Below are 72,089 nucleotides of genomic sequence, written 5' to 3' on the forward strand. Positions count from 1 at the left end.
CGCCACAGCCGCAGCGTTGCCCCACTCAGTGCCTTCCTGCTTGAAGGGTCTTCCCCTCGCCTCTCGCCACTTGGCAGCCAATCACTTTTGGCTTTTGACACGCCAATCAACCTCAGGCGCGAAGCTCTGGGGCTATCATTAACCCCTGGAGTCCCGTGTGTTAACCCCTGCTACGCAGGCAAGTCCTGGGGCACCACACCTACACTGATACGCTATGTTGCAGCATGCACCGATACACTATGTTGCAGCATGCCCCGATACACTATGTTGCAGCATGCCCCGATACACTATGTTGCAGCATGCATTGATACACTATGTTGCAGCATGCACTGATACCCTATGTTGCAGCATGCCCCGATACGCTATGTTGCAGCATGCACCGATACGCTATGTTACAGCGTGCCCCAACACGCTATTTTGCAGCATGCACCGATACTCTATGTTGCAGCATCGCTAAGTCAGGCACATGTCTTACAGTGATAGGAGACAGGGAAGGTACACGGTTCCTGAGTCGTCATTGTCTAGGTTGACAATTAAGAAATGTTACAGGAACAGGAGATGATGATCAGTAAATGACCATGACTGTGGGTTGAGGAGGATGAACATCTGAATCCCCCAAAGGAGAGTATGAGGGAAAATAACTTAAAGGTAGCAGAGCAGAGGATTTTTCATGGGGATGTTGAAGTATCTGAGTATGAGGGCAGGCAGGTTACAGAGAATAGAGAGGGTGAGTTAAGCCTCAATGTGAAAGTTATTCTGACTTATTATAAAACCAGGTGCTGTAGACCCTTCCTATTTTAAACAATAATAATTATGGGATCCACTCTCCTGGGGAACCTGTATTGGTGCCAACTGGCTACAGCTGGTGCACTGATGGTCAGGGGAATCACACACTGCAGTTCTCCTGCTCCTGGCTCAAGGCTATCGCTCACAAAGAAATATTGGAAGGGTGGAAAACCCAGGTATTTTTATTCCATTTTTTTCCACACCAAATTAGGCACAAGTGATTATTAATCTTAGAGGATCTTAAATCTATATTATTATTATTATTATTATTATTATTATTATTATTACTGAGTATACATATGTTTATTCGCCTATCAATCCCAGATAATTTTTAATAATCTTTATTATTCTAATAGTGTATGTTTAACAAATAATGGTCATTTATATATCATACTATGAACACTCGGTGTGAGAAATGTAACCTGTAATAAGATTAAGATTTGGAGGCCAGATCATAATGTCAACAACTACGGCCATGTTCCAGAGAGGATTATATCAAACACTGGCTCTATAACACCAGGGGACATACAGGAAATTCTAGGCTATTGTCCATAAGTCTTTGCAAACCTAATTACATGATAATTAGGTTATTGTATATATTGGCCTCAATGAATTAACCCTGCTTGTCCCTGTAGAATGAGAATGTATTTACAGTAACAACACTATGGTAATTATTCTGACTCAATAACCAGGCTGTAAATGTAAGGCCTTTAAGACAGTTCATCTGTGTATGTCTATAGTGAACCAGTACTCACACCAGGAGACTTTGTCAGACAGTGTCAACTCAACTGAAGAGGCATGTGTGAAGAATCCAGATGAGGGTTTATTTCAAGCTGATATTCTTGTAATAATGCACAAAAACAGTAGGTGAAAAGATAATAATTTGCCAGAGCTCAACAGGAATCAACTGAAGGTTAAGATGGCAGACATACAATGAGATAGAGATGGGAAGAAGGCAGGGCTAATGACATCAGAGCCCTACAGGAACAAGGAAGGACAATTTTCACAAGAATGCAAAGCTTTGCAATAATAACATGACAGTAACTGAACAGCATATAAAGACACATACTTCGTGGGACATGACACTCCCCGTCTGAAATCTTTAGATTTCACGATAATTCAAACATAATAAAGTCATTTGGTGAAGTGCAGAATTGATCTTGAGACCTGTAAACAAAGAGAACCTGCAACAATAACAGATAATTATAAGAAAACATTTAGTCTAAATCTTGTGACTGAAGTCCCAAGTGTCAAACCCATCTTCGGATTGGGGAAGTCGCAACTTGCAAACACTTCCACCAACCCACACTGTAATCCAAATAATTAGGTGTAGATGGTATGATAGCTGGAAGTTTGTAGTAAATTTCTTCCTATGATTAGCTGAATCTAGTAGCCAAGTTCGTCTTTATGTGACATCTTCCTTTGGGAGAAGAAGCACTAATTCCCTAATTGGACGGAAGAAAACTCGGACAGAACCTCCTTTGGTCACTTTGACTTCCACTTTACGAGTCTTTCCATCGTCGCTTGGGATAACCTTGGTTATAAGTCCCATTGGCCAGTCATTGCGATGGGCCTCTTTGTCCTTTAAGAGAACGAGGTCACCGATCTGGAGGTTGGGTTTTGACATCTGCCATTTATGACGACTTTGAAGCATGTGTAGATACTCTGTCTTCCAGGGATACCAAAACACATTGGACAGGTGTTGAACCTGTTTCCACTGGCGCCTGTAGATGTCATTGTGGTCTAAGATTTCAGAAGGAATTAAAGCAGCTCCAGTCTTATTGGATTTTGCTATACGACCGTCCACTCTTAGCAATTTGTGACAATCCATTCCTGGGTTCAGTTCAAAGAGTGCACTGTTCTCGGATAGGGTGGCTCCCTTTGTTATCTTATCAATTTCTTGGCAGTATACTTCTTGTTGTACACACTGAATGAGAAACTCCTCTGCATGTTCAGGGTCTGCAACTGTTTGTTGTAGATTGTTTGGTAGTTTCACTCTTGGCAGGCGGAAGGGTAAAGGTGTAACCCAGCTGTTGGAATCATCTTGAGTGAAATCTTTGTCCATTATCTTGAGAAATTCTTTGTCTTCTCTTGCATATGCTAACTTGTTATCCTCACTTGTTGAATTGAAAACTGTAAGTCCAAGACTGTCACCCCGAGACAGGACTATGTTCGTATTATTGTGATGGTCATGCTGTAATTTACTGCTACCCAGCTTCTCTTTCGCCCAGTAATGATGTGGGCATGGCTGAAAGTGAGTGCTGCGACCATTTGGCAAGAGGTTTGTCTTAAATGAGGAAATCTTGGTAGGCGGCTTCATTTTGTCCATACAGACATTGCCTATGATAACCCAACCTAGATCAAGGCGTTGGGCAAACGGAGCATTATTTGGTCCATTTATATGTTGACGCACCTTATGTACTTGGAGAATGTCTCTACCGAGTAGAAGTAAGATCTTTGCATTCTCGTCGAGGTTTGGTATTTCATTGGATATAGGCCTTAGGTGAATGTGATGAAGAGCGACCTCTGGTGTGGGAATCTCTTCTCTGTTGGATGGTATCTGGTTACACTCGACAAGTGTGGGTAAGGGTATCTCAAGATTGTCTTTGAGAGATGCTACAACCAGTCCACTGGCTCTTCTTCCAGATTCCTCCGTAATTCCACTACAGGTACCCAAAGTGTAAGGATAAATATCTCCTTCTAATTTTAACAGATCAAAGAGTTCTGGACTTGCGAGTGACTGATTGCTCTGGTCATCCAAGATGGTGTAAACCTTTAGAGTCTTCTCTGGCTGTCCCTTGGGGTATACATTGACTAGACATATCTTTGCACAAGATTTGTCACAAAGACCTTCCCCACAAACTTTAGTGCATGAAGAAGATATAGTAGCGGGACCTGCCGTTTGATCTGTAATCTCCCCGCCATGCCTTGGCATAGGAGGGAGATGTGCGGGTGGTGTAGGATTCAGTTGAGATGGGTGAAGTGCCTGCACGTGGTCGTCACAGTCACATTCTGTGCATTTAATAGCAGTTTTACAGTCCTTAGCAAAATGTTCAGTGGAAGCACAACATCTGTAACATACCCCAAACTTCTTTAGAAGTTCCAGGCGTTCCTGGAGTGGTTTCTTTCTGAAGCCAATGCATTTCTTGAGGGGGTGTGGCTTCTTATGTATGGGACACAGACGATTAGGGTTTTCGATCACGTCACCTTGGTTGCTCTGGTCAGGAGCTGATGTTGGTGTGGAAAGGATTTCTGTCTTATTCACTGACACTGACGCCCTATGGTTCTTGTAGTTAGAACGTGGGCTATCATACTTGGGGGAAAGTGAACCAGGATGATTTGGCTCACTATAGAAGAAGCTTGGGTCATTCTTGGATTCTGCAATGTTCTTGACAAACTCACAGAAGTAGGAAAATGGGGGAAAAGAGACTTGATTTTCCCTTTTGTATCTTGACCCGAGTGTAGTCCACCTTTCTTGAATACCGTATGGCAGCTTGGAAACTATTGGGTTTACCCCATGAGCTGTGTCCAAGTAACTGAGGCCAGGTAAGTGAGTATCAGCCTTGGCCAGCAGGAGTTCAAAGAGTAGGTCACTGAGCTCTTGAAATTTCTCATTGTCCTTGCCGGATATTTTTGGGAAATTCTGCAGCCGTTTGAACAAAGCATTCTCTATGGCTTCAGGACTTCCAAAGCTCCTTTCTAGCCTTTCCCAGGCAGCAATGAGGCCTGCCGCAGGATTAGCGATGTGGACGGATCTGAGTCGCTTGACGCGTTCTGTGGACTGTGGGCCAAGCCATGTGATCAGCAGATCTAGTTCTTCAGCAGCAGTAATGCCAAGGTCACTAATTGCGGTCCTGAAGGCACATTTCCAACCTCTGTAGTTCTCAGGCTGATCATCAAACTTAGTGAGGCCAGTCTTAATAAGTTCACGGCGAACCATGTATCTTGCGAAGTCTGACATGTCTGTTTTCTCTGACTTTGGGCAAGAAAATGCTGGCTGCTGAGTTTGGTTGTTCGTATTGTTTATAGTGTTCTGGGTAAGAGACATAGGGAGATATGGTGGTGCATAGGCATTTAGCCTAGGAGCTGGTTTAAAGTCCATAGGTCTCGCTGCATATGAAACTGTGTGGTTACCAGGGATCTGGTGACTTACTGGCATATTGGTTTGCGACCATACATTTGTATATGGAGCTTCTTGAGGCATTGGACCTTGGTGCACTGTGGTGTGTGCATTGTACTGACCTTGGACATGGTTTGTTGAATAATGATCTGAGTCCCTTTGTTCTGCCCTGTTAGGAATGTTTTCAGCAATCAGGGGTTCACTGTTCTGGCTTAGGACGTAGTCTCTTGTGCGTTTAAGAGGATCCTCTGCATCCACTTCACTTAAATTGATGCTGTCTCTTTCACTTACACTGGCAGCTTGTTCTAAAATCTTTAAACGTGCCATTGCTGTGGCATGTTCACATTGTTTCTCCAGAGCTTCTATTTCCGCCTTTCCATGCGCTGCTCTGGCTTCCATTTCAGCCTTTTCATGCGCTGCTCTGGCTTCCATCTCAGCCTTTTCGCGTGCTGCTCTGGCTTCCATTTCAGCTTGCATTTCTGCCTTTCTTTTTGCAAAGTCGGCTTGTATTTTAGCAGTTTCTACTTCTGCACGTGCCTTTACAAGTTGTTCACTAAGCATGGAATATTTTGAACTTCGTGACTTAGATGATTGCTTTGAATGCCTGGTGGACACAGAAATGCGTGATGATGTTTCCAATAATTGTGCGATTCTGGCTGCTGTGTTAGACTTAACTTCATATACTAAACTGTCTCGATCTAAATTGAGATTATTGAAGCCTTGCAATTCCTTTAATGCATCGTGAGTATTGAGCGTTTTCAAAACATGAACATATTCTTGACATTTCACTGTGTAAAGTTCATATACTGAACAAAGCTGACCTAGGGCTCCCTCTAGTGGTGAGACATCACAATCATGCTGAGAGATGGTGGACATGTGACTTTGTAGTTTTTGCCATAAGTTTAGGATATGGGCAGAAAGTTCATGTTTCCTACCTTCAAGATTCTCTTTAACCTTCAATGTAGGTTTAACAGGGCGTTTAGACTGTAAGTTGAGATCCATAACTTCTTCTTGTTGTGATTGTAGATAGTGTTCATCTTGAACAGGCTGCACAGTGTTCCCTTCAGCCATGATAGAATTTAGCTGAATAACACTGGAGTAAGTTTGTACAGTAGTTTGCTAGAAGAATCTGTGTGATGTAGCTGTCTGTGTGGCTGCAAAACACTGATGATTTCTCCTCACACTGCAGGCAAACTAGTTACTTTCTTTGTATCTGCAGAAGCTGCAGCTGGCTTGCTGGTATATCTGGCAGTTTATAAACTATCTTTTCACTATTCTGACTCAATAACCAGGCTGTAAATGTAAGGCCTTTAAGACAGTTCATCTGTGTATGTCTATAGTGAACCAGTACTCACACCAGGAGACTTTGTCAGACAGTGTCAACTCAACTGAAGAGGCATGTGTGAAGAATCCAGATGAGGGTTTATTTCAAGCTGATATTCTTGTAATAATGCACAAAAACAGTAGGTGAAAAGATAATAATTTGCCAGAGCTCAACAGGAATCAACTGAAGGTTAAGATGGCAGACATACAATGAGATAGAGATGGGAAGAAGGCAGGGCTAATGACATCAGAGCCCTACAGGAACAAGGAAGGACAATTTTCACAAGAATGCAAAGCTTTGCAATAATAACATGACAGTAACTGAACAGCATATAAAGACACATACTTCGTGGGACATGACAGTAATTATGTAACTGGTAACACAATGGAGTGGGCTGTGTTCCCGAGGGATGCTACTAGACAATGTGGCTCCAAAACAGCAGGAGGCATATGGGAAATACCATGTTATTGTCCTTAATTAATCAGAGAAACCCTACATTTATGGGACAACCAATCAGAGGGCTGAGTTATGGCGGGAAGATTCTCTTTGTATGTGGCAGGATAAATAGTGGCTCAGATGCTGCTAGTTATCCAGACTGTGTCTCTGCTACGTCCTGTACAGACCTGCTGCTTGGATCATCTCTACAGAACATGTCACCAGGAAATACCCTAGAGCATATTCCTGGGACTGTTGCTGGCTTCCAGATCATATTATCACCCCATTACCTGTAGTGTTCCAGCACTCCACTGCATTGTATATCACTCCTATATCATTACACAGGTAAGTCATTGTTGGTACTTAATTAGGAGATGTAATGTTTTGCTCATTGTGTGACATTATGGTCCATGTTCCTCATGATGGCATCTGCCTATAGTTTTTGAAACATTAGTTAGTTGTCCATATTATATACAAGGTGCATGTAATAGATGCTGTGTTTTGGACACAGAGTAACAACATATTTCTGCCATATACAGTAGGCTACTGGTAGGTGATAAAACAGAAATATGTCACCATACATATTAACCCAGCAACTCATCAATAAATCTATGTTATATTATATTTGTTTCCTTAATGCCCTAATAATACAGAAGACATTGCTTGTTGTACAGACCCCTCACTAAGGGTGCGTATAAGGCCTACCCCTTGACCCGATTCGCAGATGTTTGTCTCACGCAGAATCCATTTTTTTTCACCATGACTAAAGTAAAAATTATCTTAACATGGCAGAAGTATTGAACTATTACTGTAATTGCTGAATGTTCTATACAAGTTGTTTTTAGTTTTATAAGATTAGGAATGTGATATTGAAAGTACAGTGACCAGAGCAGCCTTTTGTTGCCAAAAGCAAACCACCAGATAACAGGGGTACACATGCCAAAGGCCGTAGAGGCAACCATGCCAGTTGTTTCCTGTGAACAAGAGTATGGGTGAATTAATGACAGGATTATGACTGAAGGCAAAACTGGCCAATAAGACTCAATACTTATGAGTAATTATATAATGAAAGTGAATAAAGGTATAAATATTGGAAATTTAGAAGAAGGAGGTAGGCAGTTGGGGAAGAGAAGGAAAGTACATGGAGAAGGGGCTGGAGGTGTCAGGTATTGTATGGATAAAGTGCCTGGCTGATTACTGTCTCTGTTAGGTTCCCAGTTAAATACTTAGATACAGATGGAGCCAAGCTCATTCATTGTGACAGTGCGCTTAGGCAAGGTTTTTGGTGCGCATGTTGCACAGATCCCTAGGGGTAATATAGGAACGGACTTTCGGCATGTTATGAATTTATTTGGGGTGCCCTTTATTCTTTTTTCTTTTTATATTTTATACTTATGCTTTTAATACTTATGATGCTATAATCAATTTTTGTTCAAGACCATCCAATCTATTATCAATTTTTTTATCGATTTTCAAATACTTGTGCGCTGCTTAATTTATTTTCTCTACTATACAGTACTGTATTTTCTTATACTATATGTAATATAAGTTCAAATCAATTGGGAATATACTGTATAGTACTGTAATTTTTATAGCAGAATTGCAAATATGTCTATTTTTCTAAAACCAGAATACAGTTTTAAGAAATGTATTTTCTACACACAGGAACTACAATTGGACATCATCATGCCTGTAGTTATCAACAAAACTATGAGCAAGATAATTGCTAACATGAAAAAAGCACATAAAACTACCAAAGAGATCCAGGCTTGGCTGAAAGAAGGTGGGATTGTAGTCAGTTTAGAAACAGTGCGCTATCATGCTTTCGAGAGAACAACGCCCAGAATTCATATATTTGCTCCAAAATGCTCATGGTAAGATCTGTACTGTACAGCACATTATTTTTTGCTGGCTTACAATACTGTATATGTAGCAGAGTGCTATTAACCTTTTCTCTATTAATACTGAATAGTGAAAACCATAAAACATTACTTTTCAGTCATTGTGCTTTTCATTAATTCTTATTTATCAAACTGCACTGTAGGAGAGCGGAAAAAATTGTGGAGGAATTATCTCGTGAGAATAATGCGCTTACTGCTCAACAAATCAAACACATCTTCCATGCCGAGTATAATTATGACATATCAGTAACTAGCATTAGAAAAATGCGTAGGAAAATTGGATGGAACTATGGGGCTACAAGGTAAAAGACTGTATGCCGTAATGCACACTTTTTCACAGTTAATATTTCACAAAGTAATAAGAATCTTAAAAATTCTTATACAATACTGTATAAATAAATTGCACTGTAAATGAAATACTTTATATAAATGATATCTAAAAATACTGTGCTATAGATATATTTACTGTATACAGTATACTTTAATGTATACAGTACTATATACAGTACATGCACTGCAATATAGTACATACTGTACTGTAGCATACAGTTATTCCTGTATACTGTACTGTATTTAATTATGTAATGCTGTTTATAGTATTTAATTGCATTTTTGTACTGTTGACAGGATATCTCCAATGATTAAAGACCGGAATAAAGAAAAAATAATTGACCAGGCACGTCGTTGGATTGAGAGCGGTGAAAATTTTCAGGATGTAATTTTCACAGGTACATCCTCTATTGCACTTGAGAGCTTCTCAAGTAACGATATCTCATTAAAGCCACGTCGAAAGCATCCATTGAAGGTTAAACTATGGGGAGGCATATCACGATTAGGAATTGGACCCATGTTAGTGTTTGAAGGTACAGTATGGTATTTGATTCTGTGCCTGTGTTTGAAAAAATAAATACTCTGTACTCTATATTACAATAAGAAAATAATGAGGTGCCTTTAAATAAACAATATGTTCTTATTTCTCTAGGGATCATGGATAAGCAATTCTTCCAAGAAAAAATAGTAGAGGGATGTATGGTGCCATTCGTTAAAAAAAATTACCCATTGCATCATAGACTATTCCAGGATAACAATCCCACACAGTCTGCCAAATTCATGGAAGAGAAAGGCATCAATTGGGAACGCACATCACCAAAGTGAGTATTGCTTTAATACCGTAAAAGTAATGCTGGTACAGTACTGTAGTATATTTTCTAATTGGCTAAATTAGTAGTACAATACTTTAAAGTATTTTGTGTTTTGAAAGGTTTTTCGGTAATTATGTAGTATCTGGGCGCCCGATTTTGTGATTGTATGCCTTACCTTAAGGCATACAATCAGATGCGATTCAATGCGTTTTTTGGCAAAATCGCATCGATGCATCGATTCAATGTTAACAAGTTCCTGTTTATTTCCCCACTATCCAAGTGGGCATAGAGTCGATTTTATATAGCGTGGCGAGCGCAGCACTTGGATAATGGGGAAATGAACAGGACCATGTTAACATTGAATCCTATGGAGCATCGCATCGCATGATTTTTTGACACGATCTTAAAATAAGTACCGGTTTTTCTCCTCTTTAACAAACATTAATTACGTACTTTAATATATTGTTTACTTTAGATCCCCTGACATGAATCCAATTGAATTGGTGTGGGCTAGATTGAAGGAATACATCAGGATTGTTGTGAAGCCAACAACAAAACAGCAGCTGCTGGATGGTATCAGAACATTTTGGAAAGATGTATTGAAACCCGAAGACAGTAATAATTATATAAATTGTCTGTATAAAGCATTGCCTGTTATAGTTGAAACAAATGGTCAAGCCGTCAGTATGTGCTACTGTACTGCACGCAGGGTATTACAAATCAATTAAATTCTGTATACTGTACTGTATTTAATTATGTAATGCTGTTTATAGTATTTCATTGCATTTTTGTACTGTTGACAGGATATCTCCAATGATTAAAGACCGGAATATAGAAAAAAGAATTGACCAGGCACGTCGTTGGATTGAGAGCGGTGAAAAATTTCAGGATGTAATTTTCACTGGTACATCCTCTATTGCACTTGAGAGCTTCTCAAGTAAAACAGAGAAAACAAAAGAAAAGAAACTCGGGTGGGGTGCACTCTCAATATCTTAATCACTAAAGTTATTCAATAAAGATTTTAAACTATTTTTTATTGTGCTTTTTTTATTATTTGCTGAGTGATTATTAGATTAATAGCCAAAATTGCTGACTAATTAGATGTTTGTTTTATACTGGCGATTTATTAGTTTTTTGCAGGATTTTAATCCAATTGATATGTGCAAAAATCCATCTATTATGAGTGTAAAAGCTGGCCGTCATAAATCCTTTATGCCCTTAACCAGAAGGCAATGTCAATGCAGTCTCAATTAATTTTGAGATAAGGATTCTAATCATTGGCCAGCATAACTCAAAGTTTCAAAGAAATAGATGATGAAAGAACACATATCAAATAAAAAAAATTTTGCAATATTATTTACATATATACATATTGTACTGCTTTTTCAATCATAGAAAAATCCCTTAACTGGCATCTGATACAATTTGGCAACACTTTTAACTATGTGGCAGACCTGCTGTCACACATTGTAACAAATCTTATGCTTTTAGATGGCAAGGGTTAATAGGTTAATTATCCTAGCTCACTTTAAGAAATGCTATTTTTTGGAGTGGCTATGGTTTTTTGGTAATTTAATGCTAATTGTTAAATCCTCCTACAGCTACAAATTGGTCTGTATGTGCATCATATACTCCTGTGAATTATAGTACAGCAAAAGAGGGCAGCGCAGACATAAATCAAAATGACTTGATATACACTGTTTGGATACTGTGCTGGATGTCAATGTACCCACACCTGCAGTTCACCCTCAGCAATTAGCACACACCATCAATGTTTTAAATGCCATATGCGGAAGAGAGGAACACAGAAAAAAACCCAGATCAAAACCAAAAGGTCGCTGTCAGCTATACCACTCCAAGTCACAGAGCAACCTTACTAGATTTAACAAACTTCAAGAATTTGCTCATAGAGTTAGATAGAGAGTATAAACCTCATGTATTCACATTGAGCAGGCGCGTCGCAGAGGAGCACTACCAAAAAAACCAAAGCCAAAGTTGTCAGCAAATGCTGTCCAGGTACAATTCTAAATACAACACCTATAGCTGCATTTTATGCTTGATACATCTCACAAACCCCAAAATGTCATATCGCTCAGCACAGAGTTAAGCGCAAAGACAGTCAGAGCTGCCACCCCTGGGTGTCTCTGCGGGGGCCCCGTGAATATAGCATATATAGGGGAGAGAAAATGCAGCGTGTGTGCGACGACAAGATTAGTTACACAGGTTTGCCATTTAAACAGAAAATCACAGACTAGATGCCAGGGAAGCTAAGCAAATAACCCTAAACTGTGCAGTACATGAATAAATAAATAAGTGCACCGAAGGACCGCTGTCCCGTGCCAGAGGACCAGCTGACTGGCCAGCACACAGGGAGAGGGTCCCTCGTTACCTATCCTGCAAGCGGTGAGGTCTCCAGGAGCCGCTGACGGGTTCTTTGAATTTTCGTACAAGGAGACACTCAGACGGTCACGTGTGCACACGTGACCGAACGTTGTGACGCGCGTTTCGCCGGAGCTTGATCACACAGGCCTGTGTGATCAAGCTCCGGCGAAACGCGCGTCACAACGTGACCGTCTGATGAAGGATTTCCACCGTATATGATCCAATATTTATCTAATGATGTTAACCGAAAAATGTGTATCACCTTTGATTGGCAGTATATATGCCTGTGATTTCTCACTGATAGTTGATTTTTATATGTGCCATTTATCAGAGTTCGGTATTAGGGACTGAGGAAGTTGTCCTTTTATGATAACTGTTCTGTACAATCTTCTGATTTCCGGTGACTTCACAGTTCAATAATATACTGAGGGATAAATTGTATTTATTAATCCTCTATCAGATATTATGAAGGATTAGGAGAAATATCCTTTTGTAGTGTCGAGTTACTTGAGAACTTTGCCCAATTGTACTGAGTGCTTACTGCATGCAGTGGAGGGTAATTTATCTCCACAAATATTTACTACTCTCCAGGACCTTGCAATAGTCTCCCATTTACAGTTCGTACAGCAATGTACTGTATCTCCTACTCCACTGAATCATACTGTAATGTACTGTATATCCTACTCCACTGAATCATACTGTAAAATACAGTCAATCAAATCTCCAGGAATATTTACCACAGCTAGGACAGCAATCAGGGGGGACTGTGGGGACTCCAGTCCTGGGCCCAGACAGAAAGGGGACCTAGTATTGGAGCCTATCAAGTATAATTTGTCATCATTTCACAATATACAATACATGTAGAGGTTGTTTAGTGCAGCCAGTGCTGCAGACATGGGAGGTCTCAACAGACACACCAGGGCTTCCACAAGGGGTTCTGGGGCCCTATTTTGTCAGTACTGGGGCCCACAAATTTTGATGGTAGCCCTGGTCACAGCCAGGGTTATACAGTACCCAGGAATATGTACTGTATGGACAATGCTTGGTGCAGTATGACTGACACTGAAGTATCCGCGCAAAGTACGGTACATGTTGTTCACCCACAGTGGTCCACCCTAGGTAGCATATTAATGATAGATGAGAGTTGAGGGGAAATGGGATCAAGTGGGCATATAGAGGGTGTAAGGGACAAAATAATACAAAGAGGGGGAGTTTGAGATTAAGAATGGGGGACTGAGAGGAGAAGGGGAGAGGGGTATTGCGGAGCAGATTTTCTGCTTGATAGATTCTATTTTTTGGAGAAGAAAAAATAAAAAAAGTAAAGTTGGAGAAATAATAAATGTTACAGGAATGGGAGAAGATGAGGATCAGTAAATGACCATGACTGTGGGTGGGGGAGGATGAACATTAGAATCCCCCAAAGGAGAGTATGAGGGAAAGTAGTTTGGAGGTAGCAGAGCTGAGGATTTGGTAATGGGGGATGTTGAAGTATCTGAGGGCAGGCATGTTACAGACAATACAGATGGTTAGATAAGCCTCAACGTCAGTTATTCTGACTTCTCATAAAGCCAGGGGCTGTAGACCCCTTCCCATTTTAAACAATAATAATTATGGGATCCACTCTCCTGGGGAATCTGTCTTGGTGACAACTAGCTACAGTTGGTGCAATGATGGTCAGGGAAATCACACACTGCAGGTCTCCATTCCACAGTTCTCCTGCTCCTGGCTCGTATAGTCCATTGTGTGCAATGAAATAAGGGTGGACAACCCAGGTATTTTTATTACTATTCCCCCCCACACCAAATTAGGAACAAGTGCTATTTAATCTTAGAGGAGGGTCTTAAATCTATATTATTATTAATATTGTTATTATTATTATTGTTATTATTATTGTTATTATTATTATTATTATTGTTATTATTGTTGTTGTGGTTATTATTATTACTGAGTATACATGTGTTTATTTGTCTATCAATCCCAGATCACTGTTAACAATCTGTTTAACTATAATAGTTACAATAATAACAAATAATGGTCATTTATATATCATACTATGAACACTCTGTGTGAGGAAGGTCACTTGTCATACGATTAAGATTTGGAGGCCAGATCATAAGACTACGAATAGACAGGGAATATGGGTAATGTCAGCAACTATGGCTTTGTTCCAGAGGGTATTATATCAGACACTGTCTCTATAACACCTGGGGATATATGGGAAATTCTAGGCTATTGTCCATAAGTCTTTGCACACCTAATTATATTTTAATTATGGTATTGTATGTATTGGCCTTAATCAATTAACCCTGCTTGTCCCTGCGGTATGTGAATGTGTTTACAGTAACAATACTATGGTAATTATGTAACTGGTAACACAATGGGGCGGGCTGTGTTCCCGAGGGGATGCTGCTAGACAATGTGGCTCCAAAACAGCAGGGGACACATGGGAAATTCCAGGTTATTGTCCTTATAATCAGAGAAACCCCACATTTATGGGACAACCAATCAGAGGGCTGAGTTATGGCGGGAAGATTCTCTTTGTATGTGGCAGGATAAATTGTGGCTCAGATGTTGCTAATTATCCAGACTGTGACTCTGCTACGTCCTGTACAGACCTGATGCTTGGATCATCTCTACAGAACATATCACCAGGAAATACCCTAGAGCAAATTCCTGGGACTGTTGCTGGCATCCAGATCATATTATCACCACATTGCCTGTAGTGTTCCAGCGCTTCACTGCATCGTATATCACTCCTATATCATTACACAGGTAAGTCATTGTTGGTACTTAATTAGGAGATGTAACGTTTTGCTTATTGTGTGACATTATGTTCCATGTTCCTCATGATGGCATCTGCCCATAGATTTTGAAACATTAGTTAGTTGCCTTGTCCATATTATATACAAGGTGCATGTATTAGATGCTGTGTTTTGGACACAGAGTAACAACATATTTCTGCCATATACAGTAGGCTACTGGTAGGTGATAAAACAGAAATATGTCACCATACATATTAACCCAGCAACTCATCAATAAATCTATGTTATATTATATTTGTTTCCTTAATGCCCTAATAATACAGAAGACATTGCTTGTTGTACAGACCCCTCACTAAGGGTGCGTATAAGGCCTACCCCTTGACCCGATTCGCAGGTGTTTGTCTCACGCAGAATCCATTTTGTTTCACCATGACTAAAGTAAAAATTATCTTAACATGGCAGAAGTATTGAACTATTACTGTAATGGCTGAATGTTCTATACAAGTTGTTTTTAGTTTTATAAGATTAGGAATATGATATTGAAAGTACAGTGACCAAAGCAGCCTTTTGTTGCCAAAAGCAAACAACCAGATAACTGGTTGTTTGCTTTTGGCAACAAAACATGCCAAAGGCCGTAGAGGCAACCATGCCAGTTGTTTCCTGTTAACAAGAGTATGGGTGAATTAATGACAGGATTATGACTGAAGGCAAAACTGGTCAATAAGACTCAATACTTATGAGTAATTATATAATTAAAGTTAATAAAGTTATAAATATTGGAAATTTAGAAGAAGGAGGTAGGCAGTTGTGGAAGAGAAGGAAAGTACATGGAGAAGGGGCTGGAGGTGTCAGGTAACATATGGATAAAGTGCCTGGCTGATTACTGTCTCTGTTAGGTTCCCAGTTAAATATTTAGATACAGATGGCGCCAAGCTCATTCATTGTGACTGCGCGCTTAGGTGAGGTTTTTGGTGCGCATGTTGCACAGATCCCTAGGGGTAATATAGGAACAGACTTTCGGCATGTTATGAATTTATTTGGGGTGCCCTTTATTCTTCTTTTTTCTTTTTATATTTTATACTTATGGTTTTAATACTTAGGATTCTATATTCAATTTTTGTTCAAGATCATCCAATCTATTATCAATTTTTTCATTGATTTTCAAATACTTGTGCGCTGCTTAATTTATTTTCTCTACTATACAGTACTGTGTTTTCTTATACTATATGTAATATAAGTTCAAATCCATTGGGAATATACTGTATAGTACTGTAATTTTTATAGCAGAATTGCAAATATGTCTATTTTTCTAAAACCAGAATACAGTTTTAAGAAATGTATTTTCTACACACAGGAACTACAATTGGACATCATCATGCCTGTAGTTATCAACAAAACTATGAGCAAGATAATTGCTAACATGAAAAAAGCACATACAACTACCAAAGAGATCCAGGCTTGGCTGAAAGAAGGTGGGATTGTAGTCAGTTTAGAAACAGTGCGCTATCATGCTTTCGAGAGAACAACGCCCAGAATTCATATATTTGCTCCAAAATGCTCATGGTAAGATCTGCACTGTACAGCACATTATTTTTTGCTGGCTTACAATACTGTATATGTAGCAGAGTACTATTAACCTTTTCTGTATTAATACTGAATAGTGAAAACCATAAAACATTACTTTTCAGTCATTGTGCTGTTCATTAATTCTTATTTATCAAACTGCACTGTAGGAGAGCGGAAAAAATTGTGGAGGAATTATCTCGTGAGAATAATGCGCTTACTGCTCAACAAATCAAACACATCTTCCATGCCGAGTATAATTATGACATATCAGTAACCACCATTAGAAAAATGCGTAGGAAAATTGGATGGAACTATGGGGCTACAAGGTAAAAGACTGTGCCGTAATGCACACTTTTTCACAGTTAATATTTCACAAAGTAATAAGAATCGTAAAAATTCTTATACAATACTGTATAAATAAATTGCACTGTAAATGAAATACTTTATATAAATGATATCTAAAAATATTGTGCTATAGATATATTTACTGTATATAGTATACTTTAATGTATACAGTACTATATACAGTACATGCACTGCAATATAGTACATACTGTACTGTAGCATACAGTTATTCCTGTATACTGTACTGTATTTAATTATGTAATGCTGTTTATAGTATTTAATTGCATTTTTGTACTGTTGACAGGATATCTCCAATGATTAAAGACCGGAATAAAGAAAAAATAATTGACCAGGCACCATGTCAAGGGGGAGGGATATATATGGCCAAAATACAATATCTAATTGCTTCGATACACCCATCTAAGAAAACATACCGCCCCCTGGGGTCAATGTTTGCTGTCAGGAGGTCAAAAGCAATATTCTTTTTAATAATCACAGTAACCCCGCGAGAGGATGACGAGAATTGCGAGTGGAACATTTTACCAATCCAGGGCCGCCTTAATGCGAGTACTCTATCCCCACTCAAATGGGTTTCTTGGAGGCATATTATATTAGCTGTGGAGGCCCTGCATTGGTTAAGGACCAGCGAACGCTTAATCTTCTCGTTCATCCCTCTGACATTCCATGTCATGAATCCCACCATGTCTTAATGCGCATACATTTTACTAGAAGGACATGCCAATTCCACCCCAATCCGGCCATTCCAACCCCCCACTTTCTGGAATTGTTGAAAGAGAAAAAACAAGAAAAAGATCAATTTATCGTTATTCTGCACTACATACATAAACCACACATTCCCCCCGACGAGAACCACATATTTAACATTAAACATTTTCCCACCCACCCGTACCCACCCTGTATTTCCTACCCGTTTAGGTATACCTCTAATCGGACCCCACCCCCCACCAATTCAGGCTAACTACTTATATAGCCACTTCACTAAAGCGTGCCTGACCCTCCGGTGCATATTTTTAATAGACATAACATCCATTATTCCCCCCATCCCACCCCCCCCACCAACCAATGCCCATCGCGCTAATTTCCTTTCTTGTCCTCCATTCTGCAAACATCAAAGCAATAATCAAAAAGTATCCCAAGCAATGGAGTACAACAATATTGCCTATCAAGAACATTATTGCGTCTTAAAGACTCGAGCATTCCTCAGAGAGGAGAATAATCTCCCAGGTGTCGGGGCCACCTCCCTAATTAGGAGAGAGCTGCCTCCGACCTGGGAGGGTCCCGTCAATCCAAACAACCGCCTCTTCTGGGGAATAAAATTTTTTTAACTTCTTCATCATGTATCACTCGAAATCCTCCATTCTACAAACATCAAAGCAATAATCAAAAAGTATACTAAGCAATGGAGAACAACAATATTGCCTATCAAGAACATTATTGCATCTTAAAGACTCAAACATTCCTCAGAGAGGAGAATAGTCTCCCAGGTGTCGGGGCCACCTCTCTAACTATGAGAGAGCTGCCTCCGACCTGGGAAGGTCCCGTCAATCCAAACAGCCGCCTCTTCTGGGGAATAAAAAATTTTAACTTCTTCATCATGTATCACTCGAAATTTCACAGGATACATCATAGCATATTTGACATTCAACTCTCGCAATCTGGCTTTAATGTCTCGAAACCCAGCCCTTCCTTTCTGAACTTCATAGGGCAGGTCGGGAAAAGCTGCTATTTTTTTCCCGTTATATGATAGATCCCCCATATTTCGTGCGAGTCTTAAAATGTCATCTCTGTCCTTCGATTGAAGCACCCGGACAATAAACGTCCGGTTAGGACCCCCAGGTATTGGCGGCCTTAACGGAACACGGTGCGCCCTTTCTATTGAGAACATGGGCGAGAGGGCCTCATTCCCCAAGCTTTTACGAAGCCAGTCCTCGATGAACTTTTCAGGTGAGGATCCCTCAACTTTCTCCTCAAAGCCCACAAAACGAATGTTATTTCTACGCATTCGGCCCTCCATGTCTGAGGCTTTAGTGCGCATTTCAGATAATTTTTCCGTCAACTTCTTGACTTGGGTGATTAGGGGATTTACCCGATCCTCAATCTGTGATACCCGGGACTCTATTTCTGTTACTCTCTGGCGAACTTTTTGCATGTCATCACGAATTATCATTACGTCAGATTGAACCTTGTTTATTTGCTCGGAGAGCCGTGTTTCACTTGTATTAATTGCCTCCAACACTTGGGATAATGTAACTTCACTTGCCAATAACTCAGTGCCAGTTTTAGTAGGGGTGCACTGGGGGGTAACACTACGTGAGGCATTTGCACTCTGGGCCTGTGTGCGAGCATATTTCTCAAGCCTTGCGGCTGCAGCAGTTTGACCCGTCTTCCCCATTTAAAGCTTGTAGTTTGCTTTTCTTTACCTTTCACCACACACACCCAACAGAGAGTTATAAATTTTATGATTTGAACAATAATGTATCAGTCCATAAAAAACTAATTGATGTGTGTGGACTTACTGGGTTTTAGCTCAAAAAAAATTTTTTAAGGTTACCCCACCAGGAAAAAAGGAGGGCAAAGACAGGGAAAAAAAAAAAAAAAACAGTCAAGGACACCGCCTGATTAGAATGGCATATGAGATTGTGGCAGAAACTGCCAGTAATACTTGCTGTTTGTACAGGATACCGATTGAAGCTGTAGTAACTTCATACACTGGATATCAGGGTTTTCTGGTATGGCAGCGCTTGCAGGTTGTCCACACACAGGTGTGAGGGATAAACAACAGAAATCACTTCTCTTGCAGCCGAAGTACTCTGTAGTGTGGGATGAGGCCCTGGGAAGCTGCCCGGCATTCAAGTACAATAAAGTTGTCCCAGTACTGTGTTCCCTGCGATCTCTGTGGGGACAATCTCACTCTGCTGTGACGAACGGGTCCGCTGCACAGTATTCAGGTACGGTAGAAATGTACCGACGCCGCTTACTCAATGTTCTGAGTGACTGCAGTCTCCCTCCACTATGAGAGCGAGACCGCTGCTGGCGGGGTGTGTGGACAGGCGCTTTGTTTACCGGCGTCTGCAGACAGAAGGTGCCGCTTCCAGGAACTCGCAGGCACACGCTGGCACGTGCTTTCTCTAAAGCTCCAGGCGCCGACCGATGATGTCACCAGCGTGATCCTCTCCTCCAGACACCGCAGGCACGGAGACACCGCGATAGTCAGCCAGCTGTAGAGGGTCTATGCAGCCCAGAGAACCGGCACCAGGTAGTCACATAAGCGGGCACTTCAAGCGGGGAGAGGGGGAAGAAGGGAGCATAGATTTCACGGCTGTGAATCAGGACACCAGAGGGTCAGAGCAACCTCCCTCACGTGCACGCCGTCGTGGCTCCGCCCAGAAAAAGATCACATCATACGACACTCACAGGAATATAGTGGGTAAGGGGGGTAGGTTGGGGAGGTGGGCGGGTGGGTCAGGGCATAACACTTAAAATAGTAAAAAAAGAAGAAAAAAGGGAAAGAGGAGGAGGGAAGAGGGAAGGGAAGGGAAGAGGAAGGAAAGGAAAAAAAAAAAAAAAGAAAAAAAACTCTTCTAATTAACACATTAAAATGGCTATAGTAAAACTTAGTAGCTGCACCTATAAAACCAGCCATTTATGGGCTGATAATAAGCATATTCACACCGAAATCCTTAACTTTGAGGGTTTATAATGGATAACGCTGGGGAGTACCAGCTTTTGGACACACACAGTGGGGTATAACAGGGGTCACACATTTTTTTTTTTTTTTTTTTTTTTTTATTGGGCCTAGATTAAGGGTAAATAACTTGAAATCCAGTTCCTGAAGGGAATTTTTCGTGTGTAAATATATGCATTCTGATAAGATGGAGAGATATTCCTGATATCGCTTAGTAGCCAGGGCCTGATGGGCTGTCAATTTCAAACGTTTGTGCCCTCCCTAATGGAATTGATAGGAGAAAGTGTTTTATTCTGCTGTACTACGTGTGTTGTATGTATCGATGTATGTCAGAAGTCTATGTCCAAAATTGTAATGTATTATTGTAGTGTGCAAGAGTATGTATATTTGTCAAGTAAATGAAAAATTTCTCAATAAAAATTATCTTAAAAAAAAAAAAAAAAAAAAAAGAATCGTAAAAATTCTTATACAATACTGTATAAATAAATTGCACTGTAAATGAAATACTTTATATAAATGATATCTAAAAATATTGTGCTATAGATATATTTACTGTATATAGTATACTTTAATGTATACAGTACTATATACAGTACATGCACTGCAATATAGTACATACTGTACTGTAGCATACAGTTATTCCTGTATACTGTACTGTATTTAATTATGTAATGCTGTTTATAGTATTTAATTGCATTTTTGTACTGTTGACAGGATATCTCCAATGATTAAAGACCGGAATAAAGAAAAAATAATTGACCAGGCACGTCGTTGGATTGAGAGCGGTGAAAATTTTCAGGATGTAATTTTCACAGGTACATCCTCTATTGCACTTGAGAGCTTCTCAAGTAACGATATCTCATTAAAGCCACGTCGAAAGCATCCATTGAAGGTTAAACTATGGGGAGGCATATCACGATTAGGAATTGGACCCATGTTAGTGTTTGAAGGTACAGTATGGTATTTGATTCTGTGCCTGTGTTTGAAAAAATAAATACTCTGTACTCTATATTACAATAAGAAAATAATGAGGTGCCTTTAAATAAACAATATGTTCTTATTTCTCTAGGGATCATGGATAAGCAATTCTTCCAAGAAAAAATAGTAGAGGGATGTATGGTGCCATTCGTTAAAAAAAATTACCCATTGCATCACAGACTATTCCAGGATAACAATCCCACACAGTCTGCCAAATTCATGGAAGAGAAAGGCATCAATTGGGAACGCACATCACCAAAGTGAGTATTGCTTTAATACCGTAAAAGTAATGCTGGTACAGTACTGTAGTATATTTTCTAATTGGCTAAATTAGTAGTACAATACTTTAAAGTATTTTGTGTTTTGAAAGGTTTTTCGGTAATTATGTAGTATCTGGGCGCCCGATTTTGTGATTGTATGCCTTACCTTAAGGCATACAATCAGATGCGATTCAATGTTAACAAGTTCCTGTTTATTTCCCCACTATCCAAGTGGGCATAGAGTCGATTTTATATAGCGTGGCGAGCGCAGCACTTGGATAATGGGGAAATGAACAGGACCATGTTAACATTGAATCCTATGGAGCATCGCATCGCATCGCATGATTTTTCACCCAATCTTAAAATAAGTACCGTTTTTTTCTCCTCTTTAACAAACATTAATTACATACTTTAATATATTGTTTACTTTAGATCTCCTGACATGAATCCAATTGAATTGGTGTGGGCTAGATTGAAGGAATACATCAGGATTGTTGTGAAGCCAACAACAAAACAGCAGCTGCTGGATGGTATCAGAACATTTTGGAAAGATGTATTGAAGCCCGAAGACAGTAATAATTATATAGATTGTCTGTATAAAGTATTGCCTGTTATAGTTGAAACAAATGGTCAAGCCGTCAGTATGTGCTACTGTACTGCACGCAGGGTATTACAAATCAATTAAATTCTATGAATTATTAAAAATGTTACTGTGTAATTGCATTTCTGACTATTGTGTGATCTATTGAACATTACTGAATACAGTCCAACTGTATTTACGTGTAATGTGTGAACAGTTTAGTTTTCAAAGTTATAATAGTGTATATTTCTCATACAGTATGTTTAGCAATGTATGTTTTTCCAATGTTGTAATAAAGATTTGACTGTACAACATTAATACTTTAAACTGTAAAGATGGAATAACAGGATGAATGTAAACAATGCAGTACTGTATACCTCCTATGCCATGGGCTGCCTGTCATGTGTGGGCTGGGGCTACAATGCTAAACACAAAGCAAGGCCAACAGACACATTGGTTTACAGTTGTGCTTACATTTGTCATTTTAATATTGTACATTATATTATTTATTTTAAGCAATAAAATCATTTTAGAACTTTGCCCAATTGTACTGAGTGCTTACTGCCTGCAGTGAAGGGCCATTTCTCTCCAGATATTTACTACCCTACAGGACCCTACAACAGTCTCCCATCTAAAGTTCTTACTACAATGTACTGTGTGAGGATATAGGGTTCTTTCAATCACCCACACACCGTGCTGATGAAACCAAAGTGCTGGTTTATTTTTCAATGCACAAAACGTAGGTAATACACTGGACACAGAGATACATGTAGCACATAAACAACAGGTAGGTAAGAGCCTGATGGTGGCAGTCCTTGTAGCAGATGTAGTTCCAAAATAATTACACAATTACACAGGTAATCCACAGGATGCAATAAGATTTCCAGACAGGTTGGTTGATGCGTTCCACTAAATAAGTGAGCAGAGCAATCCCGCTTAGCAAACATCAGAGACTAACGTGAGTAGCTGACCTGCACAAGCTTCTTTGAAACCCTCTGAATTCCCATAATGCTATGCTCACCTGGTGGAGGTGTACAGCTACCTGATTGGTGGGTTCAGGTATCAAGTATATGAAGGTTAAGTGGCTGGTTCTGTAATATGATGAGCTGCCTGAAGAGGTGAGTTTTCAAAGAACGCTTGTAGGTTTTGAGAATGGAGAAGAGTCTTATTGTGCGTGGGAGAGGATTCCACAAAATGGGTGCAGCCTGGAGAAAGTCCTGCAATGGAATGGGAGCGAGTAATGAGTATGGATGAGAGACGCACATCTTGTGAGTAACGTAGATGTTGGGTTGGTAGATATTTAGGGATCAGAGAAGAGATGTATGTTGGGGTAGTTTGGTTTATGGAATGTGTATAAGTAAAAGTATTTTGTATTGAATATGGTAGAATGCAATAAAATAACTTGAGAACTTTGCCCAATTGTACTGAGTGCTTACTGCATGCAGTGGAGGGTAATTTCTCTCCACAAATATTTACTACTCTCCAGGACCTTGTAATAGTCTCCCATTTACAGTTCGTACAGCAATGTACTGTATCTCCTACTCCACTGAATCATACTGCAATGTACTGTATCTCCTACTCCACTGAATCATACTGCAATGTACTGTATCTCCTACTCCACTGAATCATACTGTAAAATACAGTCAATCAAATCTCCAGGAATATTTACCACAGCTAGGACAGCAATCAGGGGGGGGACTGTGGGGACTCCAGTCCTGGGCCCAGACAGAAAGGGGGCCTAGTAGTTGGAGCCTATCAAGTATAATTTGTCATCATTTCACAATATAAAATACATGTAGAGGTTGTTTAGTGCAGCCAGTGCTGCAGATATGGGAGGTCTCAACAGACACACCAGGGCTTCCACAAGGGGTTCTGGGGCCCTATTTTGTCAGTACTGGGGCCCACAAATTTTGATGGAAGCCCTGGTCACAGCCAGGGTTATACAGTACCCAGGAATATGTACTGTATGGACAATGCTTGGTGCAGTATGACTGACACTGAAGTATCCGCGCAAAGTACGGTACATGTTGTTCACCCACAGTGGTCCACCCTAGGTAGCAAATTAATGATAGATGAGAGTTGAGGGAAAATGGGATCAAGTGGGCATATAGAGGGTGTAAGGGACAAAATAATACAAAGAGTGAGAGTTTGAGATTAAGAATGGGGGATTGAGAGGAGAAGGGGAGAGGGGTATTGTGGAGCAGATTTTCTGCTTGATAGATTCTATTTTTTGGAGAAGAAAAAAGAAAAAAAGTAGAGTTGGAGAAATAATAAATGTTACAGGAATGTGAGAAGATGAGGATCAGTAAATGACCATGACTGTGGGTAGGGGAGGATGAACATTAGAATCCCCCAAAGGAGAGTATGAGGGAAAGTAGTTTGGAGGTAGCAGAGCTGAGGATTTGGTAATGGGGGATGTTGAAGTATCTGAGGGCAGGCAGGTTACAGACAATACAGATGGTTAGATAAGCCTTAATGTCAGTTATTCTGACTTCTTATAAAGCCCGGGGCTGTAGACCCCTTCCCATTTTAAACAATAATAATTATGGGATCCACTCTCCTGGGGAATCTGTCTTGGTGACAACTAGCTACAGTTGGTGCAATGATGGTCAGGGAAATCACACACTGCAGGTCTCCATTCCACAGTTCTCCTGCTCCTGGCTCGTAAAGTCCATTGTTTGCAATGAAATAAGGGTGGACAACCCAGGTATTTGTATTACATTTCCCCCCCACACCAAATTAGGAACAAGTGCTATTTAATCTTAGAGGAGGGTCTTAAATCTATATTATTATTATTATTATTATTATTATTATTATTATTATTGTTGTTGTTGTTGTTGTTGTTGTTGTTGTTGTTGTTGTTGTTGTTGTTGTTGTTGTTGTTATTATTATTATTGTTATTATTGTTGTTGTGGTTATTATTACTGAGTATACATGTGTTTATTTGTCTATCAATCCCAGATCACTGTTAACAATCTGTTTTACTATAATAGTTACAATAATAACAAATAATGGTCATTTATATATCATACTATGAACACTCTGTGTGAGGAAGGTCACTTGTCATACGATTAAGATTTGGAGGCCAGATCATAAGACTACGAATAGACAGGGAATATGGGTAATGTCAGCAACTATGGCTTTGTTCCAGAGGGTATTATATCAGACATTGGCTCTATAACACCTGGGGATATATGGGAAATTCTAGGCTATTGTCCATAAGTCTTTGCACACCTAATTATATGGTAATTATGGTATTGTATGTATTGGCCTTAATCAATTAACCCTGCTTGTCCCTGCGGTATGTGAATGTGTTTACAGTAACAATACTATGGTAATTATGTAACTGGTAACACAATGGGGCGGGCTGTGTTCCCGAGGGGATGCAGCTAGACAATGTGGCTCCAAAACAGCAGGGGACACATGGAAAATTCCAGGTTATTGTCCTTATAATCAGAGAAACCCCACATTTATGGGACAACCAATCAGAGGGCTGAGTTATGGCGGGAAGATTCTCTTTGTATGTGGCAGGATAAATTGTGGCTCAGATGCTGCTAGTTATCCAGACTGTGACTCTGCTACGTCCTGTACAGACCTGCTGCTTGGATCATCTCTACAGAACATATCACCAGGAAATACCCTAGAGCATATTCCTGGGACTGTTGCTGGCTTCCAGATCATATTATCACCACATTACCTGTAGTGTTCCAGCACTCCACTGCATTGTATATCACTCCTATATCATTACACAGGTAAGTCATTGTTGGTACTTAATTAGGAGATGTAATGTTTTGCTCATTGTGTGACGTTATGTTCCATGTTCCTCATGATGGCATCTGCCCATAGATTTTGAAACATTAGTTAGTTGCCTTGTGCATATTATATACAAGGTGCATGTATTAGATGCTGTGTTTTGGACACAGAGTAACAACATATTTCTGCCATATACAGTAGGCTACTGGTAGGTGTATATTTCTCATGTATGTTTCACAGTATGTTTAGCAATGTATGTTTTTCCAATTTTGTAATAAAGATTTGACTGTACAACATTAATACTTTAAACTGTAAAGATGGAATAACAGGATGAATGTAAACAATGCAGTACTGTATACCTCCTATGCCATGGGCTGCCTGTCATGTGTGGGCTGGGGCTACCATGCTAAACACAAAGCAAGGCCAACAGACACATTGGTTTGCAATTGTGCTTACATTTGTCATTTTAACATTGTACATTATATTATTTATTTTAAGCAATAAAATCATTTTAGAACTTTGCCCAATTGTACTGAGTGCTTACTGCCTGCAGTGAAGGGCCATTTCTCTCCAGATATTTACTACCCTACAGGACCCTACAACAGTCTCCCATCTAAAGTTCTTACTACAATGTACTGTGTGAGGATATAGGGTTCTTTCAATCACACACACACCGTGCTGATGAAACCAAAGTGCTGGTTTATTTTTCAATGCACAAAACGTAGGTAATACACTGGACACAGAGATACATGTAGCACATAAACAACAGGTAGGTAAGAGCCTGATGGTGGCAGTCCTTGTAGCAGATGTAGTTCCAAAATAATTACACAATTACACAGGTAATCCACAGGATGCAATAAGATTTCCAGACAGGTTGGTTGATGCGTTCCACTAAATAAGTGAGCAGAGCAATCCCGCTTAGCAAACATCAGAGACTAACATGAGTAGCTGACCTGCACAAGCTTCTTTGAAACCCTCTGAATTCCCATAGTGCTATGCTCACCTGGTGGAGGTGTACAGCTACCTGATTGGTGGGTTCAGGTATCAAGTCTTTCACTCCTACCTACCACAGCTTTCCCCCTTCTGCTGCCCACCTTCTATGTTAGGCTCCACAATGTCTGTTACAGTCCAGAGAGCAACAAAGAGGGGCAGATGGTGGGAAGAATGGCCCGGTAATTAGATTAAGTCCTAAGTATCCCCTGTGAAGGTGGACTTTTGGTGAGATGTAATATTAAATATATTAAAGTTTATAGTATAAAAATTGGCATGGAAGAAACACCCTATAAGGGGCACAAAGAGCTGGTGGCGTTACTATTGTGCACTGGGATATGGACAATGCTGGATGATGAGAGGATGGTGCTGGTGATGTGTAACTGTAAATACTATAATGAATTGATATAATACAGTAATCACATTACAGTACCAACTACATCAATATAAACCTGCTAAACCTTTTTGTGTTGATGTGTGAATAAAGTCCATAATCTCTTGGTCTTTCATATCACAGTTGTGTCAAGTCCTGCTCAAAGCATATAGTACCTAGCAGGCTTGCTCATTTACTTGGACCCTTATTTTTGCTATATTATTTTCCATAGCAGCCACTACTTCCAGTTGTTACATCACATTTCCTGCCCCCTGTGTCTCCACATCAATGTACTTACTGGCAGCTAGTGATAGCGCCCCCTTGTGAATGAGTAAAAAAAAAGAAGCAGTGCTCAAAGGAAGTGCCTGTGTGCCATACCTCTGGGGCTGCCACTGTACCCTACCATATACATATACAGATGGAGATGGCAGTGAAAGGCATCTGATGAGCGCCGGCGATAGAGACTGGAACGCACGTGCGTCTCAAGTGCACACACGTCCCAGTATCATGGCAGACCACGGCGGCTGGACAGTGTCTCAGTGCCCGTCCCCGCTTCAGGGAGACTCTGCCCAGTTCTGGGGAGGGGTCGGGCGGCGAGGGGGACCAGTGGTGATGGTAAGCTTTAACGGATGATTCTCTTTCTCTGCATAATCAATGTGTTCTGTAAGACATAGTGATGGGACTCTGGAGTAGGTGGAGCCTTAAATAAGGTAACACCCCCTTTATACATCCTAACTAAAAGGAGCCAATCACATTTTTCACCGAGTAAACATAAATCCCCAATCAGCAACTGCAAGATAGTCGAAACTCAGCTGTAACTCCACCCACAACATAATTATGTTGGCTAAATGTTTCATTATTCGATCCCCCATCCTGGTGATGTCACTAGTCTCTTGGCAGATTTAATATGAACATTTTCCACAGAAACTTACTCAGATATAGTTATGCTCCCATCAAAAAATTGTAAAGCAGCATGGAGGGGCTCCATAAAGACGGCTGTAAATGTATGTAAGTGTCTGATCGGGTCACACAAAACATAGAAGGACAGATGTCCTTCCTCACAGTCCAGATATACCCTCACTCTGTCACATGGAGTGTTGTCAGGTAACCAGACCACTTTACTGTCATGCATCACCAAATATTTATTTTTATACTTATACAGACACCAGGATTTGTTACTATATCCGATGAATGCCTGACGTCCTCTCCTCTCTATACTGGGATAACACATCCCCACCCCCCAGTTCTGTGACTTACTGACATCCACTACCCAGTAATGTTTCCCTGAGGAGAACGCTCTGGTGCTTATAACCAGAGGAATCGCAAATCTGTCTGGTGTCACTTTGCGTTTCTGGATTACAAGTGTCAAGGATGCAGTTTTCTGGTCATCTGATACATGTATCTTATCTCCAGCAGTGGTTACATCCAGTAATATGTCTGTAGCTTCCTTCACATAGACTCTTGTATTTATACCTCTTATTATATCAGATTCTGTATTACCTGTGGTTTCATCCAGTAGAGTGGCAGCTGCTTCCTGCACATAGATCCCTGTATTTATACCTCTTAGTATATCAGATAATGTGTGTAATGTCCCTGAGATTAGACCCACATCCAGATCTCCTCCACCATGGACCTGTGTATGACGCCTCTTTCTGTTCTCAGCATCACACAAATCACCTATGTCTGGTTCCTGTAAGACAGTCACTGGATCAGACACATCACACAGCTCCTCAATGTGACTGATCTTCCTGGACAGCTCGTCCTTGCTTATCTCCAGCTGCCGCATCAGGTTAGAGTGTGAGAGTTCCTGCCTGGAGATCTCACTCAGCATTCTCTTCTCCAGGTCATTCAGTTGTCTCCTGATGTCTCTAAACAGGGCAGTAACTGTCTCTGTTACACCCGCGGCTTTTCCTTGATCTTCTCTCCTGCGCTCCTGCAGACTCTGGACTCTGTTCTCAGCCTCTGATCTCTTTGTGCACAATATCTGCAAAACATCTCTCAGCTTCTCCTTCTTCTTGTCAGAGGCCTCATCCAGCAATTCTACCTGGTGCTTCCTGTGTTCTCCCGCTGAACAGTAGACACAGATACAGGCATCATCCTCAGGGCAGTAATACTCCAGCACCTTATTATGGACGGAACATTTCCTGTTACTCAGGGCAGTGGTGGGATCTGATAAGATGTGTTCTGCTGCCTTGTTGTGTACTCTCAGGTGGTTATCACACAGATGAGCCTCACAATGCACACAGGATTTAGCAGCGGGTACTGCACAGTCCATACAGTAAGTGCAGAAGATCACATTATTCTCAGCTGGTTGAGTAGATGGGAATCTCCTGACTATGTTACACAGAGTTGTGTTCCGTATCAGTTCAGGACGTTTCTTGAACTGCTCTCTGCATTCAGGACAGGTATAAGCTCCAGACGCCTCCTGTGTACCCAGCACGCGATCAATACAAGCCAGGCAGAAGTTGTGTCCACATGTCAGTGTTACAGGATCTGTATGAATGCTCAGGCAGATGGAACAGTCCAGCTCCTGTCTGAGATCAGCAGATGCCATCCCTGTCAGCAGGAGAGAGAAATGTAAGTGTTAGTCTTATACTGGTGTGGTCACATTCTACATACAAGGAGAGGCTGCCTATCACTGAGGTTATACCTATAGGCTCAGATATACTACTGGACAAACATAGATGCTCAGGGCTGCTCAGAAATCAGGCATGCACCAATACTGCGATGTTATGGTCACAACCAGAGTCATGGTAAAGATGCTATGTGCTGTCACAAAGCAGCATAACATAAGGTGCCCATACACGGTGCGATGAACTCCACAGCACCATTGTACCGTGGATGGGCACCTATACCCTACTGAGAGGGCCCCAAGGAGGGTAGATATGTCAGCAGGGTAGCAGTAGTTAGGTAACAGTGGTTGTGGCTCTTCCATTTGAATTTTCATCTGTGCTGCAGCCCCCCTCTGGGGCTGCCACTGTACCCTACCATATACATATACAGATGGAGACGGCAGTGAAAGGCATCTGGCGAGCGCCAGCGATAGAGACTGGGACGCACGTGCGTCTCATGTGCACGCACGTCCCAGTATCATGGCAGACCACGGCGGCAGGACAGTGTCTCCCTGCCCATCCCCGCTTCAGGGAGACTCTGCCCAGTTCTGGGGAGGGGTCGGGCGGTGAGGGGGACCAGTGGTGACGGCAGGGGAAGCAGCGGGGACCCGCACCAAGCTCCGTCACCATGGGGCACGCAAGTGTCTCGTCCGCAAGCTCCCCTGGAGGTATCTGTCTGCTGACGGTGGATGGCGGTAGAATCACCATCCACTGCAAAGATGGAGCCGGCTCCATCTGTATATTCCTATCCAGGTATTTTCTGAGTGTGCATGACTATACCTCACCAGCAAGCCCAGACCCACCCCACCTTCTCATTATATATTTTATTAAAACATCTTTAGAAGCTGCACAGGTATTTATTAAGTTGAGAATATAGAAATGAGCAGATTTCACAGATATAAAAGTTACTTTATTCAAAATATTCTTCTACTTATACCATACAGTCCTATGACCTACAGAGCTACAGTAATGGCCTAATACATTCCCTGATGTTACAGTATAGATGATAGACAATGTCTAGGATGACAGACACTGGGTAGACTACTAATTGTCAACGGTGTCTAGGTCCACACCTAAGAATGGTCAACATACCCTATATCGACACTGGCATAAAGTCAGCACAAGCTTTAGGTGGACATGGTCGACCTGAATTACATTATTTGTGTCTATGATTACCTATGTCAGCATGGACACTGTATAAATGTATCACACGGCTCGCTGCGCTCAGCACATTATTATATTGCCACTCTATGGGGGGTATTCAATCCAGGATCACAGCTGTCGATCCCTTCCGACAGCCATGATCCTGGACCGTTTGCGTTATGATCAACAGGAGGACGACAGGACGGGATTCAATGTCCTGCCTGCCAATCAGCGTAAAGGTGGCGTGGCTGGGAAAATGGCAGTGGACTGTTGATTTGTGGCCGGGATCACAACTATCCATGGTTATTATCAGCAGAACGGGCCCCACAGATTCTGAAGTCGGGCCCGTTCTGCCATGATCCGATTCAACGTTGTAGCTAAAGACAGCATTGAGTAGGGAGCCGCCGGTATTTCCCATGTCGGGAATAGCGGCAGCACATTGATTACCCCCTACATTTATTGTGTACTTATTTATATATATTTTTTTATAATAACATAATTTGTGTATTCTTACCTTACTCTGGGGATCCTTCCTCTGTCTCTCTCTTACTCCTCCGTCCTCCCAGCTCTCCAACCAGTAACTGATCCAGCAGCTCCTCCATCAGCTCCCAGTGGCCTGATACAGCCTATTTATAGTCACTCCTCCCCATCACTCCCCAGTAGTTCCCAGGATGCCCTGCAGGAATTCTTACACTGAGAGGTGACATGTAAATTAGGGTCACATAACATTAGTATACAGTCATTTACCACAGCAGCTTCTCCTGCCCAGCTCCTTGTCTTGTAAATGAGGTGTAAATATTCCTACGGTTACTTACTACAATGGGAAATGCTAATTACACCCTGGCAGGGTAACACCTTGTATTCTAATTAGATCACTGCAGCCTCTGGCCTCCTGTTATGTCACCAAAGGGACCTTTTGTTTAGGAGTCACCTATTGTCCAGGCAGAGAGTCAGCAGAAAGTCCCGTCCTGCATATCAGCAGGAACCTCACAATAATTCTCTGTATCTAAAAACATATTTGTAAGAATATTTTTTTCACACGCCACCAACAAGTAGTTTTTATTTACAACTTTGAGAGTCGGCAACATCAGTGGCAAACCCTATATGTAACAAGTTCCCATGAGGGTCACCACAATTAAGAAATTACCCAGAAATAGCTTCTTCAGCCCGTACACATGGGGTGACTTACTTATTTATTAACAGTTTCTTATATAGTGCAGCATATTCCATAGACTAGTGCTTTACACTAGGAGACAGTGATACAGAATTCTGGCTATTTACAGACAGTCCAAAGGTAGGAGGGCCCTGCTCGCAAGCTTACAATCTATAGGGAAATAGACATTGATACATAAGGATAGATATTGCATAAGGTCCACCAGAATGCAAAGGTTCCTGGTTTTCTGTATGGTACGGTGACCCAGCAATTTGGCCAGAGGTCAGGAGAATGGAAAGTGTGAAACAGAGAGAGTATGTGTGTGTCTTTGTGGCCTGTACAGTGGGGTTGTGATTGGATAGGAAAAGTATATGAAGGTTAAGTGGCTGGTTCTGGAATATGATAAGCTGCCTGAAGAGGTGAGTTTTCAGGGAACGCTTGTAGGTTTAGAGAATGGAGAAGAGTCTTATTGTGCGTGGGGGAGGATTCCACAAAATGGGTGCAGCCTGGAGAAAGTCCTGCAATGGAATGGGAGCGAGTAATGAGTATGGATGAGAGACGCACATCTTGTGAGTAACGTAGATGTTTGGTTGGTAGATATTTAGGGATCAGAGAAGAGATGTATGTTGGGGTTGTTTGGTTTATGGCCTTGTATAAAAGTAAAAGTATTTTGTATTGAATATGGTAGAATGCAATAAAATAACTTGAGAACTTTGCCCAATTGTACTGAGTGCTTACTGCATGCAGTGGAGGGTAATTTCACAAATATTTACTACTCTCCAGGAGGACCTTGCAATAGCCTCCCATTTACAGTTCGTACAGCAATGTACTGTATCTCCTACTCCACTGAATCATACTGTAATGTACTTTATCTCCTACTCCACTGAATCATACTGCAATGTACTGTATCTCCTACTCCACTGAATCATACTGTAAAATACAGTCAATCAAATCTCCAGGAATATTTAACACAGCTAGGACAGCAATCAGGGGGGGGACTGTGGGGCCTCCAGTCCTGGGCCCAGACAGAAAGGGGACCTAGTATTGGAGCCTATCAAGTATAATTTGTCATCATTTCACAATATACAATACATGTAGAGGTTGTCCAGTGCAGCCAGTGCTGCAGACATGGGAGGTCTCAACAGACACACCAGGGCTTCCACAAGAGGTTCTGGGGCCCTATTGTGTCAGTACTGGGGCCCACAAATGTTGATGGTAGCCCTGCTCACAGCCAGGGTTATACAGTACCTAGGAATATGTACTGTATGGACAGTGCTTGGTGCAGTATGACTGACACTGAAGTATCCGCGCAAAGTACGGTACACGTTGTTCACCCACAGTGGTCTACCCTAGGTAGCAAATTAATGATAGATGAGAGTTGAGGGGAAATGGGATCAAGTGGGCATATAGAGGGTGTAAGGGACAAAATAATACAAAGAGGGGGAGTTTGAGATTAAGAATGGGGGACTGAGAGGAGAAGGGGAGAGGGTTATTGTGGAGCAGATTTTCTGCTTGATAGATTCAATTTTTTGGAGAAGAAAAAAAGAAAAAAAGTAGAGTTGGAGAAATAATAAATGTTACAGGAATGGGAGAATATGAGGATCAGTAAATGACCATGACTGTGGGTGGGGGAGGATGAACATTAGAATCCCCCAAAGGAGAGTATGAGGGAAAGTAGTTTGGAGGTAGCAGAGCTGAGGATTTGGTAATGGGGGATGTTGAAGTATCTGAGGGCAGGCAGGTTACAGACAATACAGATGGTTAGATAAGCCTCAACATCAGTTATTCTGACTTCTTATAAAGCCAGGGGCTGTAGATCTCTTCCCATTTTAAACAATAATAATTATGGGATCCACTCTCCTGGGGAATCTGTTTTGATGACAACTGGCTACAGTTGGTGCAATGATGGTCAGGGAAATCACACACTGCAGGTCTCCATTCCACAGTTCTCCTGCTCCTGGCTCGTATAGTCCATTGTTTGCAATGAAATAAGGGTGGACAACCCAGGTATTTTTATTACATTTCTTCCCCACACCAAATTAGGAACAAGTGCTATTTAATCTTAGAGGAGGGTCTTAAATCTATATTATTATTATTATTATTATTATTATTATTATTATTATTATTATTATTATTATTGTTGTTGTGGTTATTATTATTACTGAGTATACATGTGTTTATTTGTCTATCAATCCCAGATCACTGTTAACAATCTGTTTTACTATAATAGTTACAATAATAACAAATAATGGTCATTTATGTATCATACTATGAACACTCTGTGTGAGGAAGGTCACTTGTCATACGATTAAGATTTGGAGGCCAGATCATAAGACTACGAATAGACAGGGAATATGGGTAATGTCAGCAACTATGGCTTTGTTCCAGAGGGTATTATATCAGACACTGGCTCTATAACACCTGGGGATATATGGGAAATTCTAGGCTATTGTCCATAAGTCTTTGCACACTAATTATATGGTAATTATGGTATTGTATGTATTGGCCTTAATCAATTAACCCTGCTTGTCCCTGCGGTATGTGAATGTGTTTACAGTAACAATACTATGGTAATTATGTAACTGGTAACACAATGGGGCGGGCTGTGTTCCCGAGGGGATGCTGCTAGACAATGTGGCTCCAAAACAGCAGGGGACACATGGGAAATTACAGGTTATTGTCCTTATAATCAGAGAAACCCCACATTTATGGGACAACCAATCAGAGGGCTGAGTTATGGCAAGAAGATTCTCTTTGTATGTGGCAGGATAAATTGTGGCTCAGATGTTGCTAGTTATCCAGACTGTGACTCTGCTACGTCCTGTACAGACCTGCTGCTTGGATCATCTCTACAGAACATATCACCAGGAAATACCCTAGAGCATATTCCTGGGACTGTTGCTGGCATCCAGATCGTATTATCACCACATTACCTGTAGTGTTCCAGCACTCCACTGCATTGTATATCACTCCTATATAATTACACAGGTAAGTCATTGTTGGTACTTAATTAGGAGATGTAATGTTTTGCTCATTGTGTGACATTATGTTCCATGTTCCTCATGATGGCATCTGCCCATAGATTTTGAAACATTAGTTAGTTGCCTTGTCCATATTATATACAAGGTGCATGTATTAGATGCTGTGTTTTGGACACAGAGTAACAACATATTTCTGCCATATACAGTAGGCTACTGGTAGGTGATAAAACAGAAATATGTCACCATACATATTAACCCAGCAACTCATCAATAAATCTATGTTATATTATATTTGTTTCCTTAATGCCCTAATAATACAGAAGACATTGCTTGTTGTACAGACCCCTCACTAAGGGTGCGTATAAGGCCTACCCCTTGACCCGATTCGCAGGTGTTTGTCTCACGCAGAATCCATTTTGTTTCACCATGACTAAAGTAAAAATTATCTTAACATGGCAGAAGTATTGAACTATTACTGTAATGGCTGAATGTTCTATACAAGTTGTTTTTAGTTTTATAAGAATAGGAATGTGATATTGAAAGTACAGTGACCAGAGCAGCCTTTTGTTGCCAAAAGCAAACAACCAGATAACAGGGGTACACATGCCAAATGCCGTAGAGGCAACCATGCCAGTTGTTTCCTGTGAACAAGAGTATGGGTGAATTAATGACAGGATTATGACTGAAGGCAAAACTGGCCAATAAGACTCAATACTTATGAGTAATTATATCATGAAAGTGAATAAAGGTATAAATATTGGAAATTTAGAAGAAGGAGGTAGGCAGTTGGGGAAGAGAAGGAAAGTACATGGAGAAGGGGCTGGTGGTGTCAGGTAACGTATGGATAAAGTGCCTGGCTGATTACTGTCTCTGTTAGGTTCCCAGTTAAATACTTAGATACAGATGGCGCCAAGCTCATTCATTGTGACCGCGCGCTTAGGTGAGGTTTTTGGTGCGCATGTTGCACAGATCCCTAGGGGTAATATAGGAACGGACTTTCGGCATGTTATGAATTTATTTGGGGTGCCCTTTATTCTTCTTTTTTTCTTTTTATATTTTATACTTATGGTTTTAATACTTATGATGCTATAATTAATTTTTGTTCAAGATCATCCAATTTATTATCAATTTTTTCATCGATTTTCAAATACTTGTGCGCTGCTTAATTTATTTTCTCTACTATACAGTACTGTGTTTTCTTATACTATATGTAATATAAGTTCAAATCAATTGGGAATATACTGTATAGTACTGTAATTTTTATAGCAGAATTGCAAATATGTCTATTTTTCTAAAACCAGAATACAGTTTTAAGAAATGTTTTTTCTTCACACAGGAACTACAATTGGACATCATCATGCCTGTAATTATCACCAAAACTATGAGCAAGATAATTGCTAACATGAAAAAAGCACATAAAACTACCAAAGAGATCCAGGCTTGGCTGAAAGAAGGTGGGATTGTAGTCAGTTTAGAAACAGTGCGCTATCATGCTTTCGAGAGAACAACGCCCAGAATTCATATATTTGCTCCAAAATGCTCATGGTAAGATCTGTACTGTACAGCACATTATTTTTTGCTGGCTTACAATACTGTATATGTAGCAGAGTACTATTAACCTTTTCTGTATTAATACTGAATAGTGAAAACCATAAAACATTACTTTTTAGTCATTGTGCTGTTCATTAATTCTTATTTATCAAACTGCACTGTAGGAGAGCGGAAAAAATTGTGGAGGAATTATCTCGTGAGAATAATGCGCTTACTGCTCAACAAATCAAACACATCTTCCATGCCGAGTATAATTATGACATATCAGTCACCAGCATTAGAAAAATGCGTAGGAAAATTGGATGGAACTATGGGGCTACAAGGTAAAAGACTGTATGCCGTAATGCACACTTTTTCACAGTTAATATTTCACAAAGTAATAAGAATCGTAAAAATTCTTATACAATACTGTATAAATAAATTGCACTGGGGGGCGTGGCCTGGACGGACAGGGAGCAGGTCACGGTTTGAAGAGCTCCTGCCCTTAACCTGCCAATAACAGCAAAATCCCCTGAAAATAACCACCCCAAACAACAGCTAATACCCCCAAAGCCAGGGCAACCTACCCGCTCGGAGGTGAGTCGCGCTGCGGAGCCGGGGGAAGGAGAAATCCTTCCCTGCAGGTTGCGGCCCTCATCTCAGTCCAGCCTGCGGCCTCGATTTTGCAGCTGATCCGGTGGGGAGGCTCCAGACGGCGGTGGCGCTCCGAGACAGCGCACGACCAAACAGGGCATCGCAGCGGGGGTCCCTCCCGGTCCCCAGTACCCACCCGCCTGCATCATCGCGGCAGCCGCACCGCCAAAGCTCAGGGGACAGGGGAAACATAAAGGCAGCGCTCCCTGCAGTCACGAGCGGCGGCCATCTTGGAGGAGGCGCCGCGCTCCAAGTAAGTGGGACACCGGAGAGAAGGCTCCAAGGGAGCAGCTGGGGTCCCCACCGCGCCTCCCAGTGTGCCCCCCGAAGTTGGGGCAGAGGTGGGAGCTGCCTGGGCTGCCTTACAGCCAGGCCCAGTACACATTACATTACAGCGGCGGCCATCTTGGTTGGGGCACCAGCCGGGAACACTGCACAGATAGAGGTGACTAGCACTGTGTGGGAGACCTGCGCCCTCCTGAGCCCCTGCAGCACTATAACATAAGCTCCCACACTCAGCCCCTGAGGCGGCAGCCATCTTGAGTGAGGCAGAGCATTGTCCTGCCATTGCAGCACACTCTCCCCTCTCCTATGCAACTGGGACTCATAACAACCACTCAGACCTTCCCCTGAGAACCTGCTCACATCCCACAGAGGGCCTGCTCCCCCCCAGCACATCAGTAGGATACAGCTGCCTGCCACAGCGTCACATATAAATGGCCTCAACAGGCCCACAGTACATGAAACAATTCCCCTGCTGAGAGCACAACTTGCCCGAGGGTGCCCCACACACCTGGCATTGAAATGACCTAAGCCAGCCACGCTGAGGGGTCCGAGCGCCAAACCGCGGATGTAATATGACCTAACACAAGGTGACGGTGAATCTTGACACATGTAACTCTCACCCACATGTCTAATCGACGACGCAATAAAGGACCGGTACAAGCCCCTGCAAAGTCATCTCAAGCAAAAGCCTTTTGTTCACTCTTTGGAACCCCTACTACGGATACAAATACTCTCACCCCACCCCCCTCCAAACCGGCTGACACCATGGAAGGCGCGGAGGGATCGGGTTCCTCCAAATCAAAAACCACACCAACCACAGAAAAGTTGGAACTCTCATCCATTCTATCCAAATTAAATGCAATTCCGACCAGGCAGGAGATGCAACAAGATCTACTCTCCACGGAGAAAAGACTGCAAGATTCAATACAGGTCCACATCGCCGCTCTTAAAACCGACATTACACACATTGCGAACAGAGTGGAACAACTAGAAGAACAGAACGAAGAGGTGGACTCGAGGCTTTCCGACCTCCACGATCTAGTCGCACGCCAATCCAAATCCCTGATAGAGATGAGCCGCAAGCTAGAAGATATCGATAACAGGGGTAGAAGAAATAATTTAAGAGTAAGGGGAATACCAGAAGATGTCCCACCCCGCAACCTGGAACATGCCCTGACTAAAATATTCAATCAACTGACGAGCTCCGACCCAGAATATCAGGTCATGTTTGATAGAGCCCATCGCGCCCTGCGCCCCAGAGGCGCCCCTTCAGAACAACCAAGAGATATAATCTGCCGGCTTCATTACTACCAGGACAAGGAAGAGATCCTAAAGGCGGCTAGACGTACCCAAGAGATAGACTTCAATGGCCAGAAAATCCAAATCTTTCAAGACCTATCCTGGTCCACACTGCAGCAGAGGCGCCTACTTCGACCTATCACCGAGGCATTGAAGAAGCAAGACATCAGGTTCCGATGGGGCTTTCCTATAAGCATACAGGTAAACCACAAAGGCACAATGGCTGTGCTACAAGATCCTGCGGGAGTGGCCGACTTTTGCGCTACACTGGGAATTCCTGCCCCGCTCCTGCCCAACTGGCTGGACCCAGCTGCGCTTACATCCCATCCCAAGCCCAGTAGAGAGCGGTGGCAAAAGGCCATGAAAAATCAAAGGAAGAAAGCAGAATGCCCTCTAGCTGACGCAAATGGGCCAGGAGAAGCCGAAAGACCTCACAGACAACAACGAGATTCCGGTCCCACATCTACAGACACGTGAATATAGACTATGTTTCTTCATTTGCATGTTTCGTCCTATAATGCCCTGTGACCACTAAATGTCATAGTTACAGCTAAGCCCAAACACGGGGCTCAGGGTATATAACTCGGGACTCATGGGACGTAGACATGACACAACATAGGCACCTGAGAGCGAAGAATTCTAAAAGTTAGTTGTTATTCGTTACTCCTGCTCTCACGCAGGTTCCGAAATGTTTGAGGCTGACACGCCTATCAACACCCCCCCTACTCCCTAAAAACTAGTTGTTAATAACTGACATGCTGAAATAGCTAGTTTAGTAACTTGCAGAGTAACTGATAGATAGATAAGTTATAAGTATTCACCTTGTTAATATCCTATTTTCCACTTAGGTGGTTGGCCTTGGTTCCCCTCATTCCCCCAAGCTCTGCTGTAAATTTTGAGACCATGGGCCCTTACTGGTTCCCCAGGTCTGGAAACGCAGAGTATACCCAATTTCATTCAACAGAATGTATTGGGGCTTTTTTGAAGTTCTATGTTTTCCCCCTTATGCTGCCCCAACCCCTCCCCCCTCCCTCACCCCAACCACGGAGAGGTAATCACACATCGATAACGAATGAACCCATAAGCACATCCATATGGCTAACCTAAAGTTAATCTCACTGAACGTGAAGGGCCTCAACATACCCGAGAAAAGATCTAGACTGTTGCACACAATGAATAATGAGAGGGCAGATGTGGTATTCTTACAAGAAACACACTTTAAAAAAGGGAAAGCCCCGAAGCTATACTCAAGACACTACCCCACAGGTTATTTCAATGACTACTCTGAATCCAAAACAAAAGGAGTTGCAATCCTTTTCGCTAAAAACACACCCCTCAATGACACGACAGTGATCCAAATAGGAGACGGCCGAGGATTATGTATAAAAACCACTATACGCAATCAAGTGTTCACGTTTGTGAATCTGTACCTTCCCAACAAGGGCCAGCTGCGCACCTTGAAAACGGCTCTGGAGCTGGTAGAGAGCACTAAGGAAGGAGTGGTAGTGGTGGGTGGTGACCTTAATTGGGTAGCAGAACCTGCAATAGACTCAACTAACACTTCGACCTCCTCCTCACTCAATGACCAGAGACGGTTCAAAAAGCTTATACACGACTTCCAACTCATAGACACATGGAGACTAACGCACCCCAAAGACCGCGATTACACCTTCTACTCGCACCCACACAATTCATATACCCGCATAGATTATTTTTACTTAAATCATAGATCACTCGACCTCCTGATCAACACCTCAATAGGACAGATAGTGGGATCAGATCATGCCCCTATAACACTAGAGCTGTCACTGCTGCACCCCCCCACACGCCACTGGCAGTGGCGTTTCAATGAACAATTCCTCCGAGAAGACGACTGTAGGAAACAAATAGAGGAAGAATTAGATGAATATATACTATTGAACTCAAATGACGAAATATCACCCGTTACACTATGGGAAGCCCACAAATGCGTGATCCGGGGTAGGTGTATTAAAATAGGATCTTACCTCAAGAAGAAAAAAACGGAGTGTAAAGAGGCCCTATTAGATAAAATCAAAAAATTAGAATCTCTACACAAATCCTCACTGACTCCAGAAGTCCTCTTGGAACTACAAGAGGCTAGGGCTGCGCTAAACAGCCTGTTAAACGAGGGCACCCGCAGGGCTCTCCGATGCTGCCGCCACAGATACTTCAGGTGGGGTAATAAACCAGGTAAACAGCTGGCTAGGGCTCTGCGGGCACAGAGATCATTAACATACATCAATGAGATGAAAGACACTTCAGGTGCACTCCACACCAAAAACAACAAAATAGCGGAGATCTTCCAAAACTATTATACTGATCTCTATAACCTATCTTCCCAGGGACCACCACGAGATCAAGTAGCCCACGAGAACGCAATTAAAACATACCTGAATGACATAAATTATCCCATACTGCCCCACAACCTAACAGCAACCTTAAACGACCCCTTCACGGAAGCTGAATTACGTTTAGCAATTAAGACCTCGCCCTCCGGAAAGAGTCCGGGTCCAGACGGCTTCCCCATAACTTACTACAAAGCATTCCAAGACCGCCTGATCCCTCTCCTCACAAAGGCGTGCAATGGGATCTCTAAGACCTCGCCTTTATCTGCCCAGTCTCTTGAAGCCCATATCACGGTCCTACCAAAAGAAGGCAAAGACCCTTCACTCCCCTCCAGCTACCGCCCCATCTCATTGCTTAATGTAGACGTTAAACTATACGCAAAATTACTAGCCAATCGTCTATCCATGTTAGTACCGCACCTGGTACACCCTGACCAGGTGGGATTCGTACGCGGGAGAGAGGCAAGGGACAATACAATGAGAGTTATTGATCTCGTAGCACATGCCCACACAACTGGGACCCCAAGTATGCTACTATCCACAGATGCCGAAAAGGCATTCGACCGGGTAGACTGGTCATTTATGGGGGAGGCCCTCCAGCACGCAGGGGTGGGAGAACAATTCATAGGGAAAATACTTGCACTATACCAGCAACCAACGGCTCGAGTACGAGTCAACGGCATGCTGTCCGATCCTGTGCTGATTGCCAATGGGACCAGGCAGGGGTGCCCGCTATCACCTCTGCTTTATGTGATATGCATGGAGGCTCTGGCTAGGGCCATCAGGGCTAACCCAGACATCAGTGGGCTAGAAGTTGGTGGAGTAAAACATAGACTCGCACTCTTCGCTGATGACCTGTTGGCAATCATTACAAAACCCACGATATCACTTCCGAACATTATAAAAGAATTTACACGATTCGGGAAACTGTCCAACTTTAAAATCAACTACTCAAAATCAACAGCCCTTAACATCACCCTCCCACACGACACAGCAGAATCGCTAGCCCACCAGTTCCCGTTCACTTGGCACCCCACACATATTAAGTACTTAGGGGTACTTATCCCCACCTCTCTTCAGACGACCACGAAAATTAACTATACACCTATAATACAAAAAGTGCGCTCGGAGCTAGTACAATGGGCATCCCAAAAGTTCTCATGGATAGGTAGGATGAACATTATAAAAATGAATGTTCTGCCTAGGTTTCTCTACTTGTTCCAGACTATCCCGCTAAAGCTCCCGTTAAAATACATAATAGAAATGCAAGGGATCATCAGTAGATTCGTATGGGGCGGCAAAAAACCCAGATTCAAACATAAATACTTATTCCGTAAGAAAGCACATGGAGGCCAACAGCTCCCCTGGATGCTAGCGTATCACCAGGCAACCACACTACACAGAATAATGGAATGGGCTAGACCTGACACCAATGAGAAACAATGGATAGCAATAGAAAAACACTCCTCGGGACTGGATCTTAGGGCGACCCCTTGGCTCCCCAGAATAGCCCACTCAACACACCCGACGGTAGAACCTACTTTGAATCTCTGGAAATCAGTGCGATATAAGTTGGGTCTCACATCGCCGGATTCCCTACTCCTTCCGATAATTAACAACCCAGACTTTGAGCCGGGGACCGCGGGAAGCATAGCACGCAGGTGGTATCAGGAAGGGTTGTTCAGGATTCTAGACCTGGCAACAGGAGGTACAGTTAAATCCTTTAACGACTTAAAAGAAGATAAGACGTTACCACAGTCAGATTTATGGTTTTACTTTCAAGTAAGACACTTTATTCAATCGCAGAGAACCTCCTCCACCCTTGTAAAAAAAAAACACCCATTTGAGGTGTTGTGCGCACAGACTTCGGAACCGAGCCACACAGTATCAGCCATCTACAAAATCATAGTGCAGACACATACAACTGATACCCCCGCCTTTTGCAAGGCCTGGGACGAGGATCTCTCCAAGAGAGGCATACACATAAAATGGGAGAAACACTGTGAAAATATGTCCCGCTGTTCATCTAGCCTAGAAGTAGTAGAAACGCAATATAAGCTCTTAACCAGATGGTATAGGTGCCCGACCCAGATCCACAAATTTCTCCCATCGGTTTCACCCACGTGTTGGAGATGCCACTCTCAGACAGGAACACTGGTACATATATGGTGGGATTGCCCAAAGATAGCGAAATTCTGGGAAAACGTGATACGGATCTCGTCAGAGATCTTGGGATTCCAAACTCCAGAGAAACTCGACTTCTGGTTGCTATCCCACTCCTCCATGCCTTTTAGTAAATACAGACACTCGCTTCTGAAACATCTCAACAATGCAGCTAGAGCTGTGGTACCAGAACATTGGAGGTCAACCTCCATCCCGACCATGTGGGAGTGGTTCCAGAGAGTGGACTTCTATAGAGCTATGGAGGATGTCTACTCCTCGGTACTAGACAAACACTCCGATTATGTAGCCACATGGCTACCGTGGCTTGAGTTTCAATCCTCAAACACATACAGAAGCCACATGCCAAACACCTCCTAAGAGGCCTATCACAGTTGACCCAGATGCACCCTGACTCAGGACGGGAAAATACTAAGCCAGTGAAATATTAAAACATACAGACAGTGTGTTCATATACCTACTTCTACCTTGGTCCCCAAACCCCACACCCCCCCCCCCCCCCCCCTTCCCCATTACACCAATCCTACACCCTCCCTCCCTCCACAACTGTATCTCTTATCTAGTTGAGAACTATGTTGCAATTCACAAACCAATAACGCAATCTATCAGAATTGTTACAGATTTTATATATTTCAATAACTAACAGTGTACCCATAAGATAACATTTTGAATGCAATTTCAATGTTCACTGTTTTGAATTGTTACGATTGCCTCAAAAATGTTTTCCAAAGTTTGTAATGCCTTTTCTTTACAATTGAAAACTACAAATAAAGAATATATAAAAAAAAAAAATAAATTGCACTGTAAATGAAATACTTTATATAAATGATATCTAAAAATACTGTGCTATAGATATATTTACTGTATACAGTATGCTTTAATGTATACAGTACTATATACAGTACATGCACTGCAATATAGTACATACTGTACTGTAGCATACAGTTATTCCTGTATACTGTACTGTATTTAATTACGTAATGCTGTTTATAGTATTTAATTGCATTTTTGTACTGTTGACAGGATATCTCCAATGATTAAAGACCGGAATATAAAAAAAAGAATTGACCAGGCACGTCGTTGGATTGAGAGCGGTGAAAAATTTCAGGATGTAATTTTCACTGGAACATTCTCTATTGCACTTGAGAGCTTCTCAAGTAACGATATCTCATTAAAGCCACGTCGAAAGCATCCATTGAAGGTTAAACTATGGGGAGGCATATCACGATTAGGAATTGGACCCATGTTAGTGTTTGAAGGTACAGTATGGTATTTGATTCTGTGCCTGTGTTTGAAAAAATAAATACTCTGTACTCTATATTACAATAAGAAAATAATGAGGTGCCTTTAAATAAACAATATGTTCTTATTTCTCTAGGGATCATGGATAAGCAATTCTTCCAAGAAAAAATAGTAGAGGGATGTATGGTGCCATTCGTTAAAAAACATTACCCATCGCATCACAGACTATTCCTGGATAACAATCCCACACAGTCTGCCAAATTCATGGAAGAGAAAGGCATCAATTGGGAACGCACATCACCAAAGTGAGTATTGCTTTGTTACCGTAAAAGTAATGCTGGTACAGTACTGTAGTATATTTTCTAATTGGCTAAATTAGTAGTACAATACTTTAAAGTATTTTGTGTTTTGAAAGGTTTTTCGGTAATTATGTAGTATCTGGGCGCCCGATTTTGTGATTGTATGCCTTAACTTAAGGTATACAATCAGATGCGATTCAACGCGTTTTTTGGCAAAATTGCATTGATGCGATTTTGCATAGGATTCAATGTTAACAAGTTCCTGTTCATTTCCCCACTATCCAAGTGGGCATAGAGTCGATTTTATATAGCGTGGCGAGCGCCGCACTTGGATAGTGGGGAAATGAACAGGACCATGTTAACATTGAATCCTATGGAGCATCGCATCGCATGATTTTTCGACCCGATCTTAAAATAAGTACCGTTTTTTCTCCTCTTTAACAAACATTAATTACGTACTTTAATATATTGTTTACTTTAGATCCCCTGACATGAATCCAATTGAATTGGTGTGGGCTAGATTGAAGGAATACATCAGGATTGTTGTGAAGCCAACAACAAAACAGCAGCTGCTGGATGGTATCAGAACATTTTGGAAAGATGTATTGAAACCCGAAGACAGTAATAATTATATAGATTGTCTGTATAAAGTATTGCCTGTTATAGTTGAAACAAATGGTCAAGCCGTCAGTATGTGCTACTGTACTGCACGCAGGGTATTACAAATCAATTAAATTCTATGAATTATTAAAAATGTTACTGTGTAATTGCATTTCTGACTATTGTGTAATCTATTGAACATTACTGAATACAGTCCAACTGTATTTACGTGTAATGTGTGAACAGTTTAGTTTTCAAAGTTATAATAGTGTATATTTCTCATACAGTATGTTTAGCAATGTATGTTTTTCCAATTTTGTAATAAAGATTTGACTGTACAACATTAATACTTTAAACTGTAAAGATGGAATAACAGGATGAATGTAAACAATGCAGTACTGTATACCTCCTATGCCATGGGCTGCCTGTCATGTGTGGGCTGGGGCTACAATGCTAAACACAAAGCAAGGCCAACAGACACATTGGTTTACAGTTGTGCTTACATTTGTCATTTTAATATTGTACATTATATTATTTATTTTAAGCAATAAAATCATTTTAGAACTTTGCCCAATTGTACTGAGTGCTTACTGCCTGCAGTGAAGGGCCATTTCTCTCCAGATATTTACTACCCTACAGGACCCTACAACAGTCTCCCATCTAAAGTTCTTACTACAATGTACTGTGTGAGGATATAGGGTTCTTTCAATCACCCACACACCGTGCTGATGAAACCAAAGTGCTGGTTTATTTTTCAATGCACAAAACGTAGGTAATACACTGGACACAGAGATACATGTAGCACATAAACAACAGGTAGGTAAGAGCCTGATGGTGGCAGTCCTTGTAGCAGATGTAGTTCCAAAATAATTACACAATTACACAGGTAATCCACAGGATGCAATAAGATTTCCAGACAGGTTGGTTGATGCGTTCCACTAAATAAGTGAGCAGAGCAATCCCGCTTAGCAAACATCAGAGACTAACATGAGTAGCTGACCTGCACAAGCTTCTTTGAAACCCTCTGAATTCCCATAGTGCTATGCTCACCTGGTGGAGGTGTACAGCTACCTGATTGGTGGGTTCAGGTATCAAGTCTTTCACTCCTACCTACCACAGCTTTCCCCCTTCTGCTGCCCACCTTCTGTGTTAGGCTCCACAATGTCTGTTACAGTCCAGAGAGCAACAAAGAGGGGCAGATGGTGGGAAGAATGGCCCGGTAATTAGATTAAGTCCTGAGTATCCCCTGTGAAGGTGGACTTTTGGTGAGATGTAATATTTTCCTCCTGGATACTTCCTGTGTGACCATATAAGGATAACAGCTGGACACCGCAAAAATTCCACTGATATCTTCTATGTACTGTACATACCAGGTGACCTCATACACACACTGGCATGCCCCTAATATAACCCAGCACCATGCCAGCACAATGAACCAGGTCACTACACAACTGTATGTACCAGAGTAAGATTACAGCATATAGTATACAGGGTAATGCCATAGTTGGAGTCCTGGGAATACACACACACATGGAATATTGACATAAGCCAGAGGGAGATGGGTCAAATGTACATTAATTGCTGTGGAGAATAAGATGCCCAAAAAGACACTTACCACCAATGCTATTCCTTCACATTCTTCCCCCTCCTTGTAGTCCATGTTCCTGGTATCCTGTGTAATGGTAAGGGCTGGTATACAGGTTTTAGGTGGCACTGGGTCTGGTTACTAATGACAGGACAGGCCATCCGCCTTTCCATGATCTTTTTGTGAGACATAGAGAAGTTGTACAGTTGAAGGGCTGAGCTCCATCTCAGCAACTGTCTATTGTCTCCAGCAGTACATTGTAGAAAATTATTGGGGTTACGATTTGTTACCACTGAGAACTCCCACCCTACTCCGACAGATCTGAATAAGGGTCTATGGCCAGGCACTCCTTTATTCGTGGTGTAGCCTGTATACAATAAACAAATCATCCCCGGTGCTGTCTAGAACCCTACTGAATGGTAATTCTTGTACCAACAAAATAACACAGATTTAGTAATCACATAATATCATGAGCTGTAAACTATGGCAAGTAAGGGTCTAAATGCTCTTTATTGAATTAATTATATCCTTGTCCTGGGGTGTTAATACTCCAATAAGCGAGCAGACAGTGTCAGTGACATCTACTGTCTGGCACCCGCACCACAAGCTGCCTACCCTGAACCCCCAATCCATAGGAACCCAGGCAGGGGTGGGCTGGGCCGGGTGGCAGGGTGCCACATGCCCCCCGGGCCGGTATCTGCTGGCTGTGGCTGGGCCGGCTGTGTGCATGTTGCCGCAGCCACCGCCTCCTACGGGTCCAGCCGCAGCGCAAACAGCCTTCTGTAAGGCCCCTCACAAAATGGCCTCCGCCCTGGAGGAGACAGACACTAGAGGTACTGCCATACCTCTAGTGTCTGCAGGGTCGGAGCTACGGTTAAAGCAGCTGCGTATAAGTGCTGGCCACTAGGGGGCGCTGCTAAGTTCGATCAACACATGAATGAAGGATGTCTCTAAAAAAGACATCCTTCAGTGGACATGCCATGTGAATTACCAGCCCTCTGGTTGCAGTCACCAGTCTCTAGTGTGGTCACCACATAGCCAGAGATGTCGGCAGCTTCAGCTACCCCTCAGCCAGACACAGAGAAGCTCCGCCTCCGGGGAAGACATGGAGCTGGTCTGAGCTGGGGAGCTGCATGATGATCATCATGTGAGGATCTTGATTGCAGCAACAGACAGTCAGAGACCCCAGCAGCCAGGGCTCAAAGTTGAGGCTGGCCTTACACAGATCGATGGCATGTGCAACCCATCCCATCTCCTTCTCCTGACCTGCTCTGCCAAATGTAGGTGCAGTGCTGCCCCTGAAGCTGAAATGCAGAGGTGAGCTGTGAGAAGGTTGTGTCTGGGGGGTGTCTAGGTGTCCTGTATGTGTATGTATGTATGTATGTATGTATGTGTATATATATATATATTGCATCTGTCCAGCATTAATTAAACTAGAAGTCCCACCATACTGTGCTGGTACTTGTAGTGCCACTGCAGGAGTATGTGTAATTAGTACATCATGCTTGGATACATACAGTATTATAATGATCAGGATGCCAGAGGTCATAATACCGTCCCTGCATCCTGACAGGGGCTCCAATGACAGCCTAACCCACTCCTCTACCCCCTAACCCTTCATTCTAAAGCTTAACTCAGACCCTAAGCTTACCTGCTACTGCCTAACCATAACCCTCGCACCATGAAGCCTAAATCCTCTGCATCCTGCAACCTAACTCCAACCCTAACCACCCCTGCAGCTTAACCCTAGCCCTACCCACTAGTGCCTAGCCCAACACCCCACCGCCTACACCTCACCCTCACAGCTTGCAGCCTAGCCCTAACCCCCCCTGCACAGGACATAACCTAACCCCTAGTGCCTAACCCTCATTACCTAAACTTAACCCCCAAACAGCCTGTTCCTAACCCTACCGACTAGTGCCTCACCCCCTCACCCCACCACTTAACCCCCCCATTGTATGTGCCTAAACCTAACCCCCCACAGCATAACCTTAGACCTTCCCATTACCACAGCCTAACCCTATGTCCCCCCAGGGATGCATTAACCATCCCGGCAAATACAATAGCAATTCTGATTCTCTAGGCCGTGGAGCTGCTAACATTTACAAGTGAAGCTGCCGGCGAGGATTGTAAAGATACGGCCACAGGAGCCATCGCAGACTCGCAATTGTGTCCACATTAGCTGAGTATCTGCAATTATGGAAAACATCAAGAGTAAGAGCTGGTCTATGACTATGCCGTCTGGCCACAGCACCAGAAGATATGCATCCCCAAATCAGCCATGGAACATCTGCATGCGCATGGCCAATGCAGAACATTCACAGTTTGCCCAGTGTAGGCCTACAGGGCAGGAGTGGGCATTTATGTGGGTTATGGCATGAATGGTCCACAGTCTGTAGGTTGGCAGTCACTAGACTGACCAATAATGGTCGACAGACAGAAGGTTGACATGGTCAAAAGCCGGCATGGAAAATGTTGACATGGAATAAGTTTAACTTTTGTTTTGCCTATGTCAACATGGATACCATCTAGTGTGCCCTTGGCACATTATTATAATCTAACGGTATGCCCACTGGGATGGTAAAGTATGAATAGTCTTTTTACAAAAAAAATCACGAATAGTTATGTCAACCTTTTTCCATGTTGACCTTTTGATTGTGTTCACCCTTTGACTATGTCAACCTAATGCATGTTGTCCTTTTTCATATGTTGGCCTTCTGTCTGTCGACCTAGTGACTGTCCACCTAGACACTGTTGACCTAATTACTGGAAACCATTTATGTGTATGTGAGGGGTTGGCCAGAGAGTGTTTGGAAGGAGCAGGGGTGCTATTATTTAGCTTTGCCTAGGGTGCCAAGAAACCTTGCACCGGCCCTGAGTGTCTGTCAGTGCAGCCAGCACTACCTGGAAGGGCGGATTCGGGTAGTTTAAGGAACGATAGAGTATAGTTCCCCTTCAGTTAGAGTTATTGCATTGTGTAATAGCACTTTTCCATTATCCTAGCCAGTTCCACTTCTGCATATGTAACTATTTCCCCCCTGTATGTACCCTGGTTCCCCCATGCCAAAACATATATCACTCCCCCTGGCAACAAGCCCATGTGTAATGGGCATTAAGGTGTGGCATTATGTTTGATAGGCATTACGGTGTGTGGCATTATGTTTAATGGGCATTATGGTGTGTGGCATTATGTTTGATGGGCATTATGGTGTTGGCTTTATGTGTAATGGGCATTACAGTGTGTGGCATTATGTGTAATGGGCATTTCATGGTAAAATTTTGCAACGCGCCTTCGGTTTCTGGTGTATGTGTGTGTGGGGTAATGATTGTTTAATCCTTGCTACATACTAGAGGGGAAAAGGGAGAGGGTAGGGTCGTGAATCGATGGCGGTGGGCCACATGCTTGTGTTGCCCCCCAGGCTGAAAGTTGCCAGCCAGCCCCTGAACCCAGGTCAGGGGAATGTCCGCAATCTGGCCAGCAGCCACACTGGTTTGGATTATCCAATTTATATTGTATATGTGCAGATCCAGATTGAACCAGATCTCAAACGGGATATTATTGGCTATAGGTTGTCACGTGTTCAAACTCCAAAACATGTGACAGACGGATTGCCAATAAGAAGCCATTTTGAGATCTGGGTAAATCAGGATCTGCACATCTCTAATTATAAGTGATTCAGTTATATCTGCAGTGAGAGGAATACCCATGAATCATATAGTACCTAGCAGGCTCGTTCATTTACTTGGACCCTTATTTTTGGTATATTTGTTTCCATAGCAGCCACTACTTCCAGTTGGTACATCACATTCCTGCCTCCTGTGTCCCCATCAATGTACTTACCTGCGTCCCTACAATCAGGTTCATGGCTACTCAGGAAGATAGAGCCCTGGCCCCCATGGCCTTTTGCGGAATATCACTGCATGTGTGCTGGTTGATAATACTTGGATCAGTGGCCCTTATTCTGATTGATGCGTACTTTCCCGAATACTTTCGGATAGCGTGTTTCCGGCGTCTGCGCATGCGTGGGGAACGCAAGGCGCATGTGCCAAGCATTGACTCCGTACCTGTTCGTGCTAATCCCGTACAAAACTGTGCACCGCAATCAGTCTGGAAATATGGGCGTATTATGGGCGTCATGCGGAATGACACATGGGCGTAGTTTCAAAGTGGGCAAAACTGGGTGGAAACATGGGCGGACACGGGGGAGTACACTTATGTTGGGGGGCGTGCATTCGGATAGCACTCCGAATGGCCGCGAACAAAACCGATAGAAATGTGCGGTGTCCATAAGCAAGTATTGCTTTGCGGAAACCACTCGGTCCTGCGGTAGGCGAACGGAACGCCTAATGACTACAAGCATTAACAGCTGAACACAATACAATCGACTCCTTTACTCATTACTCACTAATGGCACGCTTGTCAGTGCTTTAATTGAAACCATTGCTGCTTCAAGGAACCTTTACTAAACACACACATATGCTGTACTTGTCACACACTTTGAAACTGCTAAGAATGGACATCACTGAATATTAATACTATCAATACACATGTGTATTCTACATGTACTAATTAAACCACACAATTTTGGTGAAATAAAGACATTTATTTCAATACATTTCACAGACACTGACACTGTGAAGCAATACAAAATAAAAAATAAAAAATACCAAAAAGCATGGCAGGAATGTACATAAATAAATTATAATAGAAAATAAATATAATTGTACACATTCATAACCACAGCAGAATCATTTGGAACACAAAGGGACTTAGCAACATCACTTCAAGTACAGCAGACAGTAATGGCAGGCAAAAGAGGGCAACAGGGGAACCAAAAATGACATTTGAAGCAAGGGCTAATCTGGTTACCCTCAGCACGTGATTGGACACAAGAAGCTGACACACACAGCACAATGAAAGAGTTGGGACCACATAACGGTGGAGATTAATGCAGCCACAAGTTCATTTGCGGCCACGTTTGCCCTTGGTAGGCTCCTTGGCCTGTGCAGCAGCTCTTCGGCCACGGACAGATGCTGGCCCAGGTGGAGCAGATGCTGGTGAGGGGGTGGATGGTCTACCCCTCCTACCAGCAGGGAGTGTTGCTGGTGGTAATGCACCAGAAACGGATGACATTAGGACCCTATTGCTGTCAACTAGCTCCACCATAAGCTCATTATGGTGGAGGAGGAGATCATTTTGACACGTGGCTTGCTCGGCCAGCACCTGAACACTTGCAGCCATGGCCTGATGCGCCTCAGCCATGGCCTGCATGCTCACAGCGATGGACTGCTGGGTGCTGGCCAAGCTCGCCATGATCTCCTCTGTCCTACGCATCCGTTCTGATGCCAACTCTCCCTGCTGGTTAATGTCTCCAAGCATCTGGGCCAAGCTGGCATAATCGGCTTGGACCGATGCCTGCTGCTGCACAGGCCTACCACTGGGGCCAGGTGGCACGGACTCCTCCACCTCCTGAGAAGACTCTTCACCAAACAGTGGGGTGTCTGTTGAAAATGATAAACACAATAAGGACACATTCTAAGATAATTACTTCCACAATCTTATGGCATGACAAATATTTACCTTCCACAAAAGACGCAAACACTTCAGCTGGGGCCTCGCTATCCATGGTGCTCACCCCCCTGACCTCCTCAACTGCAACACAGCACTCGGCCATCAACTCCAGGGGGGTGAACTGTAGGCGTGATGGCATGGGCCCGGCCCCAGATCTCTGGCTGTGTTCCCACCGCTTGGTCATCTTCCTCTTCAGGTTGGTTTTGAAGTCGTGCCACCTGCAATGTAAGTTGACATATTAATACATGTCACTCCAGATGTTTGCTGTTGCAGCCATTGCTATGTGCCACATATTACGACATGTGCTTAATGTCAAAAACATAACATTACATTCAACTATGATATCAACCCTTACAATACACATTCACACTCACCCTACTATAACTCTCAACTAAATGACATGTCAATCATGTCTGTGTATCGTACCAACCTCACCGGCCATTTGCAAAATCCATCTAAGCATGAATTCAAACATTACTTGTCTATTACTGGGCACATGTAACACAAAACAACTTGCCTCTTCTTGACGTGCTCCGCCTCACGAACTTGTGGCGCCACTTCATTAATCTCTGCAGTTATGTCTTCCCAAATCTTCCATCTGCGTGTGTGTGTCAGCCTATCCGGTGGACACTCAATCCAATCACGTGCTCGCGGAACCAGGATGGCAAGCTCCTGTGCTTCATATGCCATATTTCTGGAACTTGGTTCCTCTGTTGCCCTCTTTTTCCCACGCCCACGCCCACGGGCACGTGTCGCTGTACTTGAAGTGCTGCCCATGGTACTATCTTGTGAAGTCCCCGGTTGTGTTCCAAATGATTCTGCTGAGGCTGCATATGAGGCAGCTGCAGGTTGCCCTGCTGTTGATGGGCCAGCTGCAGGTTGCCCTGCTGTTGATGGGCCAGCTGCAGGTTGCCCTGCTGTTGATGGGCCAGCTGCAGGTTGCCCTGATGTTGATGGGCCAGCAGCCTCATCATTTCCCACTGCCTGCCTGTGCAGTGGCACATAGGAGGTGCTGGAGTCCATCCTGGAAAACAGTTGCTGCAACTCCTGGTCCACCTCAGATTGCGATCCAGCCATGTTACCAGCAACTTTGCCACATTCTAATACACCTTTATATACTGTTTGTGTATCCTGTTTGGCGTACATCAGCGGCAGCTGCGTTCCATGCGCGAGCGTAACGGCCGCCTGCGTACGGCGTGTTTTTTTCGCGCCGCATACGCCACGCCCATAGTTGCGGAAATTCCATTGTGTAAAACCTGGCGTCACTTCTACATTAAATATCGGTCACCAATTCTAACATTGCATAGAATCTTCTGATACACCTGTGAGTATCGCACAATATACATGCTATTTGGGATTGTTCATGACTACTGTGGTATTGTTGAGTTTGATTGAAATCTAAAAGTAACCCAATCCCTTAGAAAATCCAGCCCACAAGTCATGCAATACTCATCACTAATGTTATAGACAACACATGTGAGAGGCCTATAAATAGTGGATTGCTGCTAGAATCATTTGTCTCCAGATCTGTAGTTGTCCAGGGTCTAAGGTAAGCTCTTCCATGGTCCTTGTAGATATGATATCCATTAACAATGTAAGTGTATTAATGTATGCACCATTGCCTCACTGACTACAGATTGTTGGGCCAGCAAAGGCTTGGTACCATTATTGCAACATGTCACATGTTCACTATTTCACTCACACGTGTTAAACCTGTGTGTGTCCATCTATTGCAGGACGACATGTCCCAGCAATAGTTGAAATGTCTCATAGTACATGATGTCGGCAACAAATGCAGACACCTATGATACTCAAGTAGTGTTTAGTAGTTAGATGTTGTAAGCATCTGTGTGTTTAGGACGGTGTGTATTGAGTTCATATTATTGTTACATCATTATAGAGTCAAATGGATATTCGTGACTTCACTGGGCGGCCATCTATTGTACGTATTGAAGCCTACAAATATATTTGTTGTCGGTTATGGCCATTATGTGCATAGGTGCATCATTATTTATGTTAATTTATTTATAGGTTGCTGAAGCAATGATGGCTTTCATGGCTAGGAGGCTAAGGGCACTTGCGGCTCTCCCCACTCGTCGGCCAAGGAGGCCAGGACGTGCTAGAATCTATCGCACACGGGTGACTCTGTTTGGTATGCCCGATGATGAGGTACTTACTAGGTACCGGTTACCGCCACATGTCATTCTGGATCTTCTCTCGTTAATTGAGAGTGATCTGGAACCTCTTCACGGGATCACGACAGCAATTCCGCCTCACACACAGCTGCTGGCGGTGTTGCATTTCTGCGCCTCAGGATCATTCCAACAAGTAGTGGCAGTACTTGCTGGAATATCTCAGCCGGCCTTCTGCCGAATCCTGAGGCGTGTGACGTCGGCCATGTTTAGGCGCAAGGGGCACTTCATGGCCATGACATTTGCCACTGAGACCCTTCGCAGAAGCCAGCAGGCCTTCCATCAAATTGCTGGCTTCCCTAATGTGATAGGGGCTGTGGATGGCACCCATGTACCATTTGTGCCTCCATCACGAAGTGAGAAGATGTATAGGAACCGGAAATTGTTCCACTCACTCAACGTGATGGTGGTATGTGGCCCATCCATGGAAATTCTCGCCTTCAACTCGAAGTTTCCCGGAAGTGCCCATGACTCTCATGTTATCCGACAAACCGGGATTTGGCAGAGACTACAAGAGCTGGAAGGCCGTGATGCGTGGGTTCTGGGTGACTCCGGTTACCCATGTACGCCCTGGCTACTTACGCCGTACAGCTCCCCAGCACCTGGCCCACAGGAGGCATTCAATCGGGCGCATGTTGCCACCAGGCAAGTGGTGGAGCGCTCAATTGGCCTTTTAAAGGGTCGATTTAGAGTGCTCCACCGCACTGGTGGTGACTTACAGTATGCGCCTGAAATGGTGTCGAGGATCGTGGGCCTGTGTGTATTTTTGCATAACATTGCTGTGCGGCGTGAGATACCCTTTGATGAGTGGGAGGTTCCATCTGAGCCGGAAGATCCGCCCATGCGCCCATCCCGCGCCCCAGAATGCCGGAGGGGATACCAGCTGCGGGACTCTGTGGTGCAAAGATTCTTCAGGTACATTTTATATAGTTGACCAGAACACACCAATTATTGTAAAAATCACCCCTTCAAATAAGTACAGTGTGTTAGTTGTCAGTCTTACAAAACGACAATTAGCCAGCCTGCCCTCCTAATGGCAAAGAAATAGGAGATATTTATCATATGTGCTTAGTTTTGGTGGAAGTACAATATAGCTGCTCATAATTATACCTTGTGCAAGGGATCTTATGTGTTTGTTATATCTTCATTATTGTAGTTGATACTATCACTGATGTCTGGTGAGTACATTGATTTATACTCTTTTTAACACATGTATGTTTGTTATGTGTTGGTGACTTTTTTCTGTGTTGATGTATGATTTGTTTGCAGATATATATATATATATATGATATTTGAATTTATTAACATGTTTAGGCAGGCAGGCAGGCAGGCAGGCAGACAGGCAGACAGGCAGCGCTGGTGTATAATGGTGGACTCAGGATACCTGCACGTATGTGTATGTGTCTTTTAAACATAAATGTACGCATACACATAGATGCATAGAGTAAGTAATGCGAAGTACAGCTATGCGTTGCCAAGCTATAGCACGCGTTGCTTGGCGGTGCGATGCGTTATTCGATTTGCAAAGTGCATACACACTGTGTTTAATATATATCAGATTTGTTCATTGCCATACATCAGCACTACCGTTTTTAAGGCATGCGAATTTTTCGCCATTTGTGTTGGCGCAGAGACGCTGTTCATGTAAAGATGAACAATAAAGTTATTAACACAAATAACTGTGATAAACCAATTACAGCACATGATTGGTTGATTGATGCCAGTGCTAACATGGCGGAGTCACGCAGAGCAGAGCCATTTTCGCCTGCGGAGCTTCGGGCACTGGTCTCCGTCATGGAGACAAGGCTGGGCCGTGCAGGGCCCTTTATTACCAATGGGCAGAAACGGCGAGCCTATGCTGCGGCAGGGCGCCGTATTTACGCCCGCACCCGGGTGCGGAGGAGCATCGCCCAATTGGAGAGGCGCTGGTCAGACCTCCGCAGGCGCCAGCCAGAGCTACTGCAGGAGATTAGGAGGGAAATAGCTGATTGTGAGTATTTTCGCTATGAAATTTCGCACTTACATCATAGCATATATAAGCAATAAAAATTGTAGAATGTTAAGTGGGTGTCCATGGGTTTCAAAGTCCATAGACTGTTATGTGTGCTTCTTCCTGGTTAACATGCAGTCATGTGCCTTTTATATGTAATTACATAGCATTATTGATTCTGATGCATACAATGTGCCTGATGTAATATGTGTTAACCATTGATAAATGCAAGGGTTGTAATGATTTCACAAATTACTAACAATCACATAATAACTTAAATTTCAGATTTTTTAGTCCATTAACAGTAAGGAGCAACTTTCAAGCATCGTTTTCGATCATTATCACCCTTCCATGTATCTCTTGTTATGGCTTAATACATGTGCCCCAATGACCCGACATTGACAATGATGTTTGTTTTCTCCCACACAGCACGAGCCCGAGCACGACAGGCACGGGAAGAGGCAGAGGCAGCCCAGGCCGAGGAGGAGGTGCCTGAGGAGATGCAACAGGATGATGTGGAGGAGGAGGTGCCGGAGGTGGTGGAGGAGGAGGATGTTGTTGTGGAGGAGGAGGAGCAAGTGCAGGAGGAGGTGGTGGAGGAGGAGGATGTTGTGGAGGAGGAGGAGCAAGTGCAGGAGGAGGTGGTGGAGGAGGAGGAGTATGTTGTGGAGGAGGAGGAGCAAGTGGTGGAGGAGGTGGTGGAGGAGGAGGAGGAGGTGCCTGAGGAGGTGGTGGTGGAGGATGTGGAGGAGGTGTTGGTGGCGGAGGAGGATGTGGAGGAGGTGGCTGACGAGGTGTTGGTGGCGGAGGAGGATGTGGAGGAGGTGGCTGAGGCGGTGGGGCCTATTGAGGAGGCCAGGAATGTCCAGGAGGCGGCCGATTCAGAGGGGGAGGAGGCGTGTGAGGTGGTGGAGGCAGAACAGATCGGTATGTATACATAATGCATCATTCATCAATTATTTGTACTTGTATTTGTTATGTAGCACTGGTGAGGAAAAATTTTGTTACAATACTATTAATACATAACACAAAGTGGGTAGCTACAGATACAGGTACGGGTTAGATGGGGTGACCAAGGCATCCCTTTCATCCAGGACACATCTTAATTACACATGTTTGTGGGATGGCTTGGAGCTCCATTTTGACTGCCACATAACCGTTGTAGTTAAACAGGATCCTGGAGTAAAGGGATGAGTTTATCATTTTTGGATTAAATTCACCTGCTGCAAGCGTAGATTCTGTCCCATCATATAGCTGAATATATGTTTTAGGTGAATGATATTTATAAACTATATGATGTATGCTATAAATGGAGTATGGCCAGGCCTGCCTTAGAATGGAGTCACAAGTTGTCAGTGTCCCTGGAGCCTCCTCTACCTAAACACCCCCTGTGGTTCAGATTGTTTTTTTCCCCTCACAGAATTGTAGGTTGGTTTAGACTGAATTATGATTTTGAGGATGTGTACTGTGCATTCCTGACATTTGCATAACTCCCAGGCCACAAACCATCACTGAACTTAGACTGAGGAGATTGTGACAAGTTGTTATTGACGGAGGACATGACATGCTTGTCATTGGTTAGTCATGGGTGGGTTGTGAATCAGAAGAAACACTATGACTGGTAGGTCTTCTGCAGAGTAAAGGGTAGAGGGACAAAAACACAGTATTAATTAAATAAGTTTGCATGTATGTATATATGTATGTGTCATATATATTTATCTATGTGTGTCTCTATCTCTCTACATATATATATATATATATATATATATATATATATATATATACATGTCACCTTGCATTTCTTTGATTTATGTAGCAGTATGTGAAATGTATGCATGAATATCATGACTAATTTTTGCCCCTTTTACATGCCCACAGATGCCACAACACAAGCAGATGAGGGTGTTCGTGGGGCCCTCATGCGGATGCGCCACCATTTACAGCTGCTAATTGCAGACCTGCAGGACCTTAGCGACTTGCTAATGTAAATTATTTTTTTGTATTTTTTTATATTTAAATGTTTAAAAGTTGTCAGAATAAATGTTTTATGCAAGTTCGAAGTTGTCGGTTTTCTTTTCACATTAAACAGTATATGTGTAGATTGTTTATAATATTTTACACAGGGACAAATACAAACCATTGCACTTGAATTGATGTAAGGGTTAATGTGTGCAATGGATGTGTTAGGCATGGGTTTAAGTATATATTGGCATTTAATTGATTCCAATTACAAATAAACATTTTTTTATGAGGATAGGTAATTGAATAAGTGGGTCATGTGATGTATTGCAGAATAGACATAATAGTGGGTAGTTTTGCGTAAATACACCGCTTCCGTGCGGACGCCCCGCTTGCCATCCATTCGGATGCGGTATCACAGTGCATACTCTGTAATACCGTGCAGAATCTGAGTGTGTCCACCGCACACGCATGGTTTGTATGTCGTCCGTAAACACGCCCTGTTCTTAAAGAGTGAGTCCGTCCGAATGCGGAGGACACGTGGGCGTTTCTACGGACGATGGCCGCACCCTGCCGCACAGCGTGGCGTGCGGCCCGCACCGTAACAATTCGGGAATATCCGCACCGATCAGAATAAGGGCCAGTGTCTCAGGGTTTGCAGACATTCGCTGTCTTGGAGAAGAAAATGAACTAGGGATCATTGTGGATGATGCTGAGGCCTCTGTATGATGCTGGGGTTGGGCTGTGCAGTCATTTTCCACCCTGGACAGTTGGCAAGAATAAATAATGTGTCAGAACGTTCTGTGGTTTTCAGACTACAGATGGAAATACAAGCTTTGACCTCCAAAGTCATCTGACTTAGCCACAGACCTATAATCATACAGTAACTGTCAGTTCCGCCACAAATTCCACATAGGAAAAGTCCCCTATCTCGGCCATAGCCCTGATGTTAACGCACTTTAATTTCAGAGTGGCAGCAAATATGGAACCAGGCCATAAACACATTGCTAATACATGCACTCTCCTCTGGTCCGGTACCACAAGCCTATAGTTTTATCATGAAGCGATGCACTAAAGCCCACTCCACCTCTTCCAGAGGAATCATTATCATCACCATAGGCAAACTGGGTAATCTAGATAAAAATGACAAATCATGCATTAAAAAAACGAATATATCATTTGTAAATTGAAATTGTTTATTTAAAACATAAAAAACATAACTAGTAAACCAATAAATATTACCTAGAGGACCTTATACTGAAATCTAAATTGCAGTGTAAAAATAAAGCTGGGTGACATCTGTGGGCGAGATGCAAAGCAGCCAGTATTTACCCTGCAGAGCAGAGGATTTGGTAATGGGGATGTTGAAGTATCTGAGGTTGCGGGCAGGAAGGTTACAGAGAATACAGAGGGTGAGATAAGTCTCAACATCATAGTTATTCTGACTTATTATAATGCCAGGGGCTGTAGACCACTAAACATTGATGATAAAGATGGAAAAAACATATTTAATTTTTTTTTTTTTTTAAATGATCTCAACATTACTCATGTCCATCATGCCCATGTCGGCCTTAAGCTTGTGTCGACCTTCTTTCTACGTTGATCTAGGGTAGGTCAACCATTCCTAGGTGCCGTCCTATTCACTGTTGACCATTGGTGGTCGACATAGACATTGCTTTTTTGCTTTACTGATGAGTGTTTCTTTGTTGCTGCATGCCCTGATACGCTGTGTTGCAGCATGCCCCGATACGCTGTGTTGCAGCATGCCCTGATACGCTATGTTGCAGCATGCCCCGATACGCTATGTTGCAGCATGCCCCGATACGCTATGTTGCAGCATGCCCCGATACGCTATGTTGCAGCATGCCCTGATACGCTATGTTGCTGCATGCCCGGATAAGCTATGTTGCAGCATGCCCTGATACGCTATGTTGCGGCATGCACTGACACTCTTTGTTGCAGCATGTGTGGTGGCCGGTGCACGAAGGGAACGGGTTCCCCTTACCTTGATGCTTCAGAGGCGAATCAGGTTCGTCCACTCTTCTATTCTCCGGTGGACAGGAGAGGAACACTTCAATGAAAGGGGACAACGTTCTGGTACAACTAAGGTTTATTGTGAAGTAGATGTAACTTGCGCCCACTGACCCTCATGGCGTAGCAGTACTTGAGAGTTAAGGCATGTTATTGAACAACAACAATTATAAACGTTCACCCTGACAACTGGTATTTACCAAATGGAACAACAAAGCATAGTAACTTGCCGCTAAGGCTTTTAATTACCAATTAGACCCAGTAGTACCAATAATAGGCAACCTGACCAGAATACATATGTGCCCACTAGGGCCTTCCGGCTCCACGTGTTCAAGGTACCGTGACGGCGCTCTGGGTAAATTACCCCCGCTTTAAGGTTACTACTGGATCAACGAGTCGACACGGTACAGTTAACACTGAAGGCTACCCTCGACATTTACACATATCAGACCGTACATAATATACCACAACAATAGTTATAACAGTAGGCAATAATTTGAATAACTGGTGCACCGGTATGACCTCCTAACTATGAACCTGAGGTGTACCTATGCACAGGGGGGGGGGGGGGGGCGAAGGGAAAATAAATCCGATGAGATTATTCAGTGCAAATGGTGTGTCAATCAATTAAACTTCATGGAAGGCTTGCCCTTCCTAACAGTAGAGAGAAGGTGTTTCCTTAGTCGGCCACAAGAGGGTGGCTTCCCCTTTGTACCAAGGTGGCTGCAGCCACAGATATCCGGCAGCCCTATTCTGGCCTTTGCAGGAGGGTAGCCAGCTTGAGCAGATGTCCTGGCTCCGGTGGGGGCGAGTAAGGGAGTTGGGGCTATAGGCCAACTCAAATGTGGGCGAGTGAGGGGCTGGGGCAGTAGACCGCCTTTAGTGGGGCCAGTGAGGGCACTCAGGGCAGATGGAGCACGGTGTGGCCACAGGCATGCAGGAGCGACTGGGTGTGGGGGTAGACAGTACCTGAGGGACTGGACACAGTTGCAGGCTCCAGCCCGTCATGTGCTCTGGCTCCGGGCGTCCGGTCCTCTCCTGGGGCCTCCTGACAGATGTCTTCTCCTGGGCGGGCTCACTAGTGGGTGCGCCACAGCCGCAGCGTTGCCCCACTCAGTGCCTTCCTGCTTGAAGGGTCTTCCTCTTCCCCTCGCCTCTCGCCACTTTTTGACACGCCAATCACCCTTAGGCGCGAAGCTCTGGGGCTATCATTAACCCCTGGAGTCCCGTGTGTTAACCCCTGCTACGCAGGCAAGTCCTGGGGCACCACACCTACACTGATACGCTATGTTGCAGCATGCACCGATACACTATGTTGCAGCATGCCCCGATACACTATGTTGCAGCATGCATTGATATGCTATGTTGCAGCATGCCCCGATAAACCAAGTTGCAGCATGCACTGATACCCTATGTTGCAGCATGCCCCGATACGTTATGTTGCAGCATGCACCGATACACTATGTTACAGCGTGCCCCAACACGCTATGTTGCAGCATGCACCGATACGCTATGTTGCAGCATCGCTAAGTCAGGCACATGTCTTACAGTGATAGGAGACAGGGAAGGTACATGGTTCCTGAGTCGTCATTGTCTAGGTTGACAATTAAGAAATGTTACAGGAACAGGAGATGATGATCAGTAAATGACCATGACTGTGGGTTGAGGAGGATGAACATCTGAATCCCCCAAAGGAGAGTATGAGGGAAAGTAGCTTAAAGGTAGCAAGCAGAGGATTTTTCATGGGGATGTTGAAGTATCTGAGTATGAGGGCAGGCAGGTTACATAGAATAGAGAGGGTGAGTTAAGCCTCAATGTCAAAGTTATTCAGACTTATTATAAAGCCAGGTGCTGTAGACCCCTTCCTATTTTAAACAATAATAATTATGGGACCCACTCTCCTGTATTGGTGCCAACTGGCTACAGCTGGTGCAATGATGGTCAGGGAAATCACACACTGCAGGTCTCCATTCCACAGTTCTCCTGCTCCAGGCTCAAGGCTATCGCTCACAAAGAAATATTGGAAGGGTGGACAACCCAGGTATTTTTATTCCATTTTTTTCCACACCAAATTAGGCACAAGTGATTATTAATCTTAGAGGAGGTTCTTAAATCTATATTAATATTATTATTATTACTGAGTATACATATGTTTATTTGCCTATCAATCCCAGATCATTTTAAATAATCTTTATTATTCTAATAGTGTATGTTTAACAAATAATGGTCATTTATATATCATACTATGAACACTCCTTGTGAGAAATGTAACCTGTAATAAGATAAAGATTTGGAGGCCAGATCATAATGTCAACAACTACGGCCATGTTCCAGAGATGATTATATCAGACACTGGCTCTATAACACCAGGGGACATACAGGAAAGTCTAGGCTATTGTCCATAAGTCTTTGCAAACCTAATTACATGAAAATTAGGTTATTGTATATATTGGCCTCAATCAATTAACCCTGCTTGTCCCTGTAGAATGAGAATGTATTTACAGTAACAACACTATGGTAATTATGTAACTGGTAACACAATGGAGTGGGCTGTGTTCCCGAGGGATGCTACTAGACAATGTGGCTCCAAAACAGCAGGAGGCATATGGGAAATACCATGTTATTGTCCTTAATTAATCAGAGAAACCCCACATTTATGGGACAACCAATCAGAGGGCTGAGTTATGGCGGGAAGATTCTCTTTGTATGTGGCAGGATAAATTGTGGCTCAGATGCTGCTAGTTATCCAGACTGTGACTCTGCTACGTCCTGTACAGACCTGCTGCTTGGATCATCTCTACAGAACATATCACCAGGAAATACCCTAGAGCATATTCCTGGGACTGTTGCTGGCATCCAGATCATATTATCACCACATCACCTGTAGTGTTCCAGCACTCCACTGCATTGTATATCACTTCTATATCATTACACAGGTAAGTCATTGTTGGTACTTAATTAGGAGATGTAATGTTTTGCTCATTCCATGTTCCTCATGATGGCATCTGCCCATAGTTTTTTGAAACATTAGTTAGTTGCCTTGTCCATATTATATACAAGGTGCATGTATTTCCTTTTTTTTATTATTCGTCATGCTACTTTTAAGGCCTATACACACTAGGCGATTTTCTTCTGAAAATCGCTAGTTTTGGGAAAATCGCCAAGTGTGTATGGGCCACTGATGGGAGACTAGCTCATCACTAGCAAAGTCTCCTGTCTACTGGCTTGACCAGCATGCCAGTGATGATGGATGATTTTTCATCCATGTGCGTACGCTGAAAGATCATACACTTTCAGCCCACGGACCACCCCCATGCCTTCCCTTCTCCCGCGCCCTGGTCCTTCCCCCTGCTCTGTGTTGTCACGAGTAGGGAGAATCCACACATTACTGTCCGCCGTCCATCCCCGACCTCACTCCCGCCTGCCCGTCCACTAGCCAGTCGACTCACCTGCCGCAGCAGCAAAGTGACCGTCATCTGTGGCTTGCTCCCCCCCCCCCCCAAGCTAACTTCATCTCGACCTCATGTCCATACTGTCCACTGCCAACAATGTAAAAATAAATGTCAAAATAAAAAAAATCACTTTGTTAAGTGAGTAGCCACTGCCACCAATGTGTACAGTATAAAATTATATCCTACAGTAAATAGAATATAAAAAATCTGCATATGATATGGCGGCATCGCATACATTGCTGTGGCAGGCCAGCAATGTATGCGTTACCACCACCACTGCCCGCCAATGTATATTGTGTTATGGCGGTAACGCATATGGTACATTGCTGCCGGAGGCCAGCAATTTATGCATTATTGCCGACACTGCCCGCCAATGTATATTATGGCGGTAATTCATACATTGTTGCCGAAGGCAAGCAATGTATGCGTTACCATCACCACTGCCCGCCGATGTAAATTATGGCAGTAACGCATATATTGCTGGCGCAGGCCAGCAATGTATGCTATACCGCCGCCACTGCCTGCCAATGTAAATTATGGCGGTAACACAAACAATCCTTATACAGTATGCCAATAATACAGTACAGTATATACACTACATTGCTGGCACAGTCCATTTACTGTAGGTTAAGCGGCACTTTAGGGGGCATTACTGTATACTGTATGTAATGGGCATTACGGTGTGTGGCATATGTGCAATGGGCATTAGAGTATGCCAATGGGCATTACGGTGTGCATAGTCCCCTGTCCCACAAAGCTATTCCTTACATTTTTCAGAAGCCAGCAATGTCTATGTTACCCCCGCCACTGCCCCCCAAATGTATATTTTTTATGGTGCGTAACATATACAGTACATTGCTGGTGCAAAATCAATAGATTTCTCCCTATGTGCACAGCTGAAAATTACAGTAAATGTTTGCCAGGCACATGGGTGGGATTTTGCCTTGCCAGGGCGGCGCGGGTCGAGTTTACCTGATTTCTAGGCTCCGAATATAGGCAGCCCAGCAATCAGTTCTTAATCAGGCACCAAGAACAGGAATGTACTGAATAAAATGGCTGCTGCTGCCACCCTTGTAATTCAAACCCCGCCCATTATGTAAATTGCCTTTTACTGTATATGAAATATTTTCAGCAAAGTCTTTTGCCTCCTAAAAATATCTTGCTCTTTGGGTAAAATACTGTAGTTCAGTGACAAAATGGCCACCAAGCGGAGACCTCTGTCTCTTCCTAGGCAGCGGTCAATTTGGTTCTTAAAAAATGTAGAGCATTATTTTGCACTTACTGTATACTGTCATTTTTAAAAGTAACAACATGCCCGCTTGGTGGCCATTGTGTCTTCTAACAAGCCTGCAGGTGGCATGAGTATTTATCCATAATACTGTACACAGTTTTGTACTGTACTGTAGTACACTGTTGTATACTGTATTGAAAAATACAGTACTTTAGGTAATGTACTGTAGTACAATAAATTACATTACTGGTCAGTATTTATGATACATTACTGTATCTTGTCTCCACAGTTCCTGCCATTAAACATGCCGCCAAAAATCAGCAAATCTATGAGCCAGGTAATCGCCAAGATGAAGCAAGAAAACAAGACAACACGACAGATCCAGGCTTGGCTGAAAGAAAATGGTACTGAAGTTCATTTACAGACTGTGCGCAATCATGCTTCTATGAGGATGCGCCCCAGATACAGAACTCCTTCTCACTGCACATTGTAAGTACAGTACTGTATCTCATCAGATTCTATAATTACATTACTACTGTATATGGTACTGTACCACGCACGTGCAAACTATGGCCCTCCAGCCGTTGTAAAACTACAAATTCCATCATGCCATGCCACCGGTTTGCTATTAGAGAATGCTAAAATTATGGCATGGCATGCTGGGATGTGTAGTTTCACAACAGCTGGAGGTCCACAGTTTGGACATGCCTGCTATATGATGTACAATCATTTGTGTGTTGTACTATAGGAAAGTCCAAAAGATTGTAGAAGAATTAACTGGTGGTGTTGATGCGCATACTGCTGGACAGATAAGAAACATTCTTCATTCGGAATATAATCTGGACATCTCAGTTTCCAGTGTCAAACGGATGCGAAGAAAAATTGGATGGAGTCAGACGAGGTACTGTAAAATACTGTACATCAACCTTAATTTTTTTTCAGTTACAGTATAACGCAAGTCATAACCATTTTACTGTCTCCATTGTCCTCGTTTTTCTTTCCACAGAATACATCCCATGATAAGAGATGTTAATAAAGAAAAGAGAGTTATACAAGCTCAACAGTGGATTGACAGTGGTGAAAAATTTAATGATGTCCTTTTCACAGATGAAACTTCTATTTCTATAGAGAGGTTCTCAAGAATGTCCTTCCGCAAACGTAAATTTATCTCATTGAAACCACGAGCAAAGTTTCCATTAAAAGTCCACGTATGGGGAGGTATATCTCGCAGGGGTGCCGGACCTCTTTTAGCTTTTGAAGGTACTGTACATTGCTACTGTAGTTCTAAACAACTCAGAACACTGAAATTTGTGTTTGTTAATGACCCAAAAACTACTGTACATCTTACTGTATCTCTGTAGGGATTATGGATAAGATCTTCTTCCAAGAACAAATAGTCGATCGTGTTTTGGTGCCATTTATCAGAAAATACTATCCATCTGGACACAGAGTATTCCAAGATAATAACCCAAAACATTCTGCTTCTGCAAAATACATGGAAGAGAGAGGAATAATTTGGCAACGCACACCACCAGAGTGAGTATTATTTGAACAGCATTGACTACTTACAGTCGTGATTTCATTACTACTGTACTGTACAGTAGAGATGGCTAGTGAATCGCTGTCTCGACTCAGTGTCTCAAATCATTAAGCTGACAATGATTGGAGACACTCACTGTTGGATGAGTTGAGACAGCAGCAGTAACATAGCATTACTAGCCAGCAGCAAGAGACAAGCCTCTGCAACTCACAAAGGGCCAGATTCTCTAAGCTTCAAAAGGAGTGATAAACAGCAAGCCAATCAGCTCCTGTCTGACATTTTTCAAACACAGTCTGTGATATGGCAGGTAGGAGATCATTGGCTGGCTGTTTATCACTCTCCATTTTATCACTTCTGATGCTTAGACAATCTGGCCCTAAATGTGTTGTGAGCCGTGCACTGTCTTTCTGTGCCTGCTGTAATTCCAAATGAGTTGTGAGCCCAGCCACTCTTACTTCCTGTCTGCCAGCACATTGAGTGGCTGAGGCTCTGCAACTCCCTGAGTGTGCTGTGAGCCCTGCACTGTCTCCTTGTGCCTGCAATTCCATATAAGTAGTGAGTCGAGAGCTGAGTCACCGATTCAACACACTTCACTGAGCTGAGCCTTGTGTCTCAACTCTTTTCGATGAATCGCTTTGCCCGTGGCAACTGTACAGTATGTTAATACAGTAAACTGTATTTTTGAATGTACTATGTTTACTTTAGGTCACCGGACATGAACCCAATTGAAATGGTCTGGGCACAAATGAAGAGGTTTATTAGGTGTGACGTGAAACCCAAAAGTAAACAAGAACTTTTGGATGGGATAAAGACGTTTTGGAAAGATGTAATGACACCTGCCCAGTGTAATAATTACATTAACCATCTGTACAGAGTCTTGCCTGTCATCATTGAACGAAATGGACAGGCAACTGTGGAAGATAAACTTCACTCTTAATCAAGGTCCTTCATAGATCTGTAAGACTTATATCAATTGATTGAGAGACGAATAAAGTACGCACACGCAGGTTGCGATTCCAACACACGTCTGGTCTCTCGTTTATTTTGTCCAGGGATATATGCAGTTTCCATACATCATATTTAGATAAGCAATACATTAGAGAGACTGATTCTTTGTTTCAGAGTCCTGCTCACCCTCCCGCCCCCTCCTCTTTAGGTGTCTGTTGGTCCCAAGACATTCCTATGCTCTGAGACTTTCTTCATGTTAACTTGATCATAAAGTGGGGGGTGGGGCTCTATAACTTCACTGGTTCAGGACTAAGAATACAGAGTGTCAGCATCTATTATAACTCCTAAAAGAAGAGACAAAATGGCTTCTCTCATGATTATTATATTGTTGTCTCTTTCAGTCCCTCCTTTTTAAAATAATCTGACACTTAATAGAAAAGTATTGGCATTACAATTTATCTGCCTATCAAGCTAAGCAAACAGTCTAACATAATGGAGCTAATGGCTATGTCCCCCAGCAATGGTGCTTTCACTCTGTCGGTGGGAGGGCTGATGACCGTTCTCTCATTTCCATCGCAGTAGACTGCATACGGCTTTTTCTTGCCATACTTTTCTTCAAACTTGTATATTTGGAGGACTCCAGAGACTTTTTAACCTTTTTCTTATACACTGAAAAACAGCAAAGCAACATTTTAAAACACAAAGATAATATTGCTTCATCAACACTCTTCAATAAAGTCATCAAAATTCCAACAATCTATCCCTTTTTATCATTTTCAAATCCTCTACTACCAAGTCAAAAGCTTGATCATAAATTCTAGTAATATTATTCAATAATTTGGCCAGGTCCGATATCTGCCTATCATTACAAACAGTACCTGCGGTTCCCAGAGAAGTTACATTCCCCAGGATTACTCCTAGTATTGTTCCAAAACCAGTATCAAACCAGGAGTCATACCCTTTGGGTTGACTAGCTTTCCCAATACTTCTCTTATTTATATGATGTGGCCCATTGGACAATTCTATTGCCCTGTCCACTATATCAGGTGCAGATGTAATGGCTGGTATATGCACCTGATATAGGCGCCAGTGGAGAGGCGCTCCATCTGTCTGAGACAGGTATGGCAACCCTGCCTGTGTCTGCTTCAGGGAGACGGACAGGGGCAGGGGTTCGTTAGCTTGTGCATCTTCTGCACAAAGGGGGGGTGCAGTGCGCAAGTGCGTCTCATACATAATAAAGGACGCATTTGCCGGTGCTCCATGTTACATACTGGCAAAGGCCTCCATTTCAAGCCCCGCGAGGGGACGCGGAACGCATCCTCAGTACTTGTTCATAACCCCACTATCCACATTGGTGTGAGGTTGATTATATAAATTGTGGCAAGCGCAGCGAGCCCGCAGCTTGGCGAACGAAGCAAAACCCCGCACGGGGACGCGGATTACGTGACGTTTATTCCACGTCCGCTCGCCACGCTTTGGGCTCAGTGGCTCGCTACGCTCATCACACTTTATAAAATCAACTCCATGCTGACGTGGATAGTGGGGGTATGAGCAGGTTGGTAGGATGCATACCGCGTCCCTTCGCAACACTCGCCACACTTTGCGCTGGTGTGGATAGTGGGGGTGTTTCAGGAACACATTTACACCTGTTATGTCAGGCAGGTTAAAATGGTCAATGGTTCCCACACAATGTAATAAGCGCTGACTGACTACGCTAACTACGTAAGCTCCAGCTAGCCACGAACGAGTGGGAACACTACGCTGATACTGACAGGGACGCTGACTATGCTGGCCGCGGGAACACTATGCTGATTCTGACAGGGATGCTACCCTAACTACGTAACTACCGCTGTGAAACTACACAAGTACCGCTGGAGATAAGGAAGGGCGCGTTGTCCATAAAGATGGATAACATTAAGGAGCTGTGTGATGTACACAAAAAAAGAGAGAAGGGGGTAGTAGCAGCGCTAAAAATAAAAATATTTAGATTGGATGATCTTTACATAGAATATTTTACTAGAGTAAAAACAATGACATAGACATGAACATATATGATATAAATAATTGCATGTAATATACAATAAATCGATGCCCGTTTCCACACTAAAGCAGTTTAGGAGAGTCCGTTCCTATTGGGCCCAGATGGGGAAATAGAAGATGGTATATTTACCGCTCCACACACAGTGATAGGATTGTCCTGATGTCCACGTGGTCGGCCCAAGTTGGCACAAATAACCGAAATCCACTGGAAAGATATAGGACAGTTGGTATTGTCCTCAGGTACCTGGGTGTTGAAATGCCGGGTGGTATGGTGAAGTTGCGGACTTCAATGTCCCAATTTGATGGTGAAAGGCAAATACTTTTCCTGGGCTGGTCCGGACTACAATCCAAAGTGGTAATGGTGGAAAAGGGGCAACAGCACTCCTGACGCGTTTTTGCCGCTACAGCAGCTTTATCAAAGGTATTCGGTGGCTGTTTTACAGGAACCAGACATAGGTGACTTCTATGACCAAAACAGACATCATACACAGGTCCATGGTGGAGGAGATTTGGATGCGGATCTAATCTCAGGGGCATTACACACATTATCTGATATAATAACAGGTATAAATACAGGGATCTATGTGCAGGAAGCAGGAAGTGGCAGACGCTTTACTGGATGAAGCAGGAAGCAGCAAGACACTTTACTGGATGAAAACAAAGCTAGTAATGCAGAAATTGATATAATAAGTGGTATAAATGCAACAGTCTGTCATGGTCTTGGGCTTGGAATAGAGAATACCAGGCTGGGGATTGACTGGACCTGATGCAGGAATCTTACCGTGCTGATGGTTTTCGGCAGTGACCCCTCCAAGTGGGATATGGGCTTTGCTGCACCAGACACGCCGGTTGCAGTCCCCTGATAAGGTTCCCCATTTGGGACCAGTAAACCCTGGTAGACAGGTGGAGTCAGGATTACTCATGGTCATAGCCAGGTCATTGCTCATAGCCAGGTCAGGATCAAATGGACAAAGCAGGTACCGAAGGAAAGACAATAGGAAGTCCAAGGTCATGCTGGGTCATACACGAAGAGGCATGGTTTTCAGTACACTGGAATGAGGCAGGAGAATAATCAGGAAACAAGCCATGATAGTCTCTGGATATGGTACACTAGAGGGATGCAGTTGAAATCCCGTCGGTCGGAATCCCGGCATTCAAAATCACGACCACCGGAATCCCGACACTTTCTCACTCCGTTGGTGTCCACGACACCCATAGAGGGAGAATAAATTTGTGTGCCGAGCGTAGCGAGGCACCGGGCCCGCTGAGTGGCGAGCCCGCAAGGGGGGCGATCCACATCCCCCCCTTGTCGGGATTTCGGCAGTCGGGATTCCGGCATCGAGATTTTGAACGCTGGGATTCCGACAGCCGGGATTTCATTCCAATCCCACACTAGGATTAGGCAGGAGAGTAGTCAGAGGCTTCATGCACAGTTAAACACTAGTAGCAGTACAGAAGGATAAGGCAGCACAGCGAGCCACCACGCCCGAAGCGTGGTGAGCGTAGCGAGCCCCACGAGGGGACGCGGATTACTGCACTTGCCACACTATATAAAATCAACTGCATGCATAGTGGATAGTGGGGTTATGAACAGGTAAAAAATCACATTGGATCGCATCGGATCGGCCCATATATCGGCCGATATCGCATCCGATATATCAGCCGCCGTGAAACTAAACAAGTACCAAACCTGGATAGGAGCAAATGTAATTTGTAATTAAGTCATTTATTTCCCAAATCGGAAAATGGACAACAACTGTCACTCAATGGACTGCAGTTGGACCTATTTGATTTAAACAAT

General features: G+C 43.0%; 1 protein-coding gene across 1 annotated transcript; it reads right to left on the reverse strand.

The window, feature by feature from the left end:
- Window positions 1-28,331: 28,331 nt before the first annotated feature.
- Window positions 28,332-29,957, reverse strand: LOC146073328 (E3 ubiquitin/ISG15 ligase TRIM25-like). Its single transcript, XM_083180504.1, has one exon. The coding sequence runs from the start codon at window positions 29,955-29,957 to the stop codon at window positions 28,332-28,334; it is 1,626 nt and encodes a 541-aa protein (XP_083036630.1).
- Between the last annotated feature and the right edge of the window lie 42,132 nt (window positions 29,958-72,089).

This window comes from Crinia signifera, chromosome 4 (genome assembly GCF_055691185.1).
Source record: "Crinia signifera chromosome 4, ASM5569118v1, whole genome shotgun sequence".
NCBI classification, from domain to species: domain Eukaryota; kingdom Metazoa; phylum Chordata; class Amphibia; order Anura; family Myobatrachidae; genus Crinia; species Crinia signifera.

Excerpts from the sequence above, each read along its gene's own strand:
- LOC146073328 (XM_083180504.1), bottom strand. The coding sequence starts at position 29,957 with ATGGCATCTGCTGATCTCAGACAGGAGCTGGACTGTTCCATCTGCCTG.